Source organism: Papaver somniferum, chromosome 1 (assembly GCF_003573695.1).
Source record: "Papaver somniferum cultivar HN1 chromosome 1, ASM357369v1, whole genome shotgun sequence".
Lineage (NCBI taxonomy): Eukaryota > Viridiplantae > Streptophyta > Magnoliopsida > Ranunculales > Papaveraceae > Papaver > Papaver somniferum.
In genome coordinates, this window is record NC_039358.1 from 218,938,243 (window position 1) to 218,995,200 (window position 56,958).

Consider the following 56,958-nt stretch of genomic DNA (forward strand, 5'->3'; position numbering starts at 1 on the left):
GACAAGAAAAGTACATCAGGGTAATATTACTATGTGGGATTAAATCTTGTGGCATGGCATATCAAGAAACATAACTCACAGTCCATTTCAACATGCGAAGCAAGATATATCTTTGCAGGTTCGTGTTGTACTCAAATTCTATGGATAAAACAAATGCTTGTTAATTATGGAATTGACACTAGTACAATGAAGATCTTTTGAGATAACTCAAGCGCGATTCGCATCACTGAGAATCCTGTTGAGCACTCAAGAACCAAGCACATTGATATAAGGTATCATTTTATTAGAGTCTCTACGAAAATGGTATTATTAACATCGAATTTGTTCCATCAGAATAACAATTCGCTGATATTCTAACCAAACCTCTAGATATTGCTACATTTCAACACTTACGGGAATCTATTGTTGTTGTTTTGGTTCATTAGATTTCTAGATTTTTTCCTGTGGATCTATCTATATCTTTTAGGCAATAAAAGATTGAAGTTCCAGTGTGGTGTTGTTTAAATTCCACATTTGTTTCTAGTAGTCGTATTTTTCGTGTTATACTCAAAAGTATAAGGAAATCCTTCTTTTCTCATAAAAGTAAGGTCTATCATGTTGTTCTCTTTGGAATGACATCAAATGGGGGAGAGTTCTTAATTGAACTTGTGCTTAATTGCCATATCTTTGTGGGGAGTGTGGCTATGGAATATTGTAGGAGTTATCTTATATCTTTATAAACTCCTTGATGAATCCACTAAGTTTCGAATATTTGAAATCATCGAAATAAAGTTGATATGTTCTCATTTAGTCATGACGTGTCTTTTTGAAAATTTCATTATGATCCCGTAATTATCGTACCTTAAAGGGGGAGAATTATTTGGTAGTTCACACTATATACATATGGTTTACGGATCATTATGTAAGGGGGAGTGGTTTTCATTGTAAGACAGAAGTATTGACTAAGGGGGAGTGATACATATCACCATAGTATTATTTCAAAGTTGTGATACAATTAGACTTTGATTATCTATAATAATATTATGTCACTGTATAACAACGATTGAGAACATTTGTTTTCTTATTGTTATGGCTACAGATCTTCAACAACAATGATGTTGAGTTGAACACGTTCAGAATCGCTGGAGTATATGGAGTAACGAAGAATTCAAGGAAAGGGCGAACACTCATGATGGATGAGAAGCTACTGTTAGAGCACTGCTCGGTCGAACTCGCATGTGTTGCTATCTCAAGCATGTTTGTCAATGTTAGTGATCAAAACTATAAGTCTTGATTTCTAGTCTACTATAGCTAAGTCTCGGACTAGGATAAAAAGTGTAGTTGAGCTCAAGAACTCCATGGCGATCATCATAAAAGACGAAGAACTACTCAAGGAACTGGTGGAACTTCATCGACTAAGTGGTATGTGGAGACTTGAACTTATCTATCACTCAAAAGTTTATCTACTCTATATCCTATCTTGAGACAAAAATCGTTTTGCTATATAGACTTTGATTATACACATTTGTTATTTCAAGCCGAGTTTATCTCGCTTATCTATTTCTCGAAATATGTGTTGGTAAGCTTTCGTTTTGGCCAAGTTCATCTTTACCTAGTGACTAAAGTCATATTATGTTTCAATCACTTGAAAATGTCTTTGACGAAAAATGGTTTGTGAATAACAACTATATAACGTCCTTTAAGAATGTTTCAATCATTGAAATGAGAGTTTAGATTATATAACCATTGTTGGATATAAGCATTATGTGGAAACACATACATGTATAAGTCCTTATTCCTTGAACCAAAGTAAGCATACTTTGCTGCTCAGGAAAACCGGAACAGAGTCCGCGAACCCAGTCCGCGTACTGTCGGAAGTTCTCTTCCCGAGAAAATCTGCTGGAGTTTGTAAAAAAATTTCAATCTTATTCCAGATACTTAAGTCCGCGTACCTAGGTTGGCTATTTTCTAAAAACGATTATTCGTGAACTTATACTTATATTAACTAAGGAATGGAGGTTTGTAAACCATGCCTATAAAGTTCATGAATCGATTCGAGTGAATCAATTCGTTTTTGCTTCGATTGTGTCTTGTATACTTCTATAAGATCTAAGCAATTGAAAAACTCTCTAACTAGTTCATTTGAGTCATTTGAACTAGTTATGGTAAAGAAGAATATGGCTGATATGAAAGTGCTCATATGGCTAACCATTTGGTTAACTATTGTTGAACCAACAAATGTACATGTTTGGGTATAGTTACACAAACCTAAAACGTGCATTTCATTTGTGCGTAACAAGCTAAGTTTTGATCTAACAGTTGAAAGATATTAGCTTGAATATAATCAGGTTATCATATAACAGTGAATATTGAATGCTTTGTTATTAAGCTAACATTGATTGCAAACCCTAATTTGAAAGACTATATAAGGGAAAACTCTAGCAACTGGGAAACCTAATCCCACACCTCCTGTGTGATACTAGTTGTATAAGCTAGAGTCGATTCTCCTTTAACCTTAGGTTTCTACCGAGACCCTGTAGGTTAACGACTTGAAGACTTCATTGGGATTGTGAAGCCAAACTGATACTACTTTCTTGTAGTTGTGTGATCTGATCTTGCTGTTTCTATCGTATTGAGTACAATCGTAACAATTGGCTTGAGATTGATATCTCCGATAGGCAAGATATAAAAGTAATCACAAACATCTTCGTTTCATCGTTTGTGATTCCACAATACCTTGTTTCGCCGCATCGATTAAGATTATTGTGAGGTGATTGGTAATACTAGGCTGTTCTTCGGGAATATAAGTCCGGGTTATCAATAGGTTCCTGTTAACCTTGATTTATCAAAAGACGGAACAAAACTCGTAGGTATTTCTGTGGGATATAGATTTATCTATTACCGTAGACTTTTCTGTGTGATACAGATTTTTTTATTAAAGTCTTCGACTTTGGGTCGTACCAACTCTTAGTTATGGGTGAGATCAGATAAGGGAATCAAGTGCGTAGTATCCTGCTGGGATCAGAGACGTTAGGAGCGTAATTGTACCTTGGATCAGTGTGAGATTGATTTGGGTTCAACTACAGTCCAGATTGAAGTTAGTTTGTAGTAGGCTAGTGTCTATAGCGGCTTAATACAGTGTGTGTTCAATCTGGACTAGGTCCCGAGGTTTTTCTGCATTTGCGGTTTCCTCGTTAACAAAAATTTTGGTGTCTGTGTTATTTATTTTCCGCTTTATATTGTTTATCTTTATAATTGAAATATCACAGGTTGTGCGTTTGAATCAATCAATTGAGAAATCCGACCTTTGGTTGTTGATTGAAATTGATTGATCCTTGAACATTGGTCTTTGGTACCATTCAAGTGATTTCTTTTGTATTCAATTAGACTCGCAGATTTCTATTTGCTTGAGTAAGAATTGAATCGAGAAAGAGAGATATAACCGTTTTATATACTTTATTAAGATTGATTCTAGTTGATTCTCTTGAAAGTATATTGGAGTTAGTCCATACAGATTGCTAATCGAAATATTGGGTGTGATAGTTGTACCCCCGCTTTTTCAATTGGTATCAGAGCAGGCAAACACATTAAAGACCTTACAAGTCTGTGTTTGTAGCGATCTGATATGGACAGTATTGCTATCTCAATAAATGCACCACCATATCCAGGGATTTCAGAATTCTCTTCCATGACTGATTTAATAAAATCTATAGAAGAAATTCTGTCTAAACCTCCTTCAGGTTTAAAATCCATTGAAGTGTTCACAGGGCTTGAAAAGAAACTAGAAAGCTTATCTCTTGATGTTGAGGTATACCTCCAGAAAGAACAAGAATCTCTTGATAGGATGAATCTAGTTATGATGAATAATGTTCATGTTGAGGTTGATATTGATTTAATAATCAGTCAGAGCCATGCTCCTCCTCTGTGTAATCTAATTGGTTGTAACATATTGAACGAATTACAAGAGGATTTTAAATCTCAGTCTTTAGACTGCATCACCTCAAAGCATGAATCGATTCATTGCTCAACTCCTGATACTTCCCATAAAGATAGTAGTATTATCTTCTTTTATGAAGAAGTTAGGACGTCTCTTTTTATAAAAAGAGTTTTCTTCGCAGTACTAAAAACTATCTGCAGAAACTGTTTTTTATAAGTTGGAAAACAAGAAATCAGAAACACAAATCTTTTTGGGTTCTCTTGAAGTTCTTTGATAAACTTATAAAAATAGTTCCTTGGGTGTTTCTCAACACTACAAGATGTAAGAGTTGCTGGAGAGAAACTCTCTCTTGGTGCCATGGTAAGCAAGACATTGTTCACCTCAACACAACTTGATTGTATTGGAAATGCATCCTCACCAAGAAATGCCATGTTATGTATACGGTGAGGGAAGCATAAGAACTGTGGCACACATATTATGTTGTGTATGATTTTGAATGTTTGATAACATTGTAGAATTCCATCGGATTCTTCTAAAAAGGTATGTCTCTAAGCTTGAGCAAGTTTTATGATGATCTATGTACCTTGTGTATCGTTCATGTCTACCTAACTTGATTTGTGTTTAAGGTTCTGAAATGTTCCGGTTTGAAAATAATAGTTCGGGATGTTTGGAATACATGGTACACATACCAGATATGTATAACATCATTCAAAATCAAAATCCATGGGTTTAAGTACGCATACCCGTTTGCATATTGCTCCGGGATACGAAAATTCATTTGCAAACCCGTATGCATACTTGACGTCGATATTCGGTAAATTTGTTTTGACCGTAAATTCTTCGTCCGAACTCGGAATGACCTCATTCTTTTTGCATCCTCTTCCTCTTTGAATTCGCTTCAAAATGGTGATGAGAAATCCTAAATTTGGAGGAGTTGAGGTTGTTTTTTCTCCCGTATCTTGTTTTTGAGTGTTTTTCTCCGTTTCGTCACACTTGTTCCACTTCTCTTGGACTAGGGCACTTGTATTCTTGGAGTAATACTCTTCTAAGCTCATTTGTAGCTTTTACAAGAATGTTGTTGGTGATTCACAAAGAAGGAAGTTCAAGAATGGGCAGTAGTACACAATGTTATCGGGTTCTTGAATGTTCACAATCATCTTATGTGAACTATTGTGCATGGTCGTTAATGACTTTGTATGTTCTTCTTTGTTAAGAAAATATTTTTATATGCATTTGGTAGCTATTCCTGGTGTAAATCCGTGCGAAAAATATTGATTCTACCCTCTAAGGACAAATCATCTTGTATGTGCATTACGAGTTTGTCTTGATGTCTTGGAAACTTCTTATGAGATTTTTATTCTTGTTTCTGTTAAGAAGGATAACTAGTGTTTGGAATAGCCATTATTGTGAGTACACATAGCTATGTCCAACGTATTCATCTTCAATGTATTTAGATTTATTTATTTAAATTCTAAAAATTGTTGGAAGATGATTTTTGCAGTATTAATCTTTATGGTTTTATATATTGCAATTTGTTATGGGATATGTGTGTTTGCGTCCGTGAACTATGACTGTCCCATACCTTGTCAAAAGTTAAGTCTTTCGTATGTCGATATGCATGTATTGATAAAATAATGAATGAACTTTTGACATTACAAAAGTTTGAAGCCTATTATGTCATTATTCAAATATTGATGAAAGATAGGATGAATTTTTTTTTATGAGGATTATGTCTATTGTATGTCATTGTGCAAATAGTGATGGAAAATAGAATGAATCCTTGTTTATTCCGCAGTATTAATCTTCCCTGATCCATATTTTATGTATATATTGTGAGGCTCCGTAAGTTCTCTTATGTCGAGCAATTCCGATTAGATTAATCATGGGTTCTCTTGTGGTTAATTTAATTGAGTATTTCTGGATTCAAATTCATATTCATATGTGATTTGTTATGTCCAAAGAAATCATTCTTTTCTTATGAAATTAAGGTCGCTCTTGTTGTTCTTTCGGGAATGACATTTTATGGGGGAGAGTTCTTAATTGAACTTGTGCTTAATTACCAAATCTTTGTGGGGAGTATGGCTGTGGAATATTATAGGAGTTATCTTGTATCTTTGTAAACTCCTTGATGAAAGCATTTAGCTTCGGCTATATGATTGCATCTAAATAAGTTGATATGTGCTTTCTTTTGGTTATGAAATGTCTCAATGGAAATTTTCATTAGGATCCCGTTTTCGTACCTTTGCCAATTTTATTGACAAAAAGGGGGAGAATTAATGTGTAGTTCACACTACAAATACATATGGTTTTCGGATCATTATGTATGAGGGAGTGGTTTCCATGTGAGATGGAGTATTGACTAAGGGGGAATGATACATATCACCATAGTATTGTTGTCGAAGTTGTGATACAATTGAACTTTGATACTTTATAATAATACTATGACACTGTATAACAATGATCGAGAATTCTTGTTTTCTCATTGTTATAGCTACATATTTTCAACAATGATGATGCTAAACTTACAACCTTTGGAATCATTGGAGTACTTGGAAGTGACGAATATTTCAAGTAATGTTGAAGATTAGGCATGTGGAAGGAGAGCTACAAAATTTTATTTATCTATTTTTGTATTCCATATGTATTGATAGTTTTGTCACTAAAATTGACAAAGGGGGAGATTGTTAGAGCACTACTTGGTCGAACTCGCATGCGTTGCTATCTCAAGCATGTTTGTCAATATTAGTGATCAAAACTATAAGTCTTGATTTCTAGTTTACTATAGCCAAGTCTCGGACAAGGATAGAAAGTGTAGTTGGGCTCAATAACTCCATGGCGATCATCATACAAGACGAAGAACTACTCAAGGAACTGGTGGAACTTCATCGACTAAAAGGTATGTGGAAACTTGAACTATCTATCACTCAAAAGTCTATCTACTCTATCTCCTATCTTGAGATAAAATTCTTTTTGCTGTATAGACTTTGATTATACACATTTGCTATTTCGAGCCGAGTTTATCTCGCTTATCTATTTCTCGAAATATGTGTTGGTAATATTTCGCTTTGGCCAAGTTCATCTTTACCTAGTGACGAAAGTCATATTATGTTTCAATCACTTGAAAATGGCTTCGACCAAAAATGGTTTGTGAATAACAACTATATAACGTCCTCTAAGAATGTTTCAATCAATGAAATGAGAGTTTAGATTATATAACCATTGTTGGATATAAGCATTGTGTGGAAACACATACATGTATAAGTCCTTATTCCTTGAACCAAAGTATGCGTACTTTGCTGCTTAGGAAAACCGGAACAGAGTCCGCGAACCCAGTCGGCGTACTTTCGGAGGTTCTCTTCCTGAGAATATCTGCTGGAGTTTTTAAACTTTTACAAACTTATTCCGGGTACTTAAGTCCGCGTACCTAGCCCGCAATGGTTATTTTCTAAAAACGATTATTCGTGAACTTATACTTATATTAACAAGTTTGCAAACTGTGGCTATAAAGTTCATGAATCGATTTGAGTGGATCAAATCGTTTTTACTTCGATTGTGTCTTGTATACTTCTATAAGATTTAAGCAATTGAACAACTCTGTAACTAGTTCATTTGAGTCATTTGAACTAGTTATGGTAAAGAAGAATATGGTTGATATAAAAGTGCTCATATGGCTAACCATTTGGTTAACTACTGTTGAACTAACAAATGTACATGTTTGGGTACGGTTACACAAACCTAAAACGAGCATTTCATTTGTGTGTATAACAAACTAAGTTTCTATCTAACGGTTGAAAGATATTAGCTTGAATCTAATCAGGTTTTCATCTAACGGTGAATATTGAATGCTTTGTTACTAAGCTAACATTGAATGCAAACCCTGATTTGAAAGACTATATAAGGGAGAACTCTAACAACTGAGAAACCTAATCCCCACACCTCCTGTGTGATACTAGTTGTATAATCTAGAGTCGATTCTCCTTTCACCTTAGGTTTCTACCGAGACCCTGTAGGTTAACGACTTGAAGACTTCATTGGGATTGTGAAGACAGACCAGTACTACTTTCTTGTAGTTGTGTGATCTGATCTTGTTGTTTTTATCGTATTGAGTATAATCATAATGATTGGCTTGAGATTGATATCTCCGATAGGCAAGATATAAAAGTAATCACAAACATCTTCGTCTCATCGTTTGTGATTCCACAGTATCTTCTTTCGTCGCGTCGATTAAGATTATTATGAGGTGATTGATAATACTAGGTTGTTCTTAGGGAATATAAGTCCGGGTTATCAATTGGTTCTTGTTCACCTTGATTTATCAAAAGACGGAATAAAACTCGTAGGTATTTTTGTGGGAGACAAATTTATCTATTACCGTAGATTTTTTCGTGTGATACAGATTTGTTTATTAAAGTCTTCGACTTTGGGTCGTAGCAACTCTTAATTGTGGGTGAGATCAACTAAGGGAATCAAGTGTGTAGTATCCTGCTGGGATCAGAGACGTAAGGAGCGCAACTGTACCTTGGATCAGTGTGAGATTGATTGGGGTTCAACTACATTATAGACCGAAGTTAGTTTGTAATAGGCTAGTGTCTGTAGCGGCTTAATACAGTGTGTGTTCAATCTAGATTAGGTCCCGGGGTTTTTCTGCATTTGTGGTTTCCTCGTTAACAAAACTTCTGGTATCTGTGTTATTTGTTTTCCGCATTATATTGTTTATCTTTATAATTGAAATATCACAGATTGTGCGTTTGAATCAATCAATTGGGAAATCCGACCTTTGGTTGTTGATTGAAATTGATTGATCCTTGAACATCGGTCTTTGGTACCATTCAAGTGATTTCTTTTGTATTTCAATTAGACTCGCAAATTTATATTTGCTTGAGTAAGAATTGAATCTATAAAGAGAGATATAACTCTTTGATATACTTTATTAAGATTGAGTCTAGTTGATTCTCTTGAAAGTATATTGGAGTTAGTCCATACAGATTTCTAATCGAAATATTGGGTGTGGTTGTTTTACCCCCGCTTTTTCAGCTACAAAGTTAATTTATTTTGTAATCCATATGTATTGATAGTTTTGTCACTAAAATTGACAAAGGGGGATATTGTTAGAGCACTGCTCGGTCGAACTCGCAAGCGTTATTGTCTCAAGATTTTTTGTCAAGTTTAGTTGATCAAAACTATATACTTGATTTGTAGTCTATTTATAGCTATGTCTCGGATTAGGATATAAGTGTGTAGTTGAGCTTTAGACTTCACGGTGTTCACCAATTGAAGAAGAAGATCTACTAAAGAGCTTGGAGGAACTTCATCAACAAAAAGTATGTGGAGACTAAAATTTATCTATAACTTAGAAGTTTATTCTATTTTATCTTCTAAAGAGACTAATTCGTATATCTATATAGACTTTTACATTATACACATTTGATATTTCGAGCCGAGTTTATCTCGCTTATCTATTTCTCGAAATATGTGTTGGAAGCTTTTTTCTTTAGCTACGCTCATCGTATTCTTGACGAGTTTAGTTGGAAACAATCTATTTGTTGGAAACTAACTATTAAGTCAAAATATGATCATGTGAAAATTACCTTGAACATCTTATATGATTTGTGTGAGACAGTCATTTGATGTTAGCTCGGGAAGTCTCGTATTGATCACTCGATATCACTTGAAAATTACTTGAGCTGATGGTATGTGTGAGATTACCATTGTCGTCTTCCAAGGATGTTTCAATGATTGAAATGAGAGTTTAGAATAATCACCATGTCTGGATACATCACGGTATGATACCTAGTATGCGAACTGTATTGTAATAACTCAGGTCCGGAACTTTTGTTTGCATACCTAGTATGCGAACGGGTTTACCTGAGTTGGGTCCGGAACAGTTGTTCGGGAACCGGGTTTGCGAACGGCTTGACTAGGCCAAGGTCCAGAGCCGTTGTTCGCGTACCTATTTTGTGAACACAATGGTGAAATTTTAAAATCGGTTATGTATGATTCTCATACTCATGAACTAAAACATTTATGATTTAATGAATGCAAATTAACTTTGAAAACTGTGGCCTAATGTTCATGACTTGGTTCTTGTATAAAATACTTTGTACGATTACGAATCAAACCGATTTCGATACAATTTGTTAATATATATTTCTATGAGATAGTGAACAATTTAATAACTCTATTTGAAACACAATTAGATTCATTTTATTATCTATCATGATTGATTGATCTCCATTTTTGATCTAGAAGTGTTAGATGAACGCGGCTAAGAAAAAAGTGTTCATATGGCTAACTTCGGTCAACTGTTATTGAGCCAACTCAATATACATGTTTAAGTACGGTAACCCATATCTAAATATAAGCATATTTCATTCGTGTGTAACAATCTAAGACCATCTAACAATGGATATTGATTACTTAATTTCTAAGCAGACTTAGCTTGAATCTTAAATCAGGAGTTCATCTAACGGTGAATATTGAATGCTTTGTTACAAAGCTATCTTAGCTTTGTTTGTTAGCAACCCTGATTTGAAAGACTATATAAGGGAGAACTCTAGCAAATGTAAAACCTAATTCCGACACTTTCCTGTGTCCTAGTTGCAAACTAGAGTTGATTCTCCTTTAACCTAGGTTTTCCAAAACCATTATTAGGTTAACGACTTGAAGACTTCATTTGGGATTCGTGAAGCCAGATCCAACTATTTTCTATGTGGTTGCGTATTCTGATCTTACTTCTTCTGTCGTATTGAGTTTTATCTTCTCTAAGATTTACTCGAGATTGATCTCCGATAGGTAAGATATAAAAAGAAATCACAACAGTTCTTCATCTCAGACTCTTGTGATTCCGCAATAACTTCTTATGTTAATCAGTTAGGTTACTGTGAGGTGACTAATATTTCTAGGCTGCTCTTCGAGAGTATAAGACCGGATTATTAGTTGGTTCCTGTTCACCTTGATCTTTGTATCAAAATACGAAACAAACAGAATAAAAGATAAACAGATTTGTGGGAAACAAATTTGTTTATAAGTCTTGGACTTTGGGTCGTAACAACTCTTAGTTGTGGGTGAAAACAGCTAAGGGAATCAAGTGCGCAGAATCCGGCGTGGTTCTAGAGGCGTAAGGAATGCGACTGTACCTTAATCGGTGTAAGACTTGGTTAGGGATCTACTACATTCCAGTACGAAGTTAACTTATAGTAGGCTAGAGTATGTAGTGGATTAATACAATGTGGTTTTCAAATCTAGACTAGGTCCCGGGGTTTCTATGCATTTGCGGTTTCCTTGTTAACAAAATTTCTGGTCTTTGTGTTATTTCTTTTCCGCATTATATTTGTTTATATAATTGAAATATCACAGGTTGTGCGTAGTTCAATTATTTGATAAATCTGACCTTGATTGTTGGATAGAACTTGATTGACACTTGATTATTGGTATTTGGTACCGTCCAAGTTATTTCTCATATCAATCAGGCTCGCAGATTTCTATCTATTTGATTTATTGATTGTATTGAGAAGGAGTCTCACTTTTAAGTTGGTGCTCTCGGAATTAAATTGGAGTTTAGTCCATACAGATTTCCGAACGACTTATTATATGTGGTTGTTATACCTACGTTTTTTTCACATATCTTGAATATATATAATTCTGAAGCATCTGCCAATTACCTGTGGTAGAATCAACAAGTTATAGTTCACAAAGAGAATGCTTCAATTCTGAATACGTCTAAATTTTCTTTATAAATGGACGTGTTCTAAAATATTCTGGTCATCCGAGTAAAATGTATGTTACGTGCTTACTAAATCATTCTTTTTGTGTTTGTTTTTGTTCAATGGTATAAAGCATGATACCATATATCATCATACGCTTCACATTGACAAACATGATTAATAAATTAAAAACTTCGACCCCAACATGAAACATATATTTCACTTTCATTATTATAAACAAATTGAGTTATTTTTTTTCTTACCAACCTCAAAACTTGAGTAAGAAATTTCAATTTTGGAAAAAATTTACATTGTTTAAAATGCGCCTTTGATTGAAAAAAACAATACAAAGTTGAGTTTCACACAATAAAAGAGACTGGTTCGATGAGGTCTACTTTGCTTACGGGTCCTAGAATTTTTAATGTTATTTCTCATAATATATCTAAGTTTGCCTTGAGAGAAAACCTTTGGTCGAATAATAATTGCAGCGAACAATGTCTCAATTTTATCGATGCAATCTAACGAAAGAATATCCACTTGTATACCAAACCCAGAAATACACATGATACGAAGGCAAGGAAGAGAAGATAAGAGGATGATTTTTTTTTGCATTCAAAACAGGCGATAAGAGGATAGTTTGACTAATGGTTTAAATATGTGATTTGTAAGCCTTTTCTAAGACGTTTTTCGGGTATTGTCCTACTAATTCTTACTTAAAATGGGTATTGCAAATGATATGTAAGAATTTTTCATATAATTAAAAGCTTTTTTGGTTGATGTTTAATATATCCATAAAACTTGCAAAGATGAATCATGTACATTTTTTTTTTAATGTGGATGGGTGCTTAGTATTTTATATCTCTATCCATTATTTTTCCTGATTACTACATTAGCATTATTGGTTCAAATCACTTTATGTTATCTGAGATCATATTTTTCTATAAACCTTTCTTGAATTATCGTTCAGATTTAAGTTCACCGAGTCAAAATCCGAGGAGTTTAGCTTGTCATACAAAGACTTAAACTTTGAATTGACTGGATCTATATGATCATCAACAAGTGTTTGAGGGGTACGAAACTTTGACAGTGACACTGTGACATTTAGATTAATGATTCAATTATCATCCCAAATATATATCAATATACCTACCATCCTCTACTATTTTGATCCACTAACCTCAAACCTCAATATCTCATTTACGAAAGTTGGAATTTTTTTTTTCTTTTTTTTCTGATATGTCATTTACGAAGGTTGCAGTTTTTTTTCTTCATTTCTTAAAAGTCGGATTCTTTTTTAAATTTCTTTATGTTTTGGTTGGTCCATTTTTTTTCTTTTTTAATCCCCATCCTAATGCTGAGTTTCAAGCTCACATTCAGGTCGTTCATATCATCATATAAGACCGGGTTTAGTGGGCATTCCCAGCCACTTCCCAAACACCTTTACACATCAGCCTGGGAAGGACCTGACTCTTGCGGTTTTCCCAGAGAAATCCAGAGACGGCTAACCATTAGCCGTTCTGAGAAAAAAAAACAGACAACAATCAACCGTTCTTAAAATAACGGTCAGTGATCACCTGCTTCACTAAAAACGATTATCCATTAACCGTTATTCCTATCTTGACCAGTCAAACCCCGTTGAATCGGCTAACCATTAACCGTTCTACAATTTCACCTAAAAGTTACAGAAACTCGACAGAGTTTTGTTGTTCATCCTTTTTGTTTTTTCCCCTTTCAGTTCATCTTCTTCCACTCAATAAAAAATCAAACACCATTGTTTTCTCCATTTTTTTTGTTTGGGTTTGTTGAAGGAAGGGTGAATTCGCATTTGCCTATGATTGGGAGGGGTTTCAACCACTAAATCCCTAAAGGTAAACCATTTTAACCTTAAATCCTAGTTCCCATTTTTGTTTTCAGTTAGGATTAATTTGGTAAAACTGATAGGTTATTAACACAAATTGAATTCCACAACTATTAGTTACTGCTTTGTATTTGTTTAAAATGAATTGAACATAATAAATTTTTGTTAGTTATTGATGAATATGATTGATTGTTTAGTTATTGATGAACATGGTTGATTTGTAGTCATATTTGATTTTAAATTATCCTAATGATGTTGCATGTCTTGTAATTTGTATAATACACAATGGATAGAAACAATGATACAAAAAAAATTGTTAGTAAAATATGCTTTTGAGTATATAGTTAAGTTTTTCCTCCAAGAGGTTTACATTTTTTTAGTTGATTTTCAATAATTGATTTTCATACGTTTCTATTTTTTTTGTTTGGTGCATTTAGATAATGATATGGAGCAGCCGACGGACCAAAAATTGTGATTCGTATGTGAGTAAATGCACCATTACACATGTACATCCAACACAATTGAAAATAAATATTACTCCGACAAATCTCAAAACAAATAGAGTGTAACCATTAATCGTAAAACAAAACATAAACTGCAAATGAGTGTACATGGAGTGTAAACGAAAAAAGGTCAAGGAACGGTTAGCCCATTAACCGTTCTAAGAAAGGAAAAACGGTCGATGAGTAACCGTTCCATTGGAACAAACAATGATTGTCCGTTATTATGAAGAAGAACGGTTAATGATTGCATGTTTTCTGCTTTTTCAAAACGGCTAATGGATAACCGTTTCCGGAGTCTTCCCGCTGGGATTCCCGCACACTAGGGAAGCCTTGCGGGAAGACCCACCTTTGGCCACGCTTTTCTTGGCTGGGAAGGGCTTGGGCATTCTGAGACTCTCTGAAAATCTTTATGGACTAACAGGAGATTTGGAAACTCTCTAGAAACTATTTGAAATCACATTTGACTAACCCCTGTAATAACTTTACCACGGTAATACACCAATCCCTGGTGGTCTATTTTTGTTAATACTGTAATGGAATTATGCGCTGGTGGTGAATTGATTGGTAGGATAGTAAACACATTGTACTGTACCGGTGTACCCAAAGGAAAGCAGCTGGGCCGTTGAACCAAACTAGTACCATAATAACGACGATTAGGACCCAGCGGTCCCAGCCTATCTCCATCTAGTTTCAAACGTGTCGATATTCTAATGGCCGTTTTCTACTATGCTCCCATTATAAAATGAAAATTTCCTAAATTGTCTCACAACTCATCTGTGAAGAAGTATTTTTTTTATTATTACATCTCTCTCCTCACCTCCTCCGTTAACTCCAAGAAGAGAGTGTGGTTTTCACTCTGTAATTTTAGAATTTTAGAAAAATGATGATGATTAGATCGTTGAGACTTCGTGTTCATCCATCACTGTATATTTCTTCATTTTCAACTCTATCATCATCTTCTTCTTCAGCTGCAGCCGTACAAGCAGATAGAACAATTAAAGAAGGTCCAAGAAATAATTGGACTAAAGATGAAATTAAACATGTTTATGACTCTCCTGTGCTCGATCTTCTCTACCATGGAGTAATTTCTTCTTCTCCTTCATTTTCCTTACATTTTATGCTATTTTGTTTTTTATTTTTTTGGATTCTGTGATTGTTTAACCTTGATTTGAGATTTTGAGCAATTTTTTTTTTCATGATCTGATTCTGAGGTTGTTTTTGATGGTTGATATACTAATTGAGGTGATGAGAAAAGTGTGTAAGTAAATGTTTGATAAAATGTGGTAGAGAGGAGATGATTTTGGTATTCCTCTTTAAGTCACTAAAAAGCCTGTTGGTTCATATTAGAGATCCAAGCCGTAAATGTAGGAAAACAGATGAAAATTTTAAAATTGGTAAACATTAGAGAAGGTTAGAGGTATAATTTACAGCGTTGAGAAGGCAACACATGGGTAGTACACTACACCGTGACTGTCTTGTGCCAAAATGTAGTAGTATGTGTCACAACATGTCTCGTGGGGTTTAAGGTTTGATTTCGGAAGCAAATTGCAATTTAAGCCTCAATCAAAATGAGTTATAACAGATAGTTACAAACAAGAAACTCTAACCTGTTCAAGAAAAGCAATTATATGGTTTTATAGGTTGTTGAGTAGCGTGCAATTCCATCTAGAGACCATGTTGTTCGAGCAGTGAGTCTGTTTTCCTGTTGGCCCTGATTTTAGAAACTAATTCATTTCGTAAATTGTAAGTTTGTTTTCTCTTACTATATGAACCAGAAGAGTCTCTTGTAGTTCTACCATGGAGCTGACTCGTTTGATCCCACACTAGTTTTTGTGACTACTGAATCTCTTGTTTGCAAGTCATTTTGTGTGTGTGTTATTTATTGAACTTCTGTTGATAAAGCTATTTATGTAGAATGCGTTCTAATATAACACATTATGGCTTTTTGTAGGCACAAGTCCATCGACATGCTCATAATTTTAGGGAAGTGCAGCAATGCACTCTTCTCTCTGTTAAAACAGGCGGGTGTAGTGAGGATTGTTCGTATTGTCCACAATCTTCAAGGTATAACACTGGGCTGAAAGCCCAAAAAATGATGGGCAAGGATGCTGTTCTGGAGGCAGCAGAAAAGGTGAGGGTTTTGTTTTTATTTGCTACTTTGGTTTGCATTGTTCTAGTTGAAGTGCTAAACTAGTTTAGAATCATGCTCAGCATTTGTTAGTCAGAAATTTGCAGTAGAGCTCTGCCCTCTTTTGGTATGTCTTGTTTTCATATAGTGTCTTGTCAAAAAACTTTCTCTGTGAACTCATGTGAAGGAGGTGATCCTCCAAACGCCAATCTTTAGCTTTTGGAAATAATAAGAAGATTCTCTTAAGAATTATAGTGGATCTGTATGGTGACAATCCGTAAGGACTTTTTCAGTAGCAAGCTCATGTGCAAGATGCAGCTAATATGTAAGTATGAGGAGAAGTTACTTGATCAGTAAGAATTGATTGATTGCCACTGAGTAAGGTGATATCAGTCATGGTGTTGAAACTATCTGTATCACAACGAATTTGTGGGTTCCAAGTTGGTTTTCTTATATGAGTCAAATTAGTTGAAAAGAGCACGTAGGTTTATGGATAAAATGGATGTATCAGGTGAGATAGTAATTAGATAGTCAGACTCGCTTCCAAACCCGTCTTTTCATAACATGCTAACACTTCCATCGCTTTATTTAAATAAAATGTTGGTCACCTATTACTTATTCATTATCTCAATTAAGTTTGTTTGGCTTTCTCTAGTTAAGTGTTGACTTATCTTTTGGTTACCCAGGCAAAAGAGGCAGGCAGTACGCGTTTCTGCATGGGAGCTGCCTGGAGAGACACAGTAGGCAGAAAGACAAATTTTAAACAAATTCTAGAATACGTTAAAGAAATTAGGTATGTGTCTTCGAAAAGTTTTGCGATAATGAATTGCTTTACAGAAAGAACTAAAGCGCTCTTGACATTATACTTTTTAGGGGCATGGGGATGGAGGTATGCTGCACTTTAGGTATGATAGAGAAGCAGCAGGCGGTGGAACTCAAGGAGGCAGGACTAACTGCATATAATCACAATCTTGATACTTCAAGAGAGTTTTACCCAAACATCATCACCACTAGATCTTATGATGAGCGTCTGGAAACTCTAAAGTTCGTCCGGGAAGCAGGGATTAATGTCTGCTCAGGTACTTTTCCAGACAGCTTCATTAAGGTCTTAGATTTTTGTTTCACTATAAATCTCATGAAGATTTCACGACGTGCCCAGATGGTGACTAATAAGCTGAATTAGTTTATTTGACAACTTATTCTTGGATTTCCTTGATGACAAGCTGCTGTGGGAAACCAAGAGAAACTTCATTTGATTTGTCTGAAGTGAAAACTATATACTGTTTCCTTTTTTAAGTGATTCTGTTGTTTGTAAACAGGATTTACATTTTCTGTTCATGCCTATTTTCTCTCTCTCTGTCTTCAGGAGGAATTATTGGGCTTGGCGAAGCTGAAGAAGATCGAGTTGGTCTGTTGCACACTCTAGCAACACTGCCCGAGCACCCAGAAAGTGTTCCAATAAATGCATTGCTTGCAGTGAAAGGAACACCTCTCGAGGATCAAAAGGTATATTTTTTTTCAATTTTCCGAGTTGATAATATATAATTGAGTATGTGGGCTGCTGGCCCACGTCTATTTTCCAACAAAAATGAAAATAGTGGTTCCTCTAATAGATGTGCAACTTCCTTGACCAGATATACCTTATGGTTAGAAGGGAACAATTAAAGATATAACGGTTTTAAGATCTGGTCTAAGGTTAGCATTAATATAATGCTAAACCGCCATTGTACTACCATAGTTAACAATTCAATAATTTTAATAAGGTTATATAGAAAGTCTGTAAGTTAGTTTGAGGTTTGTATATTAGTTTTCGGTAGGCAAAGGGTAACATGAGAGAGTCTATGTTGGTTAGAGAACAAATAAGTAAACTGCAAAAAATGTGTTTGTACCTTCAGCAATTGAGGTCTCATTGCAGCCTTTTCTTTTCTTTAGCCAGTTGAAATCTGGGAGATGATCCGCATGATTGCTACTGCTCGGATAGTGATGCCGAAAGCAATGGTCAGATTATCAGCGGGGCGCGTTCGATTTTCCATGTCCGAGCAAGCACTCTGCTTCCTTGCTGGTGCCAATTCAATATTCACAGGCGAGAAGCTCTTGACAACCCCGAATAATGATTTTGATGCTGACCAAATGATGTTCAAGGTTTTAGGGCTGACACCAAAGGCTCCAGATTTTGACCAAAAAGCAACATCTTTCGAAGCTGAGAGATGTGAACAAGAAGCAACTGCCTCATAGTAATAGTTGATGTTCTAATTTTTTATTTTCTAATCTTTTTATTCTTTAGATAAAACACCCTGTCCCTACCCCTCCATGTGAGCTTCATTTTCAGATAAACGTTGAATGTGAAACCCGGCCTACTTATAAAATTAGTTAACATTAAAATCTCCATTTTTGTGGTCTAGTGTATGCACTAATTGATTAGATATCTTCTGTTAATCCATCTTGTACCATATAAAGATATCAGTTTCTGCTGTAGCAGCCTTCCTAGATGGAAATTTGTAAGATAACACAGTGAACCATCTCTTAAGAAATTGAATCTTCTTATATTCATGTATACATTGTTAGAGAATCAGCACCTAATCAGGATTACTATAGCTTAAAACATGCTGTTAGTTACTGCACACTTCGGATCTTAATATTCTAAAACAAGATAGTATTTGATAAGCAAGGAGATAATAAGATAAAGTTTATTGTTATACCTGGCTAGAAGATAATCGACCTCCTACTTCGTAGACCTGTATCTTCCATTTGACAATATTAGATGGAGACACACCCTCGCCTTTATAGTTTAACTAAGATGGCACTTAATGGATGAAACTTGAGGTACTTTAGCTTTATGTGCCATCCCCTCCAACCATATGGTTATATCAAACTCAGATGAATGTGCAGCAACCTCACAAGGGACTATGCAGTGGAGGCTGCGGCCTAGTCCTTTGATTGTGCAGTAGCCAAGTGGGTGGGATAAGCATTCAGATGTGCAGAAACAAAACTGGGTGGGATAAACAATTCATTGTGCAGCAACCAAGTCAGGTGGATAGTCAATGGAATTTGCCGCCACCAACGTGGCAAAAGGCGGTGGAAAATAAATTACCTGGGTATACTACTAGCAGCAGTAAAGGTTGGAGGCCACTGCCTAGTCCTTCGGATGTACAGCATCCAACACTGTTATAAGTTTCTGAGACGAAGTGCAGACAAGGAATTCTAAGAAATCCATGGAGCAAATCTTAGTAAACAAAAGAATGGTTTCAATGGAGTAGTGTAGTGGAATGCTGGAGCCTGGAGTTGGTTTGAAGACTGACCATTGTGCGCCAAACTAACAAATAGAAGTATGAGTACAAGTGTCTGAGTCTGACATTTAGGTTTAATATTTGTGGTGGCCCATTTTATTTTGTTTAAGTCCCAAACGCATAAGTGGCCCATTTAAATATGCGCTTTACTTGCTTTGGGTGGCCTTGGCCGTAAGTTCCGAGCAAGTTTAGGATCATGGTGGCCTCTCTTTCTCGATGTTCAGCACTTGTAAAAGGGAGGTTTCCCAAACCAAGAAAAAGTAGATGACTAGGGTAAAAAGAAGCAAGGTACAGATTTTACCATATGAGGAGGGTTCAAGTGGGCAATATTCGACTCAGTGCAAATACCCATGTTTGGCATGATATGCATACCCCGTCAGCATTTTCTTGCTTGCCATAGCATTTTTTAAAAACTTTAATTAGCTTGACACACTAAACTGTTTACAAGCCGATCTCAAAGCAGCCAGACGAGTCATAACTCGATACAAATGCAAGTTTAATTATTTTCATAACTCGATAACAAATGCAAGTTTAATTATTTTCATTTTGGAGCACAATCCGATGACATGGTGACCTCATTTTTTCTACTAAATTTAAATAACGACTGCATTTGAAACTAATTTTTTGGTGACATATTCCTCATATAAAGCTTTACATTATAACTAAAATTGAGGGCATTCCGAGACGTGTAAGATTACCATCTACCATTTTGAATATTAGCCGCTGAAGATTAACTGTTGAAGCTGAAATTTGTGGATGGTGAAGTTTCGTATACCGTAATACTCTCACTTTTGGTAGTAATGTAGAGATTATTAAGAGGAACTTGACACCAAAAGATTAGCTTTAAGTTTATCGCCAATTGGATTATGTAAGAAAAATAATGCCTTCATGATAATGTCATTCTAACCATGTCATCGAATCATTCCCCTTTAATTTTATAATAAATATCACAGATCACATGATTTACACGATGTGGCACATCGCTATGGTCTGTGTTACCCTTCACTTCATTTCCTTAGGGATATGGGCATCTAGAATCATCCTTCCATATTATATTTCAGTGATTTTACTTGTATCGTGGAGAAATTTTATGATTTTTTTTCCAGTACTCGCAGTCCTCATGAGTCCCACTAGAAGAAGTTATAGGGGGTGGACTTTACCAATTGTAGGTTTTGACTTGAAGATGTGAGTATCGGGAGAAATCAAGGGATTTCTCACTCGGTACATGAAGAATTACTTATTATATCTAGTGTTTAATAAGACGGTGTTAACAACAAGGGGCTATTATCTTCCACAAACCTCTTCACATGCTGGAAAAAAAAATCCGGGCCTTTAAATATTAAAATTGGAGATTGAAAACTTGGAAACTTTTCTTTGTGGTTTTTGATAAATGTGTTATTTCTTGCGAACTTGAAACTGGACTTTCGCTGGACAATTGTTGGATTTCTCACACATTGTGCAACCTAGATCTAATATCATGGTAAAGTCCATGAACCTAACTAACCTCGAAAAGTAAAAATAAGTTTCTTAATTAAGTTAGCCAAGCAGGGGCGTGCACCTTATCAAGGTTCAAGCTTGATCTGGTTCAAGCTGAGGTAACCATAATGTAAGAATAGTCAAATAAATAAGAAATGGATGACAATTCAGCTTTTTTAACGAAATACTTTCCCTGAAAAAATACGGTGTACAACCTAGTTTTGCTTTAAATTTATTTCTCATTTTTTTATCATCTCCTCATACCCGTTGAGGTGCTTATAGAAAGACCTAACTTTGGTTCTCTCGCTATTACAGACACACACACAAACAAAAATAAATAAATTATGCCATTTTTCTGTCGGAAATCTACTTGGTTTTTTGGTTTTTCTCTAGAAATTTTTTGAGTTTTTATGTATCAGATTGGTAAAAGTTAAAAAGTGCTATTTGTTTCAGACTTTGTGATTCCACAATATTGATATTTAAACTTTTGTTAATATGCTCTTGTGAGGTAGAATCAATTAGGCATCTCCATAACCTTTTAAAGAGAGTAAATTATCATAATCGTTGAAGTTTACTTGATATCTTTTTTTAAAGATCCCTCAAATTAGACAAGTTTACACTGCCTTAATTACAAAAGGCTCTCTGTTAGAGGCAGGTTACTTGATATCTTCGCTTTGTCTGAAGCAACTCCTAGGCCTGTAAAAGACGTCAGTGCTAGAATCAAGCACGTCGAATATTGCGAGATTCAAGAGCCCTAAGGAGCACGATTTTTAATGAATTACTCGGAGATTTGACTCGGTCCTGACTATATTCCAGTCTGAAGTATGATATTAGGCTTGTTTACAACAGCGTAATACCGTGCAATGTTCAAAGTGGACGAGGTCCCAGGATTTTGCTATTAGATTACATGTTTCATTGTTAAAAATATATATAGTGTTTTGTGTTATTTCTTTTCAGCCTTATATTAATCGTTTATCTATATGATTCAGATATCACAAGTAGTACATAGTCAATCTAGATAGTTTTTTAGCTCAATGTAAAAATTCTACAAAACTTGTTCTCGTTGAATTTGTATCTTGAATTATAGATTACAAGACTTGTTGTTGTTGAAATTCGTATCCCGAATAGTTTGGGTACATACTCGGTTGGTCTTGTTCCTGATTGTACATCAAGGTCATCATCAATCTCAGTATACATTTTCATAATGGGCATATCATTGAATATGGAAAAGGCAGAAAAGAAAACTAACAAAAGAGCACAAATACTAATGGGGGTACTAGTTTATTTGGGTGTACAAATCCCTTATCTTATATGGAATTTGGTATATCCTCAGGTAACTTCTACCTCTTATTAACAAGATTAAAAGACTGTATGGTTCATGGGTACAATGGAGAAACAATTATCAAGATATGAGCTGGTCTAACACCTTAGGAACAAATCTACACACCCTCCTATAGATGTGGGTTGGAATAACTGCAGGTTGGAAACTTCTTCAAGGGGATGTGCATCTGAGGGAAGACTTAATTACGAAGAAGTCCACATTAGCTTCTGAATGCTTCTCTGCAGCTAGGTCTAAAGGAGAAACAATACAAACCTCTATGGTTCTTACATGTTAAGCCGTTGAAATTGGCAAGAAAGAGTCTTTGAGGAAAGCTATTTGCGGGTTGTGGTCTATTGACCACTTAGATCTTGTAGATACCTCTTATTGCAAGAAAAATAAAAAGAAAGACAAAATTGTTAGCAAAAATCCACAACACATATCCAAGCCTTCTAATATATGTGGTACTTATGAAGCTAGATGTTTCTTGTTTTAGGTGGTCCAGCCCTAAATTCGTGACAATTAAGTTTAGGATTATGGTCTTAAACCAAAAAAAAGTAGAATGCAGTTTGAAGGTTGAAGAACAAGCAAGTTGAACATTTTAATGGACTCCACCAAAAGATGTATGGAGTTATTAAAATGTCCATGGATGACATATACTGAGCTTTAAGGTTTTCTTCGGTTCGAAAACACCTCAAACCCGCAAATTTTTCCATATCATTATCGTGGTTGCGCCACCTACACAGTCACTGATATTCCATTCACCAACTCTAGCCACCTTGATATGGTAAATTGGTCTCAAAACAGCAGACAGGTCAAACCCAATGTACATTCAAATTCCATAAAATAAAAAAATAGTTAAAAAATACGCTACTTTCACGCTATAGTGACACGTTATGTTTTTAATCCTTAATTGTCATAACGATTTGTAATTAATTCTATTAAATTCTTTCACTCATAGATGACTAATCTATCCACCGTAGGAGCGTTCATGAACGTGCATCTTATCAAGACTTTCAAAAATTCCTCCGCCCGATCTAGCCGATGTAACCGTGGTGTAAGAATAAAATTGGGTGGAAATAACATTTCAGCTTTTCACCAAAGACTTCCTCTGACAAAATGTGGGGTGCAAAACAGAATTTCCCCTTGGAATTTATTTCTCATTCTTTTCTCATCTCCTTTGTACTTGTTGTGATGCTTATACAAATACCCGACTTTGGTCCTCCTCCTCCTCTTTCTATTACAACAAAAAAAATTACGTCCCTCCCTTTGGAAATCCACAAAGCTTTTCGTATTCTCTCTGGTGAGTTTTCAGGTATACTTATCTTCCTCCTCTTGCTCATTCGTTTTTCTGTATAATCTGTACATATTCTTTGTTTATATATATTGTTGCTGCTGTTATTGTTGTTTAAGGTCAATCTGAATAACATCCGGAAGACCCCCAGTGAGTATTTGAACGTGGGTTTTGAACTTCAAGTTCATTCGCAGATAGATTGTGCATAACCTTATAGTTTGTTTATCTACTGTGTTTTGTTGATTGTATCGTGATTTAATGCAGTTATTGTGAATGTTTTGTGTGCGGGCAGTATTATTGTGTAGTTTTAATTTTGATTAGAGATCGTATAATGTTATGAAATCATGATGTTGCTGCTGCTGCTGTTTAGTTTACTATGCAAGTATTTGTTTCTTGTATCGACATCTATGGTTAGTTCGATTACTTGATCGTGGTGCTTTCGATTTCGTGTTTTTTTGGGTGTGGGAGTTTTGAAGCTTCGGGGTAATTTGTTTTTGGTTTAGAAAGGGGTTTGGGGTTGTGATTGTTTGATACATTTGATCATCGTAATCAGGTTATGCTTTTTGTTTGTTCATTTCTTGGTGTAGTTAAATCGGGCAGTATTGAATCTAGGTCGTCTTCTTTACCTTATCTGGTGTTTTCCCTTTTCTGAACATTTCAGCTTATGAACACCATATGTATGAAGTTATTCCTTCTGTGATTTAACAAGTTGTATCTGCTATTGTTAATTTCTCAAGTAATGATTTGATCAAATGGGATTTGAGTATTGATTTAGGTTCAATTTTTGGCAATCAGCTGTTTTGTAGATGGATTCAGAAAAAGAGGACTCTCAGGGAGATTCCTTGAGTGAAGAAACATCTAGTTCTCAGTCACGGGGTTCGTGTGAACCTGATGTAAAAGATATATGTGGAAAACAACAGAAAATTCCTCGAATTGGAGATGAGTATCAGGTTGGAATTCTTCCAGATGTAGTGGAAGTTGAACCTCTAATGAAAAGCGGAATGTCTGATGCCGGCATCATGGTTAATGTTGCCGATTCTTTTGTAGAGCCATTACCTATCCTAATTATATGGACTAATAATGACATTGGCAGGCGCCCCGATACAGATGGTTCGTTAAATTTTAAGAACGTCAAACCCGTCAGAAGGTCTTCCAATAAGGAAGTTGTAAAGATTAAGGAGGTGAAAAACGAAGATGAAGTCTACTTTGCAGCTCCAGGTTGTTTGGGCAACTCGTGGACTGATCTTGAGAAAGAGGCTTTTCTCCTTGGTCTGTACATATTTGGCAAAAATCTTGTTAAGGTGAAGAAATTTGTCGAGAGTAAAGGAATGGGAGACATTTTATCTTTCTATTATGGAGAATTTTATAGGTCTGCTGCACACCGTAGATGGTCAAGTTCTCGGAATAAGGACAAAAGAAGCAGGAGGTGTATACAAGGGACGAAGATGTTTAAGACGTGGAGGCAACATAAATTTTTATCTTGCTTGCTTCCTCGCATACCTGAGCAAAGTTATAGCACTTTGGTGGAGGTAAGTTTCAATGCTTCAAATAAATCATGCAATGGGTTCATAGAAGAATCATATCTGTAGCCGTGTCTGGTTCTTGCTTTCTTTTTTCAATGTTTGTGATTTTCCTTGCCCACTTGTTGAAATACGGCGACTCTAGAAAGCTATAATAGTTGAAACTTGAAAGTAGAATGGAAAATTTTCTAATGTAAACTGTTTCCTTCTCTACACATGATATGGCACCCTTATATATCTATCTAGGGAATTTCGCAGTCGAAAACAACTGCTTTTGAAGTTCCTATGAACTGAGAATAAAAAATTACGCTAATGATAGTTACTTATATTGAGAATTTATGTTAGTATTGTGAATAGTTGACAGTAATCTCTTTTAGTAGCTAAATGTAGATGCTTTTGTTGTATGAAGAATGTGTTTAAATAGCTATCTCTTCGCAGGTCTCCAAGAATTACGAAGCTTCTAATGTTTCTCTTGAAGACTATGTATCCACTTTAAAGGCTACAGTTGGCGTGGAAATGCTTGTAGAAGTTTTTGGGATTGGCAAGGGAAAGCAGGATCTCACTGCTCTGCTTTCAAATCCTTCACGAAACAATCAGCAAGTCGTTCCTCACCCTGAAATACCGGTTGGCAAGGGATGGTCCACTCTTACATATGATGAAATAGTTGGGTTTTTAACGGGGGACTATCGGTTAAGCAAAGCTCGATCACTTGATCTTTTCTGGGAAGCTGTTTGGCCGCGTTTGCTTGCAAGAGGGTGGGAGTCGAAGCAGCCTAAAAATCAAATTGGTACTAATTCCAAAAACCCTTTGGTGTTTATGGTACCTGGTGTCAAAAAGTTCTCAAGAAAGAAGCTTGTGAAAGGAGAGAAATATTTTGACTCCGTCACCGATGTGCTGAGTAAAGTTGCTTCGGATCCTAAACTTATGGAGCTTGAGGATGAAGCTGGTAAAGGAAACATAAGTACTCAAGAAAATGATTGGGATGATAAGAAGATGAAACATGACAGTGGTGGTGATTCTGATCATAAACGGCGCAGTTATCTTCAACCACAACCACAACCACAACCACTGGAGAGCAATTCAGACCCCATGAAGTTTACAGTCATAGATACTAGTATGGGAGATGACGAAGATTCGTTCCCAGTTAGAAAGTTGAGAAGTTTGCCTATTGAAACTACTGAAACGTCCTCCTCTGCAAGTCTAAAGTTGAGAAGTTTGCCTGTTGAAACTACTGAAACGTCCTCCTCTGCAAGTCTTTCAACGCACAATGAAAATGGTTCTACAGAGTTGGCGAATGAAAATGGTTCTAAGGAGTTGGCTAATGGAAGTGGTTCTAAAGGGTTGGCGAATGAAAAAAGTGCAGTTGACATGTCATTGAACTGTACAAGAAACACTAGTACTTCCAGATCCTCAGAGGGAATGACTGATAAGGATGTACGCGCTGGCTCTTTGAAGTTTATAATTACTGTTTCGAAGAAAGAGATGCAGATCAAGTCCCCAGTTCGTGCAGATGTAAGCTTGCACAATGACATTGATCAAAGTACTTGTAACCCTGACATGGACTCGAAAAAACCCATAAAGTGTCAATTCAGCCGGAGAAAGAAGCCTAGCCAATCAAACTGTGTGTCCCCTGTCATAAAACGGCGGAGGTTAACTGCTTGTTCTGAAGCTAAGGAAATCTGCAGCAAAGACAGTTCCTCCAGTACTCGTGGATTGAAAGAGGAGGATTGCCATTTACGTTTAGGCTCATCTAACGCACGTGACAACCTGGTGTCTGAAGTAATGGAATTCCAAGAGAACGTATGTTCTAGTTCTTCGGGTAAAGGCAGTCCAGATGAGAACCACTTTGGTAAATATATCTCTCAGAAAGAAAAGTATCCGCCGCGGATATCTATTGACCTAAATCTTCCACATGTTCCATCAAATGTTGAAATAGACGAGCCATTCATCAAAGAGGTGGAAATTAGCCAACGCAATCCAAGTTCTGAGCACCCACCTTCCGCTGCTAGTGGTGAGTTGGCTGGTGCCGGGCAGCAACCATCTGATTTGGCCTCTCGGAGGCAGGGCACAAGAAAACGACCCTTAACAACGAAAGCTTTAGAAGCTCTAGCTTGTGGTTTCTTAACCACAAAAAGAAAACCGAGATAATCCATGCAGTCCCAAGGTCGAAATGTTGGTTGGGATAAGAATGGTTGTGCGCCTGCAGGAAGATTGAAATCCAATGTAAAAGATGACAGACTGACAGAATTTAGTAGTTCAAGCATTACAGTATAAGCAGTTTTTGAATTACTATAGATTTTATAAAGATGAAGAATCTTGTCTGCAGTTTTCTGTTGTAAAATGATGTGAGATCCAATAGGAGGTGGGCAATGGATGTTCTCCGTGAGGTCCAGCTGTGGGACAGCAAGAACATCTTCTTACAATTGAAACTGCGGACATTTTGGACTCTGGAATGAGAAACATGAGTTGGGTTTCTGTTGAATTTATATTTTTTTTTGGGTTGTGATGGCTACTGCCAGTGTATTTTTTGTCATAAGTAGGGGTAATGTCAAGAAATAGTACACTGATTTCTCCACACCTTAGCAGGTAGCTGAAATGTGCTACAATGTACATGTAACTTTCTCATTTCAGACCTCCTATTTGGACTCCAAATAGCACAGTAACTGAAACTGTGAGGTTTACCAGTGTCTGTAATCTTAAACATGGGACGTGTGTGGCGCCAGTCGGTCTTCTTTCCTCACTGCTTAAATTCAGTGTGTTCTGTGATCTGAGTTTTTATCTTACAGTATGCATCTTCATTACTAAACCTTGGTGCCCATTCTTATATCCCTCTCTTGTTGTGCTGCCTTAGCGGGCGGTAAATCATTTCTGGCAAGGAAGTTAATGGTATGAGGAGGTTGGAGGAACAACTTGGGTAGAACTTCTTTTCCGTTAGTTTCAGGAACAGTGGAGGTGCGTATACATAGATTCTCTTACTTGTGCTATTTTCATTTGGGCACTGATTATTTTTCGATTCCGGCAGAAAAGATTTGTACCTCATCTGATCTTGACTTCCAATATCCCGACCACCAATTGGTCCTGAGTCCTGACTTCCTGAGTGCGGATCATATTTTCATTTTGTTTGCTGAGAGACTGAAACACGCATTGTCATCATAAATATCTGCAGCGGATATGTCGCAGGACTTCTCATTCTTCTAGTTTGTTGCGAAGTAGTACATCATCTATTTGTGTTTATCCTGGGCCCTGGCAGCTGGCTACAATAATATGTTGGGCTTTGGGTTCCCTTAAGCCCAGTGACTGAGCTACTTCGTCAGTGACCAACTAAGTTTTTGAATGTACACCCCACTGTCTGTTGTTGGTAATGACGGAAAGAAAACACCCACAACGTTCAATTCAATTCAATGCTCTTCTCTTCTTCTCAACTACAACAATAAATTGTCATACCTACTCTTCCCATCTCCAGACCCAAAAAAAAAAAGAAGTTAGTTAATGCCATATATTTTTGCTCTAAAATACTACTAATAATTTATGCAATCACCTTGCTGCCGACCTTGCAAAAAGGAAATGATCTAGTAGTAACTGCTAAGTTTATGGTATGAAACCAAATGGAGAGGAGTATTTAAAAACTCCTCAATTGACCTTTAAACTCTTCATACAACACAACTGGCATGAAATAAGAGGAGAACACCCTCACGTTAACTACGAAGTCCATATAAAGATCCTCTCTTATACATTTAACTTGCTTTATGAGATTGGCCATTGATTTGATAGTATTCGAGTTGGACATCGCAGATTGACTGGTAGATTATGCATATATTACGGCAATACCGTGTGAACCTGCCTTCCTGAATGTCGACGCAGGAAACTAGCAAATTAGTTTTACGCACATCAGTTTTTCTTTTAGAGACATGATGACACTCAACCGGTTCGCTTAGATCTGATCCACTACTGCTGAATCAAAATTAGTAAATAGTAACATTTTTTACTGAAGACTTTTACAGTCTCCAACAAAAACAGGTACCGAATCTCTTTGGGTCATATCATATGACATGTATAAGCTGAGTCAGACCATGAGTCAGACACCCAGAAAAGAGAAAAAAAAAAACAACTAACGACCGGACATTTGGCTCACTCAGATAATTCTGATCCAAACAACCAAATATTAGTCTAAACAGTTAACATCATTGGATCATTAGTCCTAAATTTTCATCCTTCTCGGAAATTCTCAGTGGATGAAGACTTACTGTTGACCAGTTTGAGTCAGACGAATTTTGATAACACCAGGTCTAAAAATGCATATTACCAGATACAGTATGGCTGTATGGGTCCATTCCTTTCCATAGAAAACGAACTAAAATACCTGGAGGTTAAAGAAATGCTTCTGATATTAGTCCTCATAAATTCCGTTGCGTACCCACTGTTACCAATACGTAATCTTTCTGCTGACATTGATAATGATATTCAACAACAAATCAACAACTAATTTTTTTTGTGCAAAATCTTTTTCTTCCTTTTTTACATATAGATTCTCAATCAAAGACTTTCTCTTTGTTTTACATAGTTTTCCTAAAGTATAAATATATGTCTAATCTGATCAGTTTGAGTAACTTATTCTCAATCCTGATTCTTGGTTTGTCTCTCTACTTATTCTTCTCCCTTGAGCAAAACCAATCTACTACTTCTCCTTCTTTTCAAAACATGGCTGAAGAAGCCCCAAAATCAATTTATGACTTCACTGTCAAGGTAAATTATAATGCTCTATGTTTTTTGTTTTATTGCTGATTCAGTGATAATAATCATTTTGCTAATCTGGGTTTCATTTGTTTTTCGATTTGGCGTTTATGTGGTTATGGTTTTGTAGTGTTCATCATATGTTTGTTTTATTGTTCTAGTGAAATCTTAGTGGACTGAATGTTTTATGTTCATTCCTGCTGCTTCTTGATTTCTCCTTCAATTTTATTTATTTATTTTTATTTTTTTGTCTGGGTTTCAGTCATTTTTTAATGTGGATGGAACCATTGATGGGTGTTTCAAAGATAGTTTTACTTACTAGTTATATTTTGTTATGATGATGTTATTCTAGTGCTAGGTAACTTTAAAACCAGATGCTTGAGGAGTTGAGATAGGCCATGGTTATCCAATTCTAAAACCTGATTTATCGTTTTACACTAGTACTTATTGATGCCCTCTGTACTTTTCCTGTTTCTTTTTTCTTTGCAATTCTCCTTGAATCATTCATACCTTGTTTCTTCTTAAATTCGTCAATCTCGAATATCATGTCTATTCCTTATCTTACTCTAAGGAGTGTGTTTGTTTATTAAATTCAATTTTCTTTCATTTATGTTCTCGATTCAGTTGTTCTCCTTTTCCAGATTCGAGTTTATCCAGGTGTTTTTCCCTGTCTCTGAATAACTAGCTTTGTCTCTCAATTTGGATTGCAGGATATTCACGATGCTGACGTATGCTTGAAGGACTATGCTGGAAAGGTTCTTCTGATCGTCAACGTTGCTTCCAAATGGTACTTGTTTAGATCATCTTATTGTCTATATAGAATCTGATCGTCAACGTTGCTTCCAAATGGCACTTGTTTAGATAATCTTATTGTCGATATAGAGAATTTGAAGTAGAAATGAAGTAAATCTTGTTACACTCACCTTAGCTTCAATATGTACCTGTAAGGACTAGATTGAATGGATAGTAGTACTGTAAGATGAAACTGAAACCGTACGGGGGTTCATCAGCTTTAATATGCGTACAAAGTGATCTTCTACCTGGCTACGTTCAGTACTTTCTCCTGCGAAGTATATTCTTCCCATGATATGTGGGCCTTTGCAGGAGAAGTCAGGGATACAGATCGGGAAGATTAACAGGTTTCATGATGCAGTTAGCAATGGAGCCATTCATAGGCTTTGACTGCTAGTTTCGGTTTTCCATTTTACGTTTTTGTCTGATTGTTAGTTGCAGTAATTATGTATTCTATAATTCCAAATAAGTCTTAAACTATTTGTTAATTTTTTTTTTCCTTGCATTGATCTTTGGTATGTGCAGTGGCCTTACTGAATCCAACTACAAGGAACTGAATGAATTGTATGAGAAATACAAAACCCAAGGTCTATTATCTACTCCTAACAATCAGTTTCATATATCATTTCTAAATTCTGTAGATGGAAATTTTGGGAGTACTAACTCCAGATATTGTGTTTCTCCTGGCAGGGTTTGAGGTACTTGCATTCCCTTGCAACCAGTTTGCTGGTCAAGAACCGGGAACTCATGATGAGATAAAAGAAGTTGCCTGTTCAAAATTCAAAGCCGAATTTCCCGTATTTGCTAAGGTACACACCTAATTATGAAAGATGAAGCCTAAACCCATATTGTGTTTGGATTTTAGGTCAGTGTCTTTTTCTTCTTCAGTCTCTTTGCTTATTTAGTAAGCAGAATGAGCTTACTGATATCACCCCTACCATTTAAGCAAACAAACCGTTTATATGCAATAGATCAGGTAAAAATACTTTGAACTAGAATAAAGCTCAATAAATCTTTTACTTTCTCAGATTGATGTTAATGGGAAGGATGCCGCGCCACTCTACCAGTTTCTCAAATCACAAAAAGGTGGGTTATTTGGTAATGCAATCAAATGGAATTTCACAAAGTTTCTCGTAAACAAGGAAGGAAAGGTTGTTGACAGATATGCTCCCACCACAGGTCCACTCAGAATTGAGGTATGAAATCTCTAAGCCTATGTGTGCCAGTAAAAATGATTATATGGCATCTGACTTTTCTTTTGTTTTGCTTGTGCTTTCAGAAAGACATCCAAGGTCTTTTGGCAGTTTCAGCATGAGTTCCCTAGAGATCAATTATGGAGCTGCGATCTCACTCTATGTATGAATAAATATAAAAATGGATTACCTTTTGTGTTTACAGTTTGAAAGTTTGGTTCTTGTTTTACTGTTAGTTGCTCTTCTCTTATACTTGTTATATCTATATTGTATGTATGACCCTTTTACTATGGGCAATAAAATGGAAATAATTTTGGAACGTCTGTTCTTGGATTTTTACAAGCGTATACTGTTTGAACTACCAGTCACCCTATTCATTCCTGTAATGCTGCATAATGGGGCAGCATTACAGGAACGAATGTTTTTGGAATTGCTCTTTGCACATAAATTTTTACAGTCTGATGGCAGAGTAATGGAAGCTGAGTTTGTAATGCAATCAAAACCCACAGGCTCTGGCAGAATTAAAATATTCAGTTCTATCTTCTAGCCCAGTACAAGTAGTTCAAGAATGAGAATAAGCCAAGTATAGAAAGCAACCAATAAAACCGATCGAGGTAATTCCGATTCAAGTTGTTTCCTTCCAGCCATCCCATATCTCCATTTTTCGTAACTCTGTTAACTAAGGTTATTAGAGCAGAACCCATCAACGACGATAATCCCAGAACACACCAGAAAATTGCAGTACCCAGTGATTTCATCCCTCTTGACACTTCTGTGTTGAAAAATTGCAACAATCCAACAGGCGTAAACACATCATTGATGCATATGACAATGAATTGTATTAGCAGCCACATCACTGACATTGGTATAGGTTCGCCAGAATCCACTAGACCATTTTTTCCTGCAATTTGTTTCCTTTTTCTTTCAATCAATGCACCAATACATGATGCTAATGCCGATGCTATAAAACCAACACCAGCACGTTGCAAGGGAGTTATACCACTTGGGCACCTTGTGATCCTACGTGCGAATGGAACAAAAAACTGATCGTAAGCAACTAGGATCACCATCTGGAGAATCCTGGGAATCACAACAAGAGATGCAGGAGGAATGTGAATAAACCCCACTTTGGTGTTCATTGTCATGCCTTGTTGAACTGTCAATGTTAGGAGCAGACGTATGGGGATGTACCCGATCGTTACACTGATAAATATTGGTATCATGCGAAAGATAATTTTTGCCTCCTCCACTTGGCTGACGCTGCAGTGGTATGAGCTCTCAGTTTTCTTGTTGGAGATGATAGCTTTATCTAGCCATCTGCAAGCAATATTTGGAGAACTTGGCATTAGCATCTCGGAACTTTTAAACGGATAATTAGAGATGATTCAGAAACTTACTTAAAGCCTTCGGTATGCGTTAGCACTTCGCCAACTCTCTCTTCCTTGTTATGTTCTTCTAGGTATGCATCTTGTTCATTTTCAGGAAACTGAAACTTCCGTTTCCGAAATGCAGAAATGAAAACCTATAACGTTACCAAGTTTAATGAGTGTTCATTATGAGCCTCCACTTCGATCCACAATTTTTAAAGACATGCATGCATGGGATAGAAAATAGATCCATACCTGCAGCATCCGAGTCAAAGGACTTCTCTGTGGGATTTGATGGCGGAAAAGAGATAAACCAAAGGCGACAACAAACAACCCTAGTAAAATAACAGCAAAACCAACACCCCATCCTTTATTGTCTTGAATCCAAACAACTAAAGTTAAGGGCACCAAGTGAGATGCTAAAGGTGAACCAATTAAAGAATTTAGATTTTTTTCTGTAGCTCGCTTGGGTCGTTGTCATCAAATTGATCTCCTCCGAAGGATGCCAGGTTTGCTCTCAGACAACCTTCGCCGAAAGCAGTAATGTATAATGCTGTGTAGAGTAAAGCTGCAGGTTTGCCCTGAACTTGCTTGCAGTTGCTAAATCGCGAAGAATTATCACATGGCGGTGGTTGAAGTGACGGGAGATATGCTTGCAGTGCTAGTAATCCGAACCCCTGTAATCAAGCCAAATCAATATACTTGATCGAAAATGATGCAACGGTACTAGCAACCCCTACCTCTGGTTTATGTCAATCTACCAAGAGATACTTACCAGGAACTCCAAAGGCCCGAATATTACTGTAGTCTTGAACCTTGTAATGTACGAATCAGAGAGGAATCCTCCGATTAATGCACACGCGCAAGATACACCGATGAAGTTAGTCACAGTGGTTGAAGACGTTGCGACGTCCATGTGCATGGTTCCTCGAAGGTACGTTACCAAGTTAAGTACATTTGATGCGTATGTTATGTTCATCATCACAACCATAACTATAAGATATTAACCAGCAAACTCAAGATAAGAAATTTTGATATGGATACATAGAAGCGCTAAGAAAACATCATTTGAGAGCAACAAAAAAGGACTCATGACTTACAGTAGATGAATCTTGCAGCTCTGAATCCGCCATGTTTGTCTTTGTTGGCAGGATTTCCTTTCCAATCTACAAACCCATGAACCTCCTCCATTGTTATGACCTGAAATGCTAGCTAAAGCTGTGTAATGCCTTCATTCTCCTTTATCTTTCGTTTGTATAAAATATACTAAGTTACTAACATTATCTTAGGAGGTCCACTATAGTGGCTTTTGACTTGACTACTCCATAATTCACAGATACAGGCAAGCAATAAAATAATTTATTCAAAATATTTGAAATGTATATCCTCGCGTTTTTAGGGGCCACTCAAAAGGAATTAGGGGGCCAAAATTATTACCCAGTCAAGGGCACTAGTTAAAGGATACTCTATAGGATATTGAAGTTACCTAAATGCCCTTCCAGTAATAAAACCTAAAAACTTAAAAAAATTTCATTTTCATTTCAAAATCAGTTTCACTTCTTCTTCTTCTCCTCCTCCTCTCTACTCCCGAATGTGGATGAAAAAAAAATTCCCTCGTTTTTCAATTCAACTCATCGTCGTCGTGAATCGTAAAATCAAAACATCGTCGATTCGTTTTTTCAACGATGTCTACAAAAGATAAATCCCTAGGACCTAGAACTAAAAACGTTCCTCGCGACATCGATCCAAATATTGGAATTCTTGCAAGAAATAAAGAAATTGTTGCTGCAAATGACGAAGAACACGAAGAACGCGATGAACAAGACGCCGAGGATGTAATTGGCGGCGGCGAATCTGATAGTCAAACACTCCGGCAACTTCAAATGGCCCCAATTAGGTAAGATTTCGTCAATTTCTGGGTTTATATCGCTTTAAATCAACGAGTCGCTATTACAAAATTCTAGGATTTTCTAAAAATTACCAGATTCGGGAGATATTTATGTCTCTTAAACTTCCGTATATAGTCGTGTTCTTCATTTCTGAAGAACATCGACAGTATTCCGGAGATAGTTGTATAGGTTTACTCCCGAATACGTTAGGTCATTTCTTCCTGTAACTTTAGATGGCCATATTCGGAGGTTAAGATTCATTTTTGCTTCCGAATATATTGATGTTGGGACATAGTATTCGGATATTCATCTACTACCGAATATATATACATGATGAAAAATTCTGAAAACTGTGATTTAGGAAAAATCCCATTTTAGGGCCAGTATTTATTCAGAAGGAAATATATTGTGTTATACTTCCGATTATACAAGATGAAAATGTTATAGTTTCTGAACTCCAATTGATGAATATTCGGTAGCACATATATTTACTTATCTTCCGATTTTTTTGTATTCGGGAAACAAATATATATTCTTACTTTCGAATGTATACATTCTGCTGTTATTTGTGTACTTTGTCTTCCGATTGTTTAGTTTGTAAACATTGTTCCTTTTTTTGTTGTTTAGACAAAGTCGATCTAAGCAATCCCCAAAACCAGGCGACTTAGGGCCTCGTCGAGAAGGGAGTAAGAAAGTGACAGCTAGTGCTAGGAGAGAAAGGAGTGCCAAGGCTAATTCAAGTGCTCAACAAAGTGTAGAACCACAAGGAAGTGAACAAGGTGTGCAACCAAGTGCTCAACAAGCCACTCAACAAGATGTAGAACCAACTGGTCCCACAAGGCAGTGAACAAGCTGTGCAACCAAGTGCTCAACAAGCCACTCAACAAGGTGTAGAAGCAACTGGTCCACAAGTTACATCCCACCATGAAATTGAACCAATTGATCAAGTGCCAACAGTACAAGAAGAAGGTCAACCAAGTGGTACCCAAAAAGCAAAAAAAACCAACAAAGGAGAAGCAGGTGAAAAAAAGGATATTGCTAAGAAAGGAAAACATCTTGTCCCTGAGCATTTGAAGGTGAAGAATATTCCAGCAGGCAAAATCCTTGGGCTACCGGCGGATGGAGGAAAATTGCTATTTGGATACAAAGACTCCTGGGCCAAAGACATATACGAAACCGAGGTAATAATAATCGTATCCTATTTGTTCTATCGTAATAGTTGTCTTAAGAGTTTTTGTATTTACTTTAAACATTTTTCGTGTGTTTAATAGTATCATCAAGATGCGGTTCGTCGACTCAAACCCACCGCCGCACCAACAAAAATGCTTGATTGGCCTTTATCCGGTGAATGTGAAAGGTTCAAGACTATTATAGCCAACTCGGGGTAAGCTTCTGCTACCGAGAATTCATATTTGGAACATGATCGCGTGGTTATATCTGCATTTGTGGAGATATTGTATCCTGAGACCGACACCTTTCATATACCGTTTGGGGAGATGGCGATTACCCCTGATGATGTTCTGCAGATTCTTAACCTCCCTGACCAAGGCACAACTGTGAAGTTCAACTACATAAAGCAATTATCTTGGGAACAACTTTATGCTCTAACTAGAAAGTGCTTAGGTTGGAATGAAGAAACATCAAGAGCAGAGTTCATGAGGCATGCAAGTTACAGAACTAGACAGATCAACATTAGCGTTTTGATGGATATGTACCGAGGCACCTTGGATAAAGAAAAGAAAGGAACGTTAACCCTTGAGCAAGTGAACCACGCTGCCACCGCATATCTCCTTTGTGTATTGGGATGTGTCATTTTACCCAATACTTCTGGCAATCAGATCGACACCAACCTTATACAACTTTTGAATTCTCTCCATGAAGTCGGTGACCATTCTTGGGGAACGGCATGCCTAGCATTCTTGATGGAAGAGTTGAGAAAGGCGTCGAGGCGAGGAACTAGCCAAGTTTCCGGGAACGTGGCTCTATTGCAGGTTTTATTTTTTATATCTATCAGTCCATCTATAGTAGTTATTCGGTAGACAATACATATCATGCATATTCTAAACTCTAAATGATGCATATTCGATAGGAATATGCATATTTTTTGTTACCGAATATAGTTTATTCAGAAACAAATAACTTAGTTTTATTTCCGATTATTTATAATTGTGACTTAATGTTCAGATTTTATTACCGAATATATAGGCCAAAGAAGTTGAGTTTACTGAACTCTAAATGATGCATATTCGGTAAGAGTATGCATATTTTTTGTTACCGAATATAGTTTATTCGGAAACAAATAACTTAGTTTTATTTTCGATTATTTATAATCGTGACTTAACGTTCAGATTTTATTACCGAATATATGGGCCAAAGAAGTTGAGTTTACTGAACTCTAAATGATGCATATTCGGTAGGAATATGCATATTTTTTGTTACCCAATATAATTTATTCGGGAACAAATAACTTAGTTTTATGTCCGATTATTTATAATCGTGACTTAATGTTCAGATTTTATTACCGAATATATAGGCCAAAGAACTTGAGTTTACCGAACTCCAAATGATTTATATTCGGTGATTTCTACATATAGTTATCCTCCGAATATGTTGTATTTGTTGATCACTTATTTCCAAATATGTGTATTCGGTTTAAATTTATGTACTTTTACTTCCGAATGTTTAGAATCCATTTCCTAATAGTTGTTTTCTTATCTATAAAGGCATGGATCTATGACCACTTCCCAATACTGAACTTGGCCGGAGGAAACACGGAGCGGCGCCAAGGTAATCCTAGAGGAACAAAATATATCTTCCAAGACAACCGTTCTCATTCAAAAGAGCGGCAGTTGGTTCGCATGAGGGAGATTTTGGACCAAATGAAGGCCTCGGACGTATGCATTGATCCATACAAGGAAGATCGAGCTAAAGGGCATATAAGAGTTCGGCCAGACTTGTCCCTTTGGACTGTTGTGGCACCCCACAGGATATGTGATGTACAACCCCTCTAGGGTGATGCGACAACTCGGGTATATACAACATCAACCAATGGATGAGATGAAGGATTACTACAAATTAGAGTTGGAAAAATGCTCTTCTAGTGGTGACAATCTCACGACAGTTCACTCAGGCCCACCTGTTGTTCTTGATAACTGGGATAAGAGGTCTGCGTTCATTATCAACACTGGTAGACCTGTCACCCGAGGTGATGAAACTTCTCCAGGATATATGAGTTGGTATAAGAACATATCCCATCCTTTGGTTATCCGTGAAGTTAAATCAAAGACCACTTCAGCGGGGTCCAGTTATAATTGTATCATCAAAGACAAACCAAATGGTTATGATAGACTGGTGCGTATTCTTAAAACATTTTTCATTTTATATCATGGTTATAAATCTTAGGTAATATCCCATAACCATGTTATGTCATTATGTATAAAAACAGGTGAATAGGTTCAAGTGTGTTTCCAAAATGTTAACTGCATGCATGAGGAGCGGAGATCCCGTGCCAGTTGAGAAGATAAAAGAGGCTAGAGACCTAGTGGATAATATGGATAATGAAGATTATGCAGTTCAGTTTGGGGAGAAAAAAGGCACGAAGAAGAATCTGCCCAAGAAGGTAGTATCAAAGACGGGTAAAAGAAGTCGAGCTTCATCGAGCGCTGAAGGTTCTCCAAATGAAGGTGTTCCAACTGAAGGTTCTTTAACTCGTGGTCGTGCAGGACTTGGAGGTAGTCACGGTCGTAAAATCCAGAAGTCTAGATAAATGACAATGAATTGTGTTATGTTGGATTATGTCGTTTCATAGTATTTATAGTTTGTGTTGGACTATGTAGTTTTTAAGGTTAGGATCGGATTTTAAGTTCTTAAATCACGTTATGGTTTGTGAATGGTTAGTTTCATGGAGTATGAATGGTGTATGAATCTAACACTCATTTGCAAGTTGCTCAAATATAACATTATGGCAGTTCATATTCGGAGGTTTGGGACACTTGTTTCTCTTCCGATTATGGCAAGTTTCAAATTTGAAGATTTTCAAGTTTTTCAAAATTCTGAATTTTGGGCCACTATATATTCGGAAGACAAAAAATTTGAATGATTACCGAATATAGTAGTTAACCATTTCGAAATTTCAAAGCTGATGGTCATGCCAAAATGCCAAAACCTCAGCATTATGGCTGGTTTGTATTTTTTGGCCACTCCATATTCGGAGGTTTGGGACACTTGTTTCTCTTCCGATTATGACAAGTTTCAAATTTGAAGATTTTCAAGTTTTACAAAATTCTGAATTTTGGGCCACTATATATTCATAAGACAAAAAATTTGAATGATTACCGAATATAGTAGTTAACCATTTCAAAATTCCAATGCTTATGGTCGTTCCAAAATGCCAAAACCTCAGCATTATGGAACGTTTGGAATTTAGGCCACTCTATATTCGGAGGGTTTAGAGACGTGGTGTCCTTCCGATTTTTGTAATCGGCGGATAATGGTTACATTATACTTCCGAATATGAAAAATCTAATGTGTTGATGAGTCACAAGCTGCGTACACTCGTGTTACACCTCGCCTAAATGGCCATATTTTCAAAAAAAAGAGCCGTTAGAACTATATTATATATAAGGAGGGTATCATCTTCCCCAATATGCAACAAAAATACATTTCAATTCTCTCCAACATTAAAGAACCTCATCTTCAACATAATGGCACAACCATTCATTAATCCTACGGAGTTCACGGTAGAAGAAGATTTATCTTTATGTAGGCGCTATGTTCAATTCTATCCGAGACGAGGAGAAGAACGTAGGCAAGGAGGCATAATGAGTATGAGTTATTTGGGTAGAATTCATGAAAAGTTTTGCGCCGACACCGGTAACCCAAATAACCGTCACTCCACTGATCTTTTCTGTCGAATTGGTTCAATAAACGGACACGTCGAAGAATTCTTCCATTTAACTTATCTTGTGAATCAATATCGATTGAGGGGTGAAACCAATGATGAGGTTATAGAACGATATCTCGGGGAATGGCGGAGATAGAAAAGATCAAACTTCCGTTACGTAGCTCATTTCAGAATCCTTAAGGCAATGGAAAGATTTAATCCGTTTAGAGCTCGTCCAAGACGTCCACAACGCTAATCACAAGTCATTGTAATAGAATTGTCGAAGTATAATCGTAATATTAAATTAAGATTTTCAAAATTTTAACAACAATCGGGCGTAACTGTGCTATGTAATCTACCGAATATGTCAACATTTTCAAAATCGTATCACAATTTGGTAAAATTCGGTACTTTATATGTTAATTAATCAATCGATTATACTCCAACGGATATATATTTTAAAAAAAAAATAGTCGTTCATCGAAATACAAACTCAATCGGTAGAAAGGAAATAAACTTGTCTACCGAATATTGTTATTGAAGAAAACTAAAGTCTCTGAGTACAAAAATGCCTATATTCGGAAATTAAGGAAAAACGCTAGATCTCCGATTACCGTATCCGTACACTCGTGTTACACATGTCCTCAACGGCCAAATTTTCAACATTTAAAAAAAAAAAAACAGCCGTTGGGACTCTCATCTATATATGGAGGTTAATCTATTATCATTGTTTCACCAAACTACACAAATCAAGTCTTGTGAGCGTTACAAGAAGATCTTTCATTGTCTACTATTTCTAATTCATTCTATATCTCATATTACAATCATGGCAACTTTTGACGCAGCTGAAGATTTGGTCATTGTCAAAACATGGTATCAAGAAACAAGACGTGAAGATGTCATAGCCGGAAGGTTAACACCGGAAATCTTTAGGGGGAGAGTGTATAGCCAATTTGTGCGAGAATACGGAAATTCAAAGCAAAGATCCCTCCAACAAGTTCATGATCGTTTCCGGCTTATCCAAAAAGGGGTAAATGATTACATATCGATACAAAAAAGGATTTTTAACATTAGCCACTTAAGCTTGTCGATCCAACAATTTGTAAGTATTTGCATAATTCTTTTACAAAACACCGGGTGGCTATATCTTATTACTAAACTATACGAACTTAGCATTCTTTTGTATTTGTTGGTTTATGTAGGAGGCACTCGCAAAAAGACACTACTTAGAGGAACAAGGAGAAGAATTCATGTATGATGGAAGCTAAGAATTCTTGAAGGCCGCGGCCACAGTATAGAGTTTGGCACAAGTTGGACACATTCGGAAGTTAGTACGTGATATTATCTACCGATTCTGTGAACAATTCCTTAAATTACTGTCTGATATTTGCTATAATCGGAAGTTAGTGTAATCTACCGATTCTGAGAATTTTTTCAAAGTTTGATCTCAGTATAGGAAAGTGATAATCGGAAATTAGTCTACTATTTAAATTCCCGATTATGGGAGTGTTCCAATTTCTTCATGTTCTGAGTTCAAAATAACATTATATTCGGAAGACAAAACTATAACACTACCCACCGATTATAAAATTCGGAAGAAAACACTGTAACATTATCCGCCGATTACTATATTCGGAAGACAACCCTATAACATTATCCACCGATCATTCATCTTCATCATCCGAGGGAACCAATTCGAGTAGGCCTTCCGGAAAGTTTTCCTTCATAACGCGATCCCAATCCAACATGTTTCTCTTATATTGTTTCAACCAATCCTTACAATGATTTGTTGGGAAGTAATCCGTCCAACCACCCAACGGAGGTAATGGGCAATCTCTCTTTACTCTTATACCGATAAAATGCATGTCATTCACAAATGCCATAAAAATTCTTCTATCTTTAATCGATTCATCGCAAACCGTCCTTGTAGGTGTAAACGTAAAAGAATGTCCATACTTAGGAGGAACAAATAAATGTACCACGTAATTCAAAATGTCCGCTAAGAGATATCCACATATAGGCATTGTCATCCAATACTTGGATCCGATTGTCTTCAATCCCTTTCGGCATTTTACACGCGCAACTAAGTCTTTGAACTCTAGTTCTTTGTCGTGTCTATCTCCTTGCTTCATCATCCCCATATAGAAATCCTTGTCCTTTATTAGTTGTACTGCCATCCTAGTTCTTAAATATTGCCATTGGGTGACATCTTCGTTGACCGACTCGTCGAAGTGACCAATTTGTTCCATAGCAACGTGAAACCCACAATTGTCATCCCCATCAACCTCGTCGGTGGACAAAACAAATGGAACAGTGATTGGAGGGAGTTTTTTCATATACTCTTCTATAATTGTATACGATGATCGTGTTGGTCTTCCATGAAAATCCCTAGGACAACTAAGAGTACCATACTTCTCTTTTTTAGTCATCATTTCCATTGGTTGTGTTTGTTGCGAGTCGCTCTTTTGATCAACAACAATAGATATAGCTTGGGTCTCCACTAACACAACTTCTTCCACCACCTCGGATTGACTTGCTTGAGAAGGCTCCGTAGAGACCTTTGGTTTCACATTTCGTGCGGTTGGTCCACTTTTATCCTTTCTTGGACGACCTCTTTTCTTAGGTTCCGGCTCATCTTGAAATTCGGCTTCCGAACGCTCGTTCCTAGACAATATTCTTTTATTAGACAAATACTCCTTCAACTCTTTTCTTTGGATGGTCCTCGAAACTTCGGTGTTGGGCCTACCGGCCCCCTTTTGCTTAATAGTTTCATCAACCTCCCGTAAACAAGGGTGAAGGTCTTCCTCCAAATTGTGCATCAATATTTTATTTTTGGTGCCATTTGATGTAGCATAACGCTCGGCTATTCGTGCACACAATTCCGACTCAAGGAAAGATGAACCATCAACTACCGGGGTGCTTGAAGTGAAATTTAATTGCTTCCAAAATGGATGAATATCATTGATGTCAATCAATTCAACATACCTACCCATCTTATGACGACACAGGAGTCCAATACCTATCATATCCTTGCAAACACAAACGGTATTCTCGTCATCGTAAGCTTTATAAAGCTTCAATTGTTTCATCATGTATTTATTTCCCATCTTGAAACTTTATGAATAATGCCCCTTAGAAGCAATTTTTCCTTATCATGTTCTATTGGGAATTGGTGTACACTAAATTGCATACATTTCCTAATCTTTACGAGATCACGATTGGTGTATTCATGGATTACTTCTTGGATCGACACAACTCCATTTTGACTACCAAGTAGTATTTTTTTTAATCGGCCATGAGACCCCTCCGCAATGCTTGTCGCCTCATTCTTGAAGTTACGATATTCATATGTACATGCAAACACAAACCTCTCCTTAAGCGGTAACCATTGTGTTTTACAATATTCATCGGATTTTGGGTAGTTCGTGCCATATTCATCCTCAAATTGTTTCAAGTTAGATTCGTAAATTTCCTCGGTCTTCGACCAAACGATCTTGTCCCATGCTTTCATGAACATATTCCAAATCATTCCATCCTCCTTCCATTTTCATCAAATAACCTCATCTCTTCCTCTCTTTCTTCCACGGTTAATTTACTAATGCGCTCATCCTCTTCCTTTGACCTCTTGGTACCCTTCCTTGGTTTTTTAGCTTGGAAATGATGATGACAATTGGATTTGAGGTTGCATTGAATGTGCCACGTACATTGCAAGTTTCGGGCTTCCGGAAACACTACCGCTATTGCATGCATTAAGGCTTGATCATTATCCGTTACAATAACCCTTGGAAAATTATCATCGTTATAAATGGACCTCAACGTCTCCAACATCCAAATGAAACTCACGTTGTTCTCATGATTCATTAAACCCCATGCAATCGTAAACGTGTTTTTGTCCGAAGTGTGGCAAGCAATGTTCAACAACGACATGTTATATTTGTTTGTCTTGTAAGTGGCATCTATCAACAAAATTTGATGAAAGCATTGAGCCAATTGGATCATTTCGGGATGTGCCAAGAAAATACGAACCACTTTACCATCATTTTCTTCCCTTCTCAACGTGTAGTCGTGTAACTCCGCTAACCACTCCGATTGTTGCATGACCGATCTACCATCCCATTCCGTCCGTTTGATCGTAGCTAAGGCCGCCTTAATTGTAGACAAAGAAGACAAGTTGTCTGGGTCTTCCGCCTTTATTTTACTTAAGATCGCACTCGCTTTTTGGATCCGCATAGACTCTACCGTCTCCATTTCTTTTGGTTTTAGCTTGGCAACCATTACATGTCCAATTAAAGTATCCGGATCATCGTGGTTGTGACAACCATTATCAACTTTAAAAAATTTCCATTCTTTACCTTCCTTACCTCCGGGCTTATAGAAGACAATCTTAAACGGGCATCCTAATTGCTTCGGTATTTCCTCTGTGTCTTCGTTACGTACTTACTATTCTTTCCCGCGTGACTCTTTCGATCCCCACCTCGCTCACAAATCATTTCAAACCGAGTGTCACTCACATGATTGTTTTGAACTACAATGCACATGTTCTCTTTTGCCTTGTTCATAAGCCAATCCTTTGCCTCCTCCTTACTTCCAAATGACTACACGCGCATATAACAAAACAAATATCATAAGTATAAACATTTAACATACATATTTCAATAAATAAATAAATAATAGTAATGAACAAACCAAGTCATTTGCATAGCGTAGGGAAGTATCGGGCCTCAAATAGAAATCATCAACAACCGCTACAACGGCCTGCAAAATGAAGCAACATGTTTTAGTATAATAATCGGAAGACATTCAGTAAGTTTTCCAACCGATTGTCAAATAATCGGTTGAATACTGTGTGCCCTCAACTATCGAATTCAGTAGAAATAGTTACACAGTCTCCTGAGTACAAAAAAATCATAATCGGAAGATAAAAATATGGTAAAACTGTCGAATACAAAAAATCAGAAGATAAAGTAATTAATATTCCTCCGTTTTCCAAAGAACAAAATTTTTTACAAGTTCGCGAAAATTTTATTTTGGGGCCATTCGGTAGACAATGTACTCTATATAACTGCCGAATGTAGATATTTTTTCAAAGAAGAATTTCAATTTTTACAAGTTTGGGAAAATTTTATTTTGGGGCCATTCGGTAGAAAATATACTCAAAAAAACTTCCGAATGTAGATATTTTGGGAAATCAATTTGGGGTTTTCGCATATTTTGGGGCCATTCGGTAGAAAATATACTCTATATATCAACCGAATGTATATATTTGGTACTCAATATGTTGTATTCGTTAGATTTGTAGATACATTATCTACCGATTCTGGATAGTTCATGGCATTCAATGCATGCATTAATCGGGTTTTCTTGTTTAGAAACACATTCAAAGTGGGTATTTGAGTTTCTTAACACAATACCTGTATGTTTGATGCATCATTAGTTTCTATCTCGGGTGATTCTCCGTTTTCTTCCATGAAAGCGTCATCTAGGGTTTCCTCTCCACAAAACTTTGGATCATTCAACAGATACCCCAAATCGTCTTCTCTAAATGGTCGCGAAGCTTCAACATTATGTTCTTCACGATGATTCTCAGATTCTTCTTCGTATCCATCCATTTTTGTTGATTATTAAAAAAAAATGGTTTTTCCCTTTCTTCTTCTTCTTCTTCTCTGTAACTCAAAAATGACAACAAATGAAAACAATGAAACAAATTGCATCCAAATACTACACTGACCACAATGAAACGAATGCATTCGGTAGACAAAAAACTTATAATATCTACCGAATATGTAACGACAATTTTGCCATTACGATTTACGCGAGATAAGGGCTGGCTTCAATTTACGTTTGGGTGACCTTATTTTGTTTTATTGTTGACCCCTAATTCCTTTTGAGTGGCCCCTAAAAACGCGAGGATGTATATGGTTGTTCAAAGACAAAAAAAAACAAAAACTGCCAGAGGACAATTTCGGCAGCCTGATCATTCAATATAGACTCCACTAATCAGTTCAATTTGAATACACATATATTGGGGTATTTGGTCAATATTGACCGATTCAACTCGGGCGGTTGAATTAGCCTTGCGGGGCAGTGGTCAGTGACATACCCACTCGAAGTTTTGAGCCGATTCAACTCGGTGACCTGTGGGCAGTGGTAAGCGACACATTTAAACTTATACATCCCTCCCAATCTTAGGTGACTCTCACCCTAACGGCCATGATATGCGTCCAGTCTCCCAGAAAGAGATAATGCATGGCTAATGTTTCATAGAAAGAGAGGAAGGAATACAAGAAGGAAAATGAAGAACCCACAATCGGGGATATGCAGATTTATGGGAGTATATGAACTACTTTTTCCATCCTAACTTTCCTGTTAAGGGGTGTCTTAGAAGTATAAAAAGTCTAATTTACCCTTTTTATATATTATTAAATTATTATTTTATTTATGGGAACTTGGTGAAGACACTTTATGTTTTTTCAAGGGTCTAAAGAATTGTCTTGTTAGTAATGACGCTAGTAGTGCTTTTGATAGTTTTATTTTCCATAGATTAGGCATTGCTATTCAGAGGGGGTTGGTGACCAGCTTGTTGCTAGGCTGCCAACCAATAGCTCTGTTTGATTTTGTTATGTATTACAGTGATATTATTTTTGCTTTCTAGTAATACAAAATTAAGTTAGTTTATGACAAAAATAAATCTTAAATTTTATTAATTTTAGTTTTTATTATTTTGATCTTTGAAATTAAAAAATTAAAAAAATAAAATTCAAATTTAATTATATGTACGATAATTTGAAAAATTTTAAAATTGATAAAAAGAATTATAAAAAAGTAAAAAAAAAAATTCTAAAAATTATTAAACAAAAAAAAAGATAAAAAGTAATAGGGAACTCTAGCCGTAATAGAAAATATATGGGTAAAAGGTTCTTCATTTTACTTCAAAATGACCTTATTTTGTTTTATTCAGTATCCCCTTATTGGAGGTTCAAAAAGAAATTAATTGATGTTCTTGAGAATTCATTTTACGAACTTAACATGCCACGTCATATGAAGTAAAATCATGGGTTAAACCGCAAGGCTCTTTCCTTCATTATTGATTTAGTGGTTCGGAAATCCATAATAACGAACTACCTGTGTGTCCAAATAAGCAAGTATTTTTCGTGTTGACTTGCACAATTTTCAAATTAAAAGGCGGATATTTCTAAATCGTGGCTAATTTGAGGCATGTATCAATTATTCGAGGCCTACTTAAATTTGTTTAGTAAATATTTTTATTGTTGTTTTTTTTATTTAACTTATGGATCTTATTAGAAAAAAATTGGATTTTTTTTGGTTTTGAGATTTTGTAACGAAAATGAATTACTCTAGCTAGTTGAACACTTCTCAAAAGGGAATTGAAAATAGTTTTGTTGGTTTAATACTTCAAAAAAAGGAATTCAAAGATACATGATTCAGGTCATCAAAGTCGTCATGTTCGACTGAAACAAACATGCCGACCAAATGACGACTTTTAATAGTAACATCAAATATCATCATGGTTTATTTGTCGGAAGGATCGTATTTAAACAAAATGACGACTTTTAATAGTGACATCAAATATCATCATGGTTTATTTGTTATACAATCATGCCGACTAACCATTACAATAAGTCACCATGTTTGAGAATTCAAAACAATGATGACCGTATACTATCTGGACAAAGTCGTCATGTTATTTTGGCGTTCTTAGTCACCATGCTCGATAATGTAAACCAATGATGACGCTCTAATTCATGGAAAAGGGTTGTCATGGTATTTTTCAAATCCTTGACAACTAAAATTAAATTTGGACACTAGAAACATTGGTTTTTGACAGGTATAGTCGGTCATGGTTGAAAATCCAACACACTGGCGACTGTCTATTAGTCGTCATGTTATTTTCACAAAACCAGGACAACTAATAACAAATTTGGACACAGAAAAACTTGGATTTTGGCAATTACTAGTCGTCATGGTTTAGATTTTCCAACCATGAAGATTGTTCATATACCACATCACTAGTCGTCATGGTTTAAGGATGAAGACCATGACGACTCTGGTAATTGTTCTTTCAGTTATAAAGAATAACATAAAAATTATCATGTTTTGTGACAATACCGTAACGACTAAATCACTCCATATCAACATGAAATTTTCTAGCCTAATATGTCATTTGAAGAACAAAATAAAATAATTGGTTGAGATTATGACATCAATTACCATCTCATTCTCTCGACGAATTAATTGACCATTTTTTTCGTTTAAAAATAATAAAATATGGAAAAGGAGAAAAGACTTGATCATTAGGTCGACGAAGAAGGAGAATGAAATGAATAAGGTTTGGTGTTTGAATATAAAACTAAAAAAAAGAGTAGTTTTAGTTATTATTAGATAATGAAATGAACAAAATTTATATACCCAATTAATTTGGGTATACCCCAATTCGGCGAGTATAATAAAACCTAATGCTCTAATCTATTTTACTTCTGTTAGAGCATAGCTCGGTCGACCTCGCATGCGTTGATATATCAAGCATGTTTGTCAATTTTAGTGATCAAAACTATGAGTCTTGATTTCTAGTCTATTATAGCTAAGTCTCGGACTAGGATAGAAAAGTGTAGTTGAGCTCAAGGACTTCATGGTGATTCATCATACAACGACGAATATCTACTCAAGGAACCGTGGAACTTCATCAACAAAAAGGTATGTCGAGACTTGAACTTATCTATCACTCAAAAGTCTATCTATTTTATCTCCTACTTCTTATGAGACAAAGAGTCGTATACTATATAGACTGGATCATACACATTTGACATTTCGAGCTGAGTATTCACTACTTATCTTTTTCTCGAAATCGTGTGTTGGTAAAGCGTTTCGCTTTGATCAAGTTTATCTTCATCTAGTGACGAAAGTCATGAAAAGTTTCAATTACTTTGAGAATTGCTCTGACGTGAAACAGTCTGTGAATAATGGCTATATAATGTCCTCTGAGAATGTTTCAACGATTGGAATGAGAGTTTAGATTACATAACCATGTATTCCTTAATCCGAAGTTTTTGAACATTGTTGATTGAGAAAAACCGGAGGAATTGGCTTTGCCAGGTCCGTGAACCCAGTCCGCGAACTTAATCCGCGAACTGACGGAAGTTCTCTTACCGAGAATTTCTTCTGGGATTTTCCAAAATTTCGTTTGCGTGTTTAGTCCGAGAACTCAGTCTGCGAACTGGCGGAAGTCTCATTGCCGAGATTTTCTGCTGAGTTTGGAAAACTCTGTCGGTTGCCTTAAGTCCGCGAACTTGTTTGTGAGCTTAAGTGGTTATGATCTAAAGATGTGCTCTGAACATGAAACTTAAATTACTAAGGAATGCTTTATGCAAACCGTGGCTATAAAGTTCATGAGCCGATTCATCGAATCGAATCATCTTTGTTTCAATTTTGTCTTGTGTAGTTACATAACATCTCATATCAATTGAACAACTCTCTAACTAGTTCATTTGAGTCAATTGAACTAGTTATGGTGAAGAAGAACTAGGTTAATATGAAATGCTCATATGGTTAACCTTTTGGGTTACTATGTTGAACCAACATACACGTACACGTTTGGGCACGGTTTTCACAAACCCAGTAAACGTCTACCCAAGTGTGTGTGACAAGCTAAGTTTTCGATCTAACGGTTGAGAAATATTAGCTTGAATATAAATCAGTTTTTCATCTAACGATGAATATGGATTTCTTTGTAACTAAGGCAAAACCCTGATTTGAAGGCTATATAAAGGAGACATCTATCATTGTGCAAAACTAATCCCCACACGTCTGTGTGATACTAGTGTGTTCGCTAGACTCGATTCTCTTTTAACCTTTGGTTTTATTCTCTAAAACCAGGTTAACTACTTAAAGACTTCATTGGGATTGTGAAGCCAGACCGATACTACTTTTATCGTAGTTGTGTGATCTGATCTTGCATCTTCTATCGTACGAGTACAATCTTTGATTGGCTTGAGATTGTGAGAGTTTTCCGATAGGAAAGATAAAGAAGTCACAAATATCTTCGTCTCACTTTTTGTGATTCCTCGACAAACCACTTGTGTAGTCAAGAAGGATTGTTGAGAGGTGATTGATTAATCTAGGATGTTCTTCGGGAATATAAGACCGGATTATCAATTGGTTCATGTTCACCTTGATTACATATCTTAAGAAGGAACAAAAGCCTAGGGTTTTTCTGTGGGAGACGGATTTATCCTTTGATAGACTTTTCTGTGTGAGACAGATTTGTTTATTATCAAGTCTGTGATTTTGGGTTGCAACAACTCTTGGTTGTGGGTGAGATCAACCAAGGGAATCAAGTGCGTAGTATCCTCCTAGAATCAGAGGCGTAGGAGTACAACTGTACCTTGAATTAGTGGGAGCCTGATTGGGGTTCAACTATAGTCCAGTCCGAAGTTAGCTTGTAGTAGGCTAGTGTCTGTAGCGGCTTAATACAGTGTGTATTCAATCTGGACTAGGTCCCGGGGTTTTTCTGCATTTGCGGTTTCCTCGTTAACAAAACTTCTGGTGTCTGTGTTATTTCTTTTCCGCATTATATTTGTTATATAATTGAAATAATACAGGTTGTGCGTTAAAGATCATCAATTGGAAATCCGACCTTTGGTTGTTGATTGATATTGATTGATCCTTGGACATTGGTCTTTGGTACCGTCCAAGTTATTCCTTGTGTTGGATTATAGACTCGCTGATTTATATTAGCTTGAGTGAATCAAAACAAGAGAGAGATATTAACTCCTTGAGATACTTTATCTAGATTGAGTCTGATTGTCTAGTTGATTCTCTAGTAAGTGTTTCAGAGTTAGTCCATACAGATTGCTAATCGAAATATTGGGTGGTGTGTTAGACCCCCGTTTTTTCAATTGGTATCAGAGCAGGCAAACACGTTAAATACCTTATAAGTCTGTGTTTGTAGCGATCTGATTATGGACGAGTCTATCTCTAATAACGTACCAGTTCAGAAATTACTAGATGATTCTAAAATCTTGGATTCACCTGGGAGAACTGTCACATCTAAGTCAATATCTAAACATTCTCTTGATGTAAAAACTGTTGATTGGGAAACTCTCCTAGAAGAACAGTTGGATGAAATTTCTGATGAAGGTGATTCAGATATTGATAGAGATGTTGATGAGGAAGTATCAGAGTATGTTAAGTTTTTGGATTCATGGAAAATGAAGAAGATTACAACTTCTCATGTCTCACCTCTTCTGATTCCTCTCTGTCGAGAAAACAAGTAATTGAGAAGATGTTACGCAGGTGTTTATTTTTCGAATCGTTCTTGCGAATCGATCCTCAAGGATTCTAAGGAAAACCTACGTATGAAGTCACTTGAATGTGATAATTATTATCAAAAGTACTTTTTTTTGGAAGAGAAATTTGCAGAATCTGAAGCAAGGTTTAACTCCCAGCAAACAAGTTTTGACGACATAGAAAGCGCTCGAGAAATCCTTGAGGCTGATTTAGCTGCTGCTCTTGATAAAATCAAGATGTTGGAAGATGACTTGAAAAATTTCAATACTAGTTCAAGCAAATTAACCACTATGCTAGGAGCAAGTAAAAATCATCGTGATACACGAGGATTGGGATATAAGGGAATATATGCTCCAAGTACTAACAAAGAGGTAAAATTTGTCAAGGCTAGTGATTCTTCTCAACAAAAGGTTTTCACTGATGGAAAAAGTGAAATACCTTCACCGGCAGTTAAGGTTCAAAAGAGCAAAGTTTATCAACCTCCAAAGTTAGCACACACGGATCGAGGTAAGAACATTCCTTATGTTTGCCACTATTGCGGAAATAAAGGTCACCTGGAAAGGATATGTCGTTTCCGTATAAGGAATGAGAAACTTCATGATGTTCTTGTTTGGGAATTACAAGAAGTTGTGAAGCCAAGATCATACGTTAAGACTGATCCTCTTAACGTTACAGGTTGTAATTGTCCAACCTTTAGGCAAAGGAATCAGTGCTATGATAAACCTAAATTTGCCTATAAACGTCGTACGAATCATTTTCACAATCGTAATGGTTATCAAAAGGATAACTTCGTAAAGACGAAGACAAGATTCGATGCTCCCAATTGGAGAAAGACTAACTTGCAAAAGAATAGTCAATCCAATTCACTTCCGAGAATTCTAGAAGAGAGTGATGGGAAGAAGGTTTCGACTGTTCCTAAACGCACTCAGAAGTGGATACCGAAGAAATACAATGATGTTTTGAGTGTGAAAAGGAATGATCTTCCAGAAAACTCCATGACTATGGAAAAGGCAGTATCCATGATGTTGGAACTTAACAAGTTTTTTGGAAAAATGGAATTGGATGTGAAAGGTTCTAAAAGTGATCTCTTTCATGATAATCCAAAGGTCACTTGTGGTGAGCAAGACTTTGTTCACCCCAACGCAACTTGATTGTGTTGGAAGTGCATCCTCACCAAGGAATGCCCTGCTTTGTATACGGTGAGGGAAGCACAAGAATTGGGGCACACAGATTATGTTCGGTAAGACGGTAGAATTCGATTGGATTCATCTGAAAAGGTATGTCTATAAACTTGAGCAAGATTTGTACTTTTATTTTCTTAGAGAACTTATAATGATTCACATGCCTTTCTTATCGTTCTTTTCTACCTAACTTGATATGTGTTTAAGGTTCTTAATGTTTAGGTTTGAAAATAATAGTTCGGGATGTTGGACTACATGGTACACCTACCAGGTATGCATAACATATATTAAAATCAAAATCCAGGGGTTTAAGTTCGCGGACTTGAAAATTCGTTTGCAAACCCGTATGCATACTTCACGTCGATATTCGGTAAACTTGTTTTGGCCGTATCTTCTTCGTCCGAACTCGGGATGACCTCATTCTTTTTGCACTCTCTTCCTATTTGAATTATATTCAAAATGGAGATGAGAAAACTTGAATTTGGATGAGTTAAGATTGGTATTTGTCATGTCTCTTGTTTTTGAGTATTTTGCTCTGTTTCGTTGCACTTGTTCCACTTCTCTTGAACTTGGGCACTTGGATTCTTGGAGTACTACTCTTCTAATCTAATTTGTAGTTTTTAAAAGAATGTTGTTGGTGAATCAAAAAGAAGGAAGTTCAAGAATGGAAAGTAGTACGCAGTGCTATGGAATTCTTGAATGTTCACAATCATCCTTTGTAAACTATGGTGCATAGTCGTTATTATTGACTTTGTATGTTCTTCTTTGTTAAGAAAATCATTTTATACGCCTTTGGTATCTATTATTGGTGTAAATCCATGCGAAAAAGATTGATTCTACCATATAAGGACAAATCATCTTATATGTACATTACGAGTTTGTCTTGTTTCCTAGGAAACTTCTTATGAGAATTTATTCTTATTTTTGAGAAGGATTACTAGAGTTTTGAATAGCAATGATTGTGACTACACATAGCTATTATTTTCATCTTCTTATTTTTTAAATTTATTTGTTTGAATTCTAAAACTTATTTGGAGGATGATGTTATTGCAGTATTAATCTGTTTGATTTTGAAGTATTGCAATATTTTTATGGAATATGTATTGTTTGCATCCGTGAACTTGAAGGTCCCATATGTTTTCAAAAGTAAAGTCGTTCATAAATTGGTATTCGTATTGATGAAAGGACGAATGGACTTTTGACAAATACAAAAGTTATGCCTATGCAGTCATGTATTTGATGGAAAATAGGGTAAAATCTTTTGTGTGACAAGGATAAAGTCTATTATGTCATGATGCAAATAGTGATGGAAAGATAGAATAGATCCTTGTATGAATTCCATGGTATTGTTCTTCATTGATCCATTCTTTTTGTATTACCGTGAGGCTCCGTAATGTGTCTTATGTTGAGCATGATACAACTAAGTCGATTATTCTTATTGGCTTTGTTGGTTGTCCCATAAGATGCTATATGCTGAGCATTATGAACTAAATTAATCATCTTGGTTGGTTATTTAATTATTTGCTCTGAAAGTCTTCTTTTGTCGAGCAAAACTTTTGACAATTAAATTGATTACCTTCGTGATTAGTTTGGTTGTTTGTATTCCAATTAGATTAATTATGGGTTCTCTTGTAATTAGTCTAGTTGAGTTTTCATATATTCCACAAGTTCTTGTGTTGAGTATATGAACGACTATACTAACTATGTTCTATTGGTTGATGTAGTCTATATTCCGTAAGGTTTTCCTTATGTTGAGTATGTGAACGATTAAGTTAGTCATCTCCGTATGATTACCTTAGTCATAGCTCCGTAAGTTTACTTATGTTGAGCACAATCAATTAAATTGATCACTTTTGTGGTTTGATTTAGTTGTGTATTCCAATTAAATTAATCATGGGTTTACTTGTGATTAATTTGATTGAGTTTTGGATATAGAAAATCATTTTCCTATGGTTTTTGGTGTCCAATTAAATTCTTTTTAAATTAAGGTCGCTCTTGTTGTTCTCTCGGGAGTGACATCAAACGGGGGAGAGTTCTTTTGAAATTGGGCTTAATAGTAATATCATGCGGGGTGTGCGTCTGTGGAATTTTATAGGGGTTATCTTGTATCTTAAAACTCCTTGATGAATGCATTTAGCTTCCGCTTTATGATTGCATCTAAATTAAGTTGGTATGTATTTTTATTTTAGTCTATGAAATGTCTCTTGTGGAAATTTCATTATGATCCCGTTCTTTTACCTTTGCCAATTTTATTGAAAAAAAGGGGGGAGAAATAATGTAGTTTACACTACAAATACATATGGTTTTCAGATCATTGTGTAAGGGGGAGTGGTTTCCATGATCGAGATGGAGTATTGACTAAGGGGGAGTGATAAATATCACCATAGTATTGTTGTTAAAGTCGTGATGCAATTGGACTTTGATGTTACATAATGATAATATGACACTGTATAATAATGATCGAGAATCTCGATTTCTCTCATTGTTATAGCTACGGATCTTCAACAACGGTGGTGCTAAAGTTACAACCTTTGGGATGATTGGAGTACTTGGAAGGACGAAGATTTCAAGGAACGTTGAAAATTATACTATGGAATAGGAGCCACTAAAGTTTATCTTTTTGTATTCCATATGTATTAATAGTTTTGTCACTAAGATTGACAAAGGGGGAGATTGTTAGAGCATAGCTCGGTCGACCTCGCATGCGTTGCTATATCAAGCATGTTTGTCAATGTTAGTGATCAAAACTATGAGTCTTGATTTCTAGTCTATTATAGCTAAGTCTCGGACTAGGATAGAAAAGTGTAGTTGAGCTCAAAGACTTCATGGTGATTCATCATACAACGACGAAGATCTATACAAGGAACCGTGGAACTTCATCAACAAAAAGGTATGTGGAGACTTGAACTTATCTATCACTCAAAAGTCTATCTATTATATCTCCTACTTCTTATGAGACAAAAAGTCGTATGATATATTGACTGGATCATACACATTTGACATTTCGAGCTGAGTATTCACTACTTATCTTTTTCTCGAAATCGTGTGTTGGTAAAGCGTTTCGCTTTGATCAAGTTTATCTTCACCTAGTGACGAAAGTCATGAAAAGTTTCAATTACTTTGAGAATTGCTCTGACGTGAAACGGTCTGTGAATAACGGCTATATAACGTCCTCTGAGAATGTCTCAATGATTGGAATGAGAGTTTAGATTACATAACCATGCATTCCTTAATCCGAAGTTTTCGAACTTTGTTGATTGAGAGAAACCGGAGTAATTGGCTTTGCCAAGTCCGTGAACCCAGCCCGCGAACTAAGTCCACGAACTGACGGAAGTTCTCTTACCGAGAATTTCTACTGAGATTTTCCAAAAACTCGTTTGCGTTTTTAGTCCGCGAACTGGCGGAAGTCTCCTTGCCGAGATTTTCTGCTGAGTTTGGAAAACTCTGTCGGTTGCCTTAAGTCCGCGAACTTGTTTGTGAGCTTAAGTGGTTATGATCTAAAGATGTGCTCTGAACATGAAACTTAAATACTAAGGAATGCTTTATGCAAACCGTGGCTATAAAGTTCATGAGCCGATTCATCCAATCAAATCATCTTTATTTCAATTGTGTCTTGTGTAGTTACATAAGATCTCATAGCAATTGAACAACTCTCTAACTAGTTTATTTGAGTCAATTGAACTAGATATGGTGAAGAAGAACTTGGTTAATATGAAATGCTCATATGGTTAACCTTTTGGGTTACTATGTTGAACCAACATACACGTACACGTTTGGGCACGGTTTTCACAAACCCAGTAAATGTCTACCCAAGTGTGTGTGACAAGCTAAGTTTTCGATCTAACGGTTGAGAAATATTAGCTTGAATCTAAATCAGGTTTTCATCTAACAGTGAATATGGATTGCTTTGTAACTAAGGAAAAACCCTGATTTGAAGGCTATATAAAGGAGACATCTAGCATTGTGCAAAACTAATCCCCACACGTCTGTGTGATACTAGTGCGCTCGCTAGAGTCGATTCTCCTTTAACCTTTGGTTTTCTTCTCTAAAACCAGGTTAACGACTTAAAGACTTCATTGGGATTGTGAAGCCAGACCGATACTACTTTTATCGTAGTTGTGTGATCTGATCTTGCATCTTCTATCATACGAGTACAATCTTTGATTGGCTTGAGATCGCGAGAGTTATCCGATAGGCAAGATAAAGAAGTCACAAACATCTTCATCTCACTGGTTGTGATTCCTCGACAAACCGCTTGTGTAGTCAAGAAGGATTGTTGAGAGGTGATTGATTAATCTAGGCTTTTCTTCGGGAATATAATACCGGATTATCAATTGGTTCTTGTTCACCTTGATTTCATATCTTAAGACGGAACAAAAACCTAGGATTTTTCTGTGGGAGACAGATTTATCCTTTGATAGGCTTTTCTGTGTGAGACAGATTTGTTTATTATCAAGTCTGCGATTTTGGGTTGCAGCAACTCTTGGTTGTGGGTGAGATCAGCTAAGGGAATCAAGTGCGTGGTATCCTGCTGGGATCAGAGGCGTAGGAGTACAATTGTACCTTGAATTAGTGGGAGACTGATTGGGGTTCAACTATAGTCTAGTCCGAAGTTA

The 56,958-nt window shown here is 36.3% G+C and overlaps 4 protein-coding genes across 5 annotated transcripts; 3 read left to right on the plus strand and 1 right to left on the minus strand.

Annotated features, from left to right (window-relative positions):
* Positions 1-14,758: 14,758 nt before the first annotated feature.
* On the plus strand, positions 14,759-18,586 carry LOC113316212 (biotin synthase, mitochondrial-like). The gene is made up of 6 exons (XM_026564433.1): positions 14,759-15,061; positions 15,932-16,111; positions 16,795-16,901; positions 16,982-17,187; positions 17,475-17,614; positions 18,041-18,586. Exons 1-6 carry the CDS (start codon positions 14,861-14,863, stop codon positions 18,341-18,343), a joined length of 1,137 nt encoding a protein of 378 aa, XP_026420218.1. The 5' UTR covers positions 14,759-14,860; the 3' UTR covers positions 18,344-18,586.
* A 4,852-nt stretch (positions 18,587-23,438) lies between these two features.
* On the plus strand, positions 23,439-27,482 carry LOC113316216. 2 transcript variants are annotated; one of them, XM_026564437.1, is made up of 3 exons: positions 23,439-23,504; positions 24,279-25,012; positions 25,442-27,482. In XM_026564437.1, the coding sequence occupies exons 2-3, from the start codon at positions 24,290-24,292 to the stop codon at positions 27,149-27,151; spliced, it is 2,433 nt and encodes an 810-aa protein (XP_026420222.1). In that variant the 5' UTR covers positions 23,439-23,504; positions 24,279-24,289; the 3' UTR covers positions 27,152-27,482. The 2 variants fall into 2 exon arrangements, with proteins under 2 accessions (XP_026420222.1, XP_026420225.1); XM_026564440.1 differs by having other exon boundaries at positions 23,458-23,492.
* Positions 27,483-29,482: 2,000 nt separating this feature from the next.
* LOC113316226 (probable glutathione peroxidase 2) lies at positions 29,483-32,058 on the plus strand. Its single transcript, XM_026564446.1, has 6 exons — positions 29,483-29,746; positions 30,445-30,521; positions 31,052-31,113; positions 31,217-31,335; positions 31,555-31,722; positions 31,806-32,058. Exons 1-6 carry the CDS (start codon positions 29,585-29,587, stop codon positions 31,839-31,841), a joined length of 624 nt encoding a protein of 207 aa, XP_026420231.1. The 5' UTR covers positions 29,483-29,584; the 3' UTR covers positions 31,842-32,058.
* Positions 32,059-32,255: 197 nt separating this feature from the next.
* On the minus strand, positions 32,256-34,277 carry LOC113360472 (protein NRT1/ PTR FAMILY 4.6-like). Its single transcript, XM_026603982.1, has 6 exons — positions 34,187-34,277; positions 33,862-34,079; positions 33,613-33,763; positions 33,342-33,505; positions 33,117-33,241; positions 32,256-33,036 (listed from the first exon to the last, which is right to left on the minus strand). The coding sequence occupies exons 1-6, from the start codon at positions 34,275-34,277 to the stop codon at positions 32,256-32,258; spliced, it is 1,530 nt and encodes a 509-aa protein (XP_026459767.1).
* Positions 34,278-56,958: the final 22,681 nt, after the last annotated feature.

Coding starts and splice junctions, on each gene's coding strand:
- LOC113316216 (XM_026564437.1), top strand. CDS start 24,290: ATGGATTCAGAAAAAGAGGACTCTCAGGGAGATTCCTTGAGTGAAGAA. Junction 25,013..25,441: donor GTTATAGCACTTTGGTGGAG/GTAAGTTTCAAT, acceptor ATCTCTTCGCAG/GTCTCCAAGAATTACGAAGC.
- LOC113316212 (XM_026564433.1), top strand. CDS start 14,861: ATGATGATGATTAGATCGTTGAGACTTCGTGTTCATCCATCACTGTAT. Junction 15,062..15,931: donor TCGATCTTCTCTACCATGGA/GTAATTTCTTCT, acceptor GGCTTTTTGTAG/GCACAAGTCCATCGACATGC. Junction 16,112..16,794: donor TTCTGGAGGCAGCAGAAAAG/GTGAGGGTTTTG, acceptor TTGGTTACCCAG/GCAAAAGAGGCAGGCAGTAC.
- LOC113360472 (XM_026603982.1), bottom strand. CDS start 34,277: ATGGAGGAGGTTCATGGGTTTGTAGATTGGAAAGGAAATCCTGCCAAC. Junction 34,080..34,186: donor AGCTGCAAGATTCATCTACT/GTAAGTCATGAG, acceptor AATATCTTATAG/TTATGGTTGTGATGATGAAC. Junction 33,764..33,861: donor TCGGGCCTTTGGAGTTCCTG/GTAAGTATCTCT, acceptor GCTTGATTACAG/GGGTTCGGATTACTAGCACT.
- LOC113316226 (XM_026564446.1), top strand. CDS start 29,585: ATGTCTAATCTGATCAGTTTGAGTAACTTATTCTCAATCCTGATTCTT. Junction 29,747..30,444: donor TTTATGACTTCACTGTCAAG/GTAAATTATAAT, acceptor TTTGGATTGCAG/GATATTCACGATGCTGACGT. Junction 31,723..31,805: donor CAGGTCCACTCAGAATTGAG/GTATGAAATCTC, acceptor TTGTGCTTTCAG/AAAGACATCCAAGGTCTTTT.